Here is a 60,948-nt window from a genome sequence, read left to right on the forward strand (position 1 = left end):
ACATCCCGGCCTGAGAGAGGCTTCCCTCCATCAACATTCCTGAGCCCTGTGCTCCCCAAAAGCAGTGACAGCTAAGAAATCCCATCCTTTCACATTCCCACTAAGGGCCAACCTCCCAGGACCACCTGTCCCTGCGTCTTCCGAGCTCAGACTGTCTCCCCTCTCCCGGTGGCTTCTCCGTAACTGAGGCAGGCCACCATCTGTCACTAATTTTAAACCTTGTCCTGTGCAGGTTGCCAGGTTGCTCCCGAGGTATTTGACATGTCAGTGAAGCACCTGTGTCAGTCTCCTCCATGAGTTCTGGCCTTGGCGTCAGGCACCGCAACTTGACTGCAACGTTAGTGCTCATTTTCTTGACCGTGTTAAGAGCTTGCATCCCCTTGGCATTCACTTTGTGTGTGGTGTGAGGTAGGGATCTGAGTGTACGGGTATTTATGGGTAGACAGTTGTCCCCACACCAGTCGCTGTAGAATCCATGCTTCCTTCACCAATTCCCAATGGGCTAAGTTCCCTGTGTGTGAGATCTGTTGCTGAACCCTCTGTTCCAATCCATCAACTCAAATCAACCCGCAAAAATGAATTTAATCAGCCTGGTTATGTGTGACTCCGAAACAGCTGGTTAATTCAGTGAAAAGAATCACATGCCAGATGTAGGCAGATCATGTAACCAAATGGCTAGGTCACTATTTTCAGTTTAGCCGGGGATTCTGATGGTCACTCATTAACAATTCATGGAGTATCACGTGCTGAATGCCTCCCGAGGGTCAGGGCTGGACTAGGCTGTGGGGCCGTGGCAGTGAATGGAGCTCAGGTCCAGACAGTCTGAAAGGAGGAGACAGATGACCAGGGAGGCAGACACATGAGGTCACTGAGGGTCAGTGCTGGGAGAGGACAACACAGTGTGGGCACAGTGGCTGGTCAGGAAGGGCTTCTCAGGGGATGCTCTAGACCAAATACTCGTGTCCCCCAAACTCTTGTGTTAAATCCTATCCCCAAGGTCATGGTGTCACGAGGTAAGGACTCTAGGAGGTGACTAGTGTCCTTCTAAAAGAGACCCCCAAGGTGCCCTTGCCCCTTCCTTGAGGAGGACACAGCAAGAGGTCGGCCATCTATGAACCAGGGAGCAGGTCCTCACCAGACACAGAATCTGCCGGCACCTTGACCTGGGACTTCCAGCCTTTGGGACTGTGAGAAATCAAGCTTTGCTGTTTAAAGCACCCAGGCTGGCGCTGTTTGTTATAGCAGCCTGAGTGGACTAAGACATGGCCTCTTTGCCTGGATCTGATGGACAAGACGGAGTGCATGTACAAAGCTCTGGGGTGGAGACGTTACAGGAAGAGCAAGTGCAAAGGCCCTGGGGCTTCACATCACCTGGTCAGTGTACCAAGCAGGGAGGGAGGCAGGGAGGGGCTGTCGGAGAAGCAAGAGGCGTTGATCCTGGGAAGCAGGAGGCCCATGAGCAGTGAGAGGGCAGCAAAGCTGCTGAGACATCCTGGTCACCAGGTCCTTCCTGCGTGTGGCCACAGTAACCCAGAGCACCCTCCTCACAGACGGGGCCCAAGTGGAAGGAGGCTGAGCCACTGCCTTGCACAGATGCCTCCAGTGACCCCCCTCAGTGGCCCTGTGAAGCCCAAACACCTGAGCCCAGTCCTTGGGCCCCTGGGTCGAACCCCAGCCCACCCACTGCATGTCTGCCAACTGCCAACATGCAGTTTCCCCATGCTGCCCTCCTGGCCGGGGACACCCAACTCATTCAACTCATTCAAAAGCCGAACTTGTTAGCATATTTTAAAATGTGGGAAGAACTGGGGACAGGCCATTTGGTGTCACTCTGCAGCCACGAAGCCCACGTTTCAGGGGACACTTACAGTGTCCAGACAGACACACCGTCCACCTGGAGCTGATGGGCTGGGGCAGCTCTGGGCAGCTGGCAGCAGCCCCGCTAGGGGCAGGGGCCAAGCCGGGTCCTCAGTGGGACAGCACGGGCCCCACCTGGCCCAGCTCCCTCCTCTCTTGGCCAGGGTGGGGATGGGGGGGCAGTGGGCAGACGGAGCTGAGTGGGAGGCGGGGCACACTGGGGCCTCTGGGAGCGTCAGGCTGCCCCCTGCCCGGAGCCTGCCCCCTGCCCGGAGCCACAGGGCGTGACCGGAGGGAGCGGGTAATTGGGCTCTGGCTGTGATTCGGGCTGGGGGGGCAGTGGGGGAGCCGGTTTGCTCAGCGTTAAGCCTGGCTCCACTCCGTTGGCTGTGGAATTCCTCCTCTGATCCAGCTCCAGATTGGCCCAGCAAGAAATTGGGGGAGAATTGATTTGTGCCACATCCAGGCGACCGCAGGCAGGGAGCCCCCTGCCCATCCCCCCCATCCCGCCCTCGCCCCTCCCTACCCTCCCCACGCACCCCTGGACAGCCTGCTGGCGCCACTGTGAAAAGCAGAGCCAGGACGGTGGGTCAGGCCCGCCTACAGGGGTCTTGTCATCCCCAGAGGCAGGAGCCCAGCAGGGTCTCCACGGGGCTCGCTTTGCCAGCCAGCACTGTGTCAGGCACGAGACCCAGGGATGATGGACACGCCCTGGCCTGAGTCCTCCAAGGACAGGGACATGCCTGTGGGGAGTGTCAGAGACTGGGGCTGTCACCGGGCCTGGGCAGCCAAAGTCGGGGTTGAAGGGAGAGCACGGATGCAGCCCGGTTCCCTTTCTTTGGCTCTTTCACTGCCCACTATGAGCTACAGGGAGGAGAGGGAGGCCTTAGGCATGCTTCCTGGAGGAGGCAGCCTTGAGCTGTGCAGTGGGGATGGGGACGGTGGAGCTTGGCTGGGCAGGGACGAGAAGGTGAGACCCGCGGCCCCAGCCAGGCTGTGTGTCCCCCCTGGGCCAGGCCTCAGTGAGGCGGCTCCGCGGGCCAGGCCCAGGGCGGGCAGCCCTCATCTGGCTCCGGCTTTGGTGAATCAAACGTGCTCTTCCCACAGGCCCTGCAGCGACCGCCGTCTCATGGCTGGCTGAGCGCTCTCAATTGCCTGGAACATCTCTCCCTGACACCCCGGCTTCCCTGAATGCCGGAGTCGCCCCAACAGGCTGGCATTGTACACCGAGCCCCTTCTGGAGAGTCAGCCCCGGAAGGCCTCCTCGCTGGCCGGGCCAGGGACAGGAGGAATCGGGCAGGGGCCGCCAGGAGGCTGAGCCAAGATGCTGGGGAGGGGTAGGCCCCAGAAAGTTCTGGCTTTCAGAGCCAAGCAGTTTGCCTGCCCCTCGAGGTAGCGGACGAGGGGAGGTCTGCGGGGACCCAGCTCCCCAGCCCCCCGGCCCCCCGGCTCCCCGGCAGTGCAAGAGGCGAGAACAGGAGTCTCAGAAGGGATGATTCCTCCTTGGGAAGAGGCCGAAGTGGGGCTGGTCCAGCACAGGCTGCCCCACGCTGATCCTGCCAGCACCAGCCCCGAGGCATCAGTGGGCTCTGGGCCTCGGTTTCCCATCTGTGAAGTGGGGCCATCTGGGTTCTGCTCAGTTGCCCAAGGCCCTTGTGCGGAGCTCATGTGAGGCAGGTGACCCCTACCCATGGCGGCCATTTTTGGGCCTCCCTCGGCCCCCTGACCCCCATGATTTTGTGTTCATGGCCGGGGCTGGGCTGCCCAAAGGTGTGGGTTAGTGTCCATGCCCCTGCGGTCCTGGGGGCGTCCAGGCCCAGGGCCAAGTATTATTTTGACTGAAATCCTGCTGTTGGGGCTGACTATTCCTGCCTTTCATTTCTGTCACATCCTGTACATTAAAACTCCATTAACTCGAACCTCTTGTTTTGAGGGACAACTGTGCCAACAGCAGCTGTGAGGCCCCCGGTGGCAATGGAGAGGGACCGCCTGCCCACTAGTCTGGGCTCCAGGCAACCCCCTCTGACTGCCAGGCCCAGAGCCCCAGGCCGGCCGGGGAGCTGTGGTGAAACTGGCCCAGCGTCTGGTTGCAAGAGCCCTGACTGACCATCGGACCGGCCAGCCTCTCCGCCTGGCTCCAGCTGTCCTTACCTAATGCCACTTTGGGGAGGGAGGCTGGGTGGCCGCCCCCATATGTGTTTCCAGCCGGTTTGGGGTGGGGGGCCAGGTGAGAGCCAAGCCCCAGCCTCCTGCCTTTGCGGGAGCAGACTGCCCTGTGTCCAAACCGGGGCGGCCAGGCGCTGGCTCGCTGCTTGCAGGACAGGCCCTTGTGGGGGTAGGGCTGGGAGGAGTCAGGGGCCAAGGAAGGCGGCAGGCCGAGCCCCTCCTGGTGTCCCTCCCTGCCAGCTGCTGGAAGACAGGCCCAGCTAGGTGGGGAGGGGACTTCCCAGGCAGGGCCTGCGGAGGGGAGAGATTTTTGCCTTGTATGTTGGCTCTGAGAGGAGGGATGACCAGCCCTGGCGTGGTGCTTACCCCAACCTGGCCTGTCCACGGGTTAGCTCATGTCACACTCTCTGCCACCTCCAGTGTGATTCTGGGGCTCTCTGCATTCCACGGACGGGGAGACTGAGGCACAGAGAGGGAACGTCCACTGTCCGAGGCCGTAGGTTGCAGAGAGGGGGTGTCTGTGCTCAGCTCTCTCCAAGGGGCTGTCCTACTGCCCGAAAGTGTCTAGGGGCTGCCCTGACTCTGGGGGGCCTCTCTGTCATGCTGGGCCCTCCTACTGCCCACTTCCTGCCCCTCTTGCCTCTCACCACCTCCAGGAAGCCGCCTGGACTGCTCTGCTCAGAACTGGCCCTGTGTTCCCAGCCCCAGCCACTGGCAGGCCACAGTGCGGGCATCCACGTCCCGGGCACGGCCGGGCACTGGCCTGGGGCCTGGGGCGGGGTGGGGGCCGCCTCACCACATGCTGTCCAGGCCGAGCAGGCGGGGCCAGGGCTGGGAGAATAGGCGCCTTCATGCTGCAGCCCCGGCTCCGTGTGTGCTGCGCCCCGGCCCAGCCCGGCCCACCCGCACCGCGCCCCCCCACTGCTGCTGGTGCCCGCGGTGCCCTCCTCCGCTCTCGCGGCTGGCGGCAGGGCCTCCCCGTGTGGGACCGGGCAGCCACCTGCTGCCCACAGCCGCAGCCACACAATGGGGCCCTTGTGAGCCTGCGGCCGGCGGGTGGCGGGCAGTGCCTCCCGGCCCACCCCAGGCTCAGAGCCCTGTTGTATGAGGCGGCCGTCCTGGCTGGGCAGCACGGAGCCGGATGGGCGGGCCCCACTGCCCTGGGCCACAGATGCCGGGCCCTGTGCCCCCGGTCCGGTGCGGTTCCTGTCCCCGAACCCCGTTAGGGTGAGGCGGGCTGCCGTCCTGAGGCGGGCTCATCCAGACAGAGGGCTCCGTGCCAGGGCCCCCTCCTGAGGAGTCTGGGGTGGCCGGCAGCTGAGCACCCACTGTGTGCCGCCATCCACTCCTGGCTTCACCTCGACCCCCAGAGCTCACCTCCTCGAGGCCAGGGCAGGGCAGGAGGTGGCTGGCCATGCTTGGTGGGTGCTAAAGCTGCCCCAGGAGTTGTCCTGCTGCTCCCAGGGGCCTGGGGTGGCCCATGGACACATCCTCCCGGGGAGGGGTCCCCAAAGAGCCTGCCAGGTGCTGCTCTGGGGACAGCCACCAGACTGAGGGCTGGCAGTGTCCCCGTGTGGGGCCGTTGGGACACCTAGGTGCAGACAGATCAGGATATGGGGTTTGGGGTTCAGAGCTGATTTGCTTCTTGTTGCTGCCCCAGGGCCCGTAGGGAGCTTGTCCTGGAATCCTGCCGAACAGGGTGGTCACCCGAAAGGCCAAGGGTCTTGCTGGGCACAGAGATGCCCAGTCTGTAGGCTGGAGGCCAACAGCCTCGAGTGCCAGCCTTGTGACTTTGGAGTCTCAGGGCCACAAGTCCTCTGAGGGGACAGAGATCTTTCTTCCCCTCGCCTTTGCTTTGTGGGGTGGGCAAATGGCTTTATCACAGATTCTTCTTCTCCACCATGGATATGACGTGTGATCACAGGGTCTCTCATACCTAGCAGCTCAGTACATGGAGGAGGCTGTCTTCCCTGGGAGAGTGAAGGCCCAGGGAAGCTCAGCTGAACAGGCAGGAGAGCTGAGTGCCTGGATCTAGGCATGCCTCAAGCTATGACCCCCAAATTCATGATCCAGACACTTGCGCTTTTCACTGAAGTCCAGGAGACTGACGTTTCTGTTATTTGCTTCACAGGCCTTCCATCATTGGATGGATCCTGGGTAGGGGGAGGAGCACTGGGACGCGCTCAGGACCTGTGACAAGTGAGCCCCGTCCCCTTCCCTTCTCCTGGTGACCAAGGCTTCAGCTGCCTGTGCCCATACCCACGTGTGGCCCTGAGGAGCATCACTGTCCATCTCTGGCCTGGCAGACACAGCAGGCCCACTCCCCCCTTGGGGTCACCAAGCAGCCCCCTCCTCCTTGCTCCTCAGGGCAGCACGCACCGGGCAGGGAGATGCTGCAGCTGTGGCGGGCTCTGCGAAGATGTGTCCATTCAGCTGGGCCTGTCGGGGGTCTCTGAGCAGCTCCACCTCCAGCCTGCTCAGGGTCACTGACTCCAACGCCTGACCCAAAGCCAGTACCGCCCTGGGGCGTTGTCTTTTGTCTTCGGGTCACACCAGACCACGGCCTTGTGGCCCTCCCAGAACTGCTCCGGGGCAGCTGGGAGAGGGGGCCACACCTCTCCTTAGGCTCAGGGCCCTGTAGTGTCCCCTCCTGTCCCCCTCTTCTTCCCTCAGTCCCTGGCTGTGCCCAGAACCCGGGGTGTCTCAGAGGTAAGTCAGTGACACGAATTTCAGGGTTCTTTTCTGGCAAGGAGAGGTTGGACAGCCACAGCCACGGGCCCTATCACCCAGGTCTCCTCGGTGGGTGGGGGCGGATCCCTGAACTCAAAGGTGCATGTTCCCTGCCAGAGGGTCCTTGGAGAACAGCCCCTGCCCTGCCTCCCTCTTCAGAAATGGTGCCCCCCGCCCAGCCCCCAATCAGCAGCACTCTCTCCCAGCTGTTCTAGACGAGGTCTGTGTCCCCCAGGGCCTGGGCAAAGCTGAGGATTTCCTCCGGCCGGGGGCCCACAGCTGCGCTCACACGTGTGGGAGGAGATGAGGAGCGAGAGGGGGCTGAAGGGGGGCGCTCGCTGGAGCCCCTCCCGACCGGGCAGCTTGGGAGGGCCAGGGTGAGGGAGGCGGGCTGGGGCTGACTCAGTCCCAGAGCCTGTATCTGTGGGCTGAGGGGCTGTGGTGCCCGCATCTGAGGCGGAGGCTGGCACTGGCCATCTGGGGGACCTGGCCGGGCACCGACCGAGGGCCCTGTGCTGGGTGCCGCTCCATGGCCACCTCCTGAGGTTCCTGACCATCTGCGCACGTTTCACCTTGCACTGGGCGTCCAGATCTGCATTCGGTCGGGATATGAGGGTCGGGGTGGCAGGAGGCACTCCCACCAGTGGCACAGGGTCCTGGGGTGGCTGCAGCCCCCATAGGCTCCTCCCTGGGGCCACTCCCGGCATCAGTGCAGCACGGTGCCTGGTGCTGTCAGGTGCTACAGACAGGCTGCAGTAGCTGCTGTCTCAACAGGGCCGAGGGGGGCATCCCCATCATGGCACCCCTATAACCCTGGCTGCTGAGCGCCCATACCTGACCCCGCAGCTCCTGGGTCTCCATGTCCTAGGGGCCCAGCTCCTATGAGGACAGCCATCCACTCTGCCAGCCTCAGGACGCAGGCGGGGAGGGGAGGCCGGGCCTGGTCCCAAGCTGATCAGTTCTGTTCAGTGGGGTCTGGGAGCTGGGCAGGGTGGGGCCGGGGAGCATGGTCACCACAGGGTTGTCTAAATTAAAGAGCCCTCCTGAGAAGGGCCCGGTGAGCCCAGGAGCACAGGGCCTGCTGCTCTGAGCTTTGCTTTATGACCCGATTTTGATGGTGATTAGCTAAGTCGGTCACAAGACAGGGAGGGGCTCGCTGCAGGGGCACCCACAGGGGGATGGTCCCCTTAGCCCCTTCTGCCCCATCTGGGCAGCACACGCCAGGCCTGCCCCCTCCCATGCCCCTCCACGTCCAGGCCAGGAGGGGCAAACCTAGACTCCCAGGTCCCCCCAAGCCTCCTCAGTCAGCAGGTTTTCCTGAAATCACCCCTGGAATCCTCCTCTTCATCAAAATCTCCTCCCCCGGCACACACACCCGTCCAGCCAAGGAGCAGGGGCGAGTGGGGACAGCCAGTGTGCACCAGGTGCCTGCTTCCCCACCCGCCAGCTCTGGCCCGTTATACGGGCGCTCAGCCTCCCTGGGCCTCTGTTTCCTTATCTGGGGCTAACAGTTGTACACGTGTTGGATTGTGGTGTAGAGAATGGAGCACATTTTGTGCAGTCCTTCCAATGGTGCCCGGCGCACAGGAACACACTAAGAGTTTGTTAAATAATCACTACCTCTCAGAGCCTCACGCCCTCTCACGAGGGGAAGGCCACCAACGTCAAGTTTACAGATAAGGCGAGTCAGGCCAGCAGCACACAGTAGGTGCTTAATGAGTGCTTGTTCTTCTTTGGAGTCTTCCTGGTAGGCACTGGCCCCAGCCAGAGCCAGGAGTCCCTGAGAGGTGGCAGCCACCCTGGGGTCTGCCCTCCGGGGCTGTAAGATGCCCTAGGGAGGGGCTGATGCGAGGCCCAGCTTTGCTCCCCAGCAAAGGACCCGAACGTGTGGCCCGAGTGTCTGAGCTGAGCCTCGGGCAGGCATTTTGGGGCCGACCCGCCAGGGGTGCAGGTCAAGCCCCGTGGAGCTGTCGCTGGCCCTGGGCAGCTGGGCCAGAGACGAGGGATGGTAGAACAATCTAGCTGAAATAAAGATCTTAATAGCAAAACCACTTCTTTCGAGGAAAAACATGATATGCAGCCAGCCGGTGCATGCACATGGGGGTCTGGAAAAGAAGAGAAATCTGCGCAGAGCTGCCTCAAACCTGCTGCTAAATTATTAAACTCCTGCGTGGGGAGAAGCAGTAAAATAAAACCTCCACCGCTTTAGTCTCTCTCAGAAGTGAAAGGTTCCCGGAGATGGGAAATCCAGACCACGCAGAGAGCCGCTCCATAGAAATAAAACCATCAGATGTCGGTTTGAAAATGCTGCGGAGAAACAAAGCCCAGATAAATCACCTCCTTAAAGCCAGCTAGCCACCTCACCGCTGGGCCTGGGCTGCAGAGGCTGCTGACGGATAGGGTGCCAAGCAGGGGAGGCTGCAGTAACTGATGATGGAGGTGCCGGGGGCCCAGAAGGGCACAGGGACCTTGTCTGCCTGACCAGACATGTCTGGCCCAGGCCTCCTTTACTACGGGGTCAGGAGGGGACCAGCCTGGGGTAGCTGGTGTGCCCACTCCCTCCTCGTCTTGCCAGGCAGCCCAGGGAGTCACCTGGAGACCCAAGGTCCTGAAGAGCCCACTCCAGTCTGGACGCCTGAAGTTGGCCTGGAAGAGACTGCTCCCAGGAGTGGCCTGGACCCTGTTCTGAGAAACCCCAGGCTGGGGACTGGCTGGGAAGGATCTTTAGAGGTTGCCTGGTGCATCCTGCTTCCTCTCAGCCAGGTGGCAAACACTGGCATGCATGGCATCGCTCCTCATGTGGCGCCTGGGGCAGACATCACTAATCAAGCCCTGCACACACTTTTGCAGAAATGGCTTCCTGACCTTTTCAGCACATCCCTCCAGGCAGCCATGAGGGGTCTGATGGCCCTGGCCTGAGAGGTCCAGCCCACCCACAGCCCAGGGAAGTCCCTGCCACAGGAGAAGCAAGGGGTCTTCCCTCCTCCCCAGAACTCCCAGCCCTGACCCTTCATCCACCTCAGGGCTGATGCCGCCCTCCTCGATCCTGGAAGCCCTGGCACCCGAGCCTACCACGTGCTCCCTTCCTGGGGGGCTCCTGCTCTGTGCCTGGGGGGTCAGTCCTGTCGGGGAGAGGACAGTCCTGTGGAGGAAAGGTGGATGTCAGGGGTGTCACAGCCTCTCCCACTGTGGGGTGAGGGAACAGGACCAGGGCCAGACACCTCGGGTCCACGCTGCCCAGCCCTCCCTGCAGCCCTACAGAGCCATCTCTCTGGGTCCCTAGTCCTGTCCATCGTCCTCAGGTCCCGTGTTTGGTCCACTCATTCTACGTCCCCCCACTGCCCCAGGGCTTGATGGAGATGACGATTTACCCCCACATGCAAGGGAGGCCTCCGGGGACTTGGGCTGATTGGAAATACATCCCTCTGCGCACATGTAGCAGCCACACCAGGTGTGGTCACAGGGCACAGAGGTGAGCTTCTGACCTCGGAGCCCCAAGACGTCCTGAGGGCCACCTCCTATGGCAGGGCTGTTCCTGATCCAGGGTCGCTGCCCTCCAGGATGAACAGTTTAGTTGACAATGTAAATTTAAACCCAATGCACAGGTCAGGTGACGCCACCCACGAACGAGGCCCGTGGAGCCCCCTGAGCGGGGCCAGGACCCCCCCACCTGGGTCAGGAGCCACAGCCACAGACCGGGCCCGGGTGGATGTCTCGGGGACAAGGCAGAGACAGGAGAGCTGGTGGAGTGCCCAGAGGCGGGCCTGCTGGGCACCCCAGATGCCGGGCACAGAGCAAGTTCCCTGCCCCCACCCGCCATGTCCAGGGATGGGGCCTGTGCTAGTGTCCTGGGGCCGCTGTGCAGATGTTCACAAATGGGGGGCTTAAAACAGCAGGAAGGTGCCCTCTCTCAGTCCGGAGGCCAGAGAAAGAAGTGAAGGTGTGGGCTGGCTCTGCTCCCTCCGGAGGCTCCAGGGGAGGCTCCTTCCTGCCACTCCAGCTCCTGGTGGCCCCCGGCGCCCCTTGGCTGGTGGCCACCTCCCTCCAGCCTCTGCCAGGTCATCACTTGGCCTCTTCCTGAGCCGCCTCCTTCTCTCTAAGGAGGAGACATCAGCGCTTGTGACATTAGTGACATTAGTGTTCATTCTGCCCTGCCTGGCCTCACCATGATTTAATCATACCTGAAAATGGGATCACAGCTGAGGGTCCAGGTGGACATGAATTTGCGGGGACACCATTCAACACAGTAAAGACACCAAGTGTACGAGGGGCAGCATGTGGGGCAGGCCGGCCTGGCTCACGTCCGCCCTTGGGGCAAAAGCCCTCTTGGAGCCCCAGCCTCTCCTCTGTAAAGTGAGGCCACCTGCCCTTGACGGTCCCAGGCTCTGTGTCCTAACTGGGAGCCTCTCCCTGTCCTGGGAAGGTGCGCTGGTGGGGGGCTCCAAGGGTCAGAGATGAAGCTCCGGGCAGAGGTGGGGTGCTGGGGGCAGGGAGTCAGTGCCCAGAGCTGGTGTGGGGCAGGGGGAAAGGGGGTCCAAGTTGGCCCCTGGTTTGAAGCCTCAGGCTCCTTCCACTGTGGCCACGGACAGCCCAGGAAATAGGCAGCCATGCTGGGTGGAGCAGGGCAGAGTCTGCTAGAAGCACCCCCAGGTGGGGGTAGACCCCTTGACAAGTGTTCACAAGTGGCTTGCATGGCTCAGGGGCCCCCTGTCCTGGACCTGGAGTGGACAGTGGGGACAGGCTCACAGGTCAGGGAGAACACTGCGGTGCTGGGGTCCTGAGGGAGGGGAGCAGCATGGGGCTGGGCCCTGGCCGAGTCTGGGCAGGGGTGGGGGGCTGGGCTCCTGGGGTACTCACTGCTGCCCACCCAGGGTGCCTGGAGTGAGGATACTCTGTGGTCCTCGGGGGAAGCTGACCTTCCACTCTCTGCTCCAGGGACCTTGGACAAGGCACCTGTGTGTGTTTGTCCAGCCGGCCCTGCAGTGTTGGTGGGTGGGAGCGCGTGGCAGGGCCCTGTGTGGCTGGTCACAGCCCACAGGCCGGCTGCAGGAGGCCTGAGCACCCTGAATGTCAGTCCCAGCCCAGGGCCCCTCCAGGGCCGAGCAGATGAGGGTGAGGGGGCCCCGGTACCCCTGGGACCAGCCCTTGGCAGGCTAGGCTGGGCCACGGGGGGCACACCTGCTCTGGGGAGCGTGGGGTGCTTCCGGGCCTGCAGCTGTTAGTCCCCAGGACAGACATGGCCTCCCCAGCAACAGCTGGGCCGGAGGCTCGAGAGCCAGGAGAGCCCAGAGCCCAGGCTGCCCCCACCCGGGGATCAGTTACAGCGGCGGGGACTACAGGGAGGGGGGAAGGGAGGGGTGGTGGATGGGTGTGTGGAGAGCACAGGGCTGACCCCTGCCCATCCCCCCATCCCCCAGGTGTGGCACCAGCTCTCCCCTGGGTGGGGGGGTGGGCATGGACGTGGATGTCCACCTCCTCCCACAGCCCAGGGGTCCTATTGCTCACTAGAAACTGTCCCTTGGCCTCCCCTGGCCATCCCCAGCCCCAGATGTAGGCAAACCCCCTCCCATTAACACTCCAGGCAGCGCACAGTGACACCCAGAAGCTGCCCCTATCCGCTTCCCGAGACTGGTGACCACTGACCCGTGTCCTGGGGCTGAGCGGAGGTGGGCAGTTCGGGGGGCAAGATGGAGGCTGCGCGGCCTCGGTGAGGGAGGTCGCAGGGGCTGCGGGGGCGGCTGCCCTGTGCGGGTGCCCGGGCACACGGCAGGTGCCCATCAATGCTCCAGGCATCAGCAGCCCCAGCCTGGTGAAGCGCTGACCGCACAGGATCGTCAGTCACTCCTGTGGGTGCCTGTCTCACTTCCCACAGCCTGAGATTCTGGGGTCAGGGCAGCACCTGCCCTGAGCAGGGGGCAGTGGGTCTCACCCCAGGCCTGGCGGCAGCCCACATATCAAGAGCCAGCCAAGGGGCTCCCACAGCGCTGGCCCCTCCTCTCCTGGCCACGCGGGTCCTGAGGTCCCCATCATGACCATGGACCAGAGCCTCCCCACTGGCTGCGTGGCCACAGAGGGACAATGTCCCAGACCCCCGCCTTCTGGTCTGAGGTGGCCAGGGTGGTCAGACTCGCTCAAATGTCTCCATTACTCTTTCTGCTGAAAAGTGAGTCTGCAGGCTCCCTAGATCCACTCCTGCCATGGGGACACATCCACCCCACCAAAGGCCTGGGGTCTACATGGCCTGGCCTGCCTGGAGCCCCTGGCATCTCGGGGCACTGGGGCTGTCTGGCCGCACTCCCTGTCAGCCAGTTCAGCGAAGGACAGGCCAACCGTCAGGGCCAAGGACTCCCTGGCCTGGCCAAGTGGGACCAGTTTTCAGGATTTGGGGATTTTGAACCAGCTGCTGTGGCAGGTGTGGTCGGCCCGGCTGAGCAGAGTCCGCCGGCCGTCGGGAGAGTTGCCAGCCAGCTGCTGGAGGGTGTGGGGCGGCCAGCCTGGCCCCTTGCCCAGGCAGCAAAGTCAGCAGAGAGTGGACGGGGCTGGGGGTGGCAGGAGGCCCCCATACCCCATGTAGTTCACCACTGCCCCCACCAGAGCAGAGACCACAACCCAGCTTCTCTGGGCCCTACGGACAGCCAGGGCGGTTGGCTGGCCCTGGGTCTTGGCCTGAAACCCCAGGTTCTCAGTCCAATGCGGGAAATCCTCACCATCAGAGAAGAGGCACAGCAAGGACACCCTCCTCCCCCAGTCCTCCCTCTCAGCTTTGGCTGGAGGGCCCCTGGGCCCCTGGTTTTGTGTCTGGAGCATTTGTGAGCTGCTCACACCCCCCAGTGGCCAGTGCCAGCTTTGTTCCGAGTGATTCGTAGAGGCTTGTGGGGGCCCAGTGATCGGGAGCCACCGGGTGGTGCTGTGCTGTGGTCCACTGAGAGCACAGGATCAGAGGGGGTTCTGAACTCTCTCTTGGTGGGGGCAGGTTTAGGGGCTGAGGAAGAGGAGGGGACCAAAAAGAGGCTGCCTCCAGTTGGGATCCTCAAATCAGAGTCTCAGTGCCAACAGGAAGCCTGGAGAGGGTGGGGGGCTTAGGAGTGAGTCCCACGGGCACCCTTGGGCCTTGGGGCAGCTGTGTGGGGTGCTAATGGCCCCCCCATCAAATGGGCATGCCCAGCACCCAGGTGACTGGGCACCAGCTGTCCCCGTGCAGGAATGGTGGTCCCCCTGCTGGAGGGGCCGAGGCCTGGCCAAGGCCTGGACTGGTGGACACAGACCTTCAGGCAGGTCCCTGAAGAGTGGGCAGAGGCGTGACCTGCTCAAGGAACCCCCCACCCTCTCCTCTCCTGTTCTGTCTATGCCTCCCACACCGCCCTGACGCCTACGGCACTGATCCCCAAGGCAAGGACTCCCCGTGGAGAGCTGTCCACCAGGGAGAGGAGTTTAGGGAAACACTGGGGAGGTGTCATCCAACCAAGAGGCCCCAGGGACCCCAGTACAGGCTGTGGGCCTGGGGCCGAGCCGGGAGAGGCTCAGGGCAGGGGTCTCCTGGAAACTTCCAGTGGAGTGGACAAGAGGGGCAGTAATTATGACCTCTCTGTTTCTGAGGAGGATGTTGAGGCTCAGAGAAGTTGAGTGACCAGCTGAGGCCACACAGATGACCTGGTAGGAACTCGGCCCAGCCGTGGGTGGCACTAGCGGAGTTTGTGGCCATGGGTGGCGCTCGGGCGCCATAGGCAGGCAGAGGACCCCGGCTCTGGTCGCTTCCGCCCTTGCGCCGCTCAGGAAGCACCACAGCTGGGCCCCAGCCCCGCCGTTGCTCAGGCCACGCCCCTCGCAGAGCCTGCCCCCGCCCTCAGTGACCGCGGCGCCCAGCAGGTGGCGCCAGAGGCCGGCCGATGAGCGAGGCCCGCGTCTGACTGCGACCCTCCCAGCGGCGCGTACCTGGGTCAGGGCCCGGCAGTGCAGGGGTGGGGATGGGGCCTGGGATGGGGGCTGGGAGGGCGCGGCAGCCTCTGCCTGGGGACCGCGTGGCGCAGGGAGCAGGCCCTGGCTCCGGCACCCCGAAGGTTTCCCTTGCGGAGGGAGGGTTGAGTGGGGGTCTGCCTCCTCCCAGGAACACCGACCCGGGGAGGAGAGGTGGGTCCCAGCGTCTGTGTTGCCTTCCCTTCTGCTCCCCCTGCACACAAACTGACCCCCGCCCCACTGGGGGTCCAGGCAGGGAGCGAAGGGTTGGGAGGAAGGGGAGAGGTAGGTGGGGTCCAGGACCGATGGAGGGAACACAGCAGGGGACGTGGGGGTCCCAGGAAGAAGACCCGCGGGGGGGAGCAGTGGCAGAGGAGACATCAGTGGGCCCCCGGAACAGTTGAGGGTTGGTAGGGGAGGGGAGGTGGGGGCCCTTGACCCCTGAGTCTAGATTCCCTCCCCTCCCCCTTCAATGCACCACTTCAGCTCAGACCAGGCCCCCTCCCCCATCCCATTTCCTCCCAGCGTGTTGAGAGCCTCTCATTTGTTCTTGCCTAATGCCTTAATTTGTCTTTTCAGCCAATTATCACAACGTCAATTTGATGCTGAGAGGCTCCACGTAGAAGCACAGGCAGGGCTGGCCAGTTCTTGGTGGCTCTGAACGTTTCCTACTGAGGCCTGAGTCCCCGCCATCCTGAGAGGTGGTCCCTGTCAGGGTGCTGTGGGATGCTGGGGGCACTGCCGGGCTGGGGGCTTTACACCCACATCTCACCTGGTTTTCACAGATGTGGCCATAGGGCACGGGGGTTTCGGGAGCCCCGGCTTCATGTTTCCTGATGTCCCTGCCCTCCTATTTGTGTCGAGGTCATCGGCTTGGCCTGTATCTTCAGTAGAAAGCCCGGTCTCTCTGCACCTCATCCCCCTCTTGGATGGGGCTGGGGTGAGCAGTGTCTGGGTGAATTCCTCAGGCCTGTCTCCCAGCTCTTTTGTTCTCTTTTGCCCACATACAAGCTGCTATGCAAACCCTCAGTTCAGGGTTTCATACTAATGACCACATTTCTCATACTAAAGGTCCTGTTTGGTTGTTTTCCATATCTGCTGTCTTTTTTCACACTATTGGTTTTTACTTCCACTTTTACCTCTTTAATCACTTTGTGCTTATTGTATGATGTCTTTTGATTTTTCTGCTATTATTATTTTTAGTCCTCAAAGTGCCAGTGTGTCTGCTGCCGTCCCTCATGCTGTGAGCTCATCTTTGTCAGGAGTCATTTCTTCCATGGAGCCCCCGCCCTGGGGTGGACGTTTGCCTTTCTTGGGGCCTGGGTGGTCTCTGTGTCCTAGAACAGACTGAGAGGCCCACGGTCTCCAGGGATGCCGCCCAGCCACCCGGAGGAGCCCTCCCAGTGCACCCCTTCGGCCTAGAGTGGACGCCTGGTCACTCTCAGCCATTGGCCCAGGGCCTGGCTCTTGCTGAGTGGACAGCAAAGCCGGCCCGGCACTTGGGAGGGTGTCTCAGGGGTGCTCCTTTCTCTTGAGCAGGTGGGGGGTGGGGGTGGGGCACAGCCCCTCCCCTGACTCTGTCTCCACTGGGATTGGCTGGTCCTGCCCTCCTGGCGTTCCAGGTGGTCCCTTCACGGAGGTGGTGGAGGGACCAGCCCTGAGCCCGGGGAGGAGTTTGCCAATGAGCAGTGCTGACCAGTGGTCACTGCAGCTAAAGGCCTGGGGCTGAATCCAGCCCTGGTACTAGGAGCCAGTGGTGTGGGTTGAATTGTTGAATCGTGTCCCCCCAAAGGTATGTCTACATCCTCTCCCCCAATAACTGCGAGTGTGACCTTATATGGAAACAGGACCTTAACAGATGTGACCAAGGTAAGTCAAGGCCGTGAGGGTGGGCCCCATCCAATGACTAGTGTCCTTGTAAACTTGGACACAGACACGCAGGGAGGTGGCCGTGTGACCAGAGGCAGAGATTGGGGTGAAGGAGCATCAAGGATGCTGGTGATACCAGCACCAGGATGGAGGCAGGAGGTCCCCCAGAGCCTGCGGAGGGAGCGCGGCCCTGCCCATACCTGGATTGTGACTTCTGGCCTCTGGGCTGCCTTAGTCCCCATTGTGTGGTCCTCTGTTGCAGCTGCCCTGGAACTTAACGCAGGGGACTGCGGACAGGTGCTGTGCCCTCAGGGCCTCAGTTTCCCCATCTGGCCCTTTCTCACAGTGGTGACTGAGGTTCGGGAGTAGCACTTGGAGCTGGATCCCTCCAGGCACCTGGTGAATTGCTGGTTTCAGCCCCGGTGGTCCCGCCCAACCTGGGTACCCCGCCTCCAGCCACCTAGACATCACGAGGCAGCTGGATGCTCTGTTCCTGGCCGCTGCCGCTGAGGCCCAGTCACCACTCTGGCTCTGATTGAATTAGGTCAGACTTAGTCACCCTTTAAGGGGCTGTGGCCTTGGCGTGTGGAGCTAAATGGTGGTTTAGGCCTGCTGGGCACAGAGCTGGTTCCAGTGCCGCCAGAATTGCGGGCTGCGGGGCACCTGCACCATCGCTGGCGCTTCCTGCAGCCCGTCTAATGTGGGGCTTGGCTCCAGGGCACCTGAGAGGGACTCGAAGGCGGGACATGTTCGTGGCCTCCGTGGGGTCCCTGGCACCCTGCAACATGAATCTCAGTGCACGGGGCAGCGTCCCCGTGGTGTGGCCTTTGATTCCGCAGTGATTCCATCCTGGTAAGCCTCTCTTGCTCCTGAGACCTCCAGCCTCTTTGCTTAAAGCCACCTGAAGGCAGGTGTAAAGCATATGTACCAAGGCCTTCACAGCCACACCTGTGCCCGTGTGCGCCTGAGCAGCCAGGCGGGCTGAGAACATGGCCCATCACAATGGGTATTTTCGTTGTGATGGTTCAGTTTCGTTGTTTTTACTGTTCCCCTTTACAGATGAGGAAGCAGACAGCTGTGGACTGTCCTAGGTCCATAGTTGGTCAGGGCAGAGCCAGGGTCCCCCAGCTGCACCCCTGCTTGGGCTGCCCCAAGGAGGCCGGGCTGCCACGCCAGGTGTCGGGACACGTGTGTGGCACCTCCCCGCGGGTCAGCTGGCTCACTCAGAGAACGGGTGGCCGGCACCCTGGTGTCAGGGCAGCTGCGAGCACAAGACGAGGCCCCGGATGTGCTGGGAGGCTTGGTGGATATTGTGGGTGGAGTTTGCTGACAGCACGTGTGGACTGGGACAATGAACATAACAATTTTTCTCTTGAAAAAGTCAGAAGTTCTGGCAATGCTGGGCCTCTGTTCTCGAAGGGCAGCCGTCGGCTGGAGCTGAGAGGGACCCCTGCTTAGCCTGAGGATGGCAGGTGGCCCAGTCCCACCCCTGACACAGAGGTGCCATCCCTCATTTAAGTTCCCACCAGCCGGAGGCCGAGGTGTTTGGGAGCCTGGCAGTCACTCCTGGCTGGGGGCTCAGATGCTGAGATGAGATGGGGGCGGGGCACCCATCCCCTAAGTCCCAGCACCACGATTTGCTGAGACAGAGCAGTGTGGGCTTTGCGTTTTCGTGCTGACTTATTGACAACTTTTTCTCTAATGGGGAATTCTGCCTCCAAATGCCATTTGACTCTCAGATGTAAATGGAATGAAATAAACTGATGATCACTAAATGCTAACCTATTAGAAGAGAGCACTCCTTTGGCATCTGGTGAGCGAAGTGGGCTTCTTAATTGATGTACAAGTTGGTTGATGTGAACAAATCCAGACAAATGTGCTCCTCTTGATTTGCCTCCGAGCGGGAAATTAAGTGACTCAAGTGGACTTTGTTTTTTTTGTTTGTTTGAATTAATTTTTGTTGTTCTTGTTGTTTTTTGCGGTACGTGGGCCTCTCACTGTTGTGGCCTCTCCCTTTGCGGAGCACAGGCTCCGGATGCGCAGGCTGAGCGGCCATGGCTCACGGGCCCAGCCGCTCTGCGGCATGTGGGATCTTCCCAGACCAGGGCACAAACCCGCGTCCCCTGCATCGGCAGGCGGACTCTCAACCACTGCGCCACCAGGGAAGCCCCCTGTTTTAATTAATTTATTTTTTATTTATTTTTGGCTGCATTGGGTCTTCCTCGCTGCGCGCGGGCTTTCTCTGGTTGCGGCGAGCGGGGGCTACTCTTCATTGCAGCACACAGGCTTCTCATTGCAGTGGCATCTCCTGCTGTGGAACACGGGCTCTAGGCATGCAGGCTTCAGTAGTTGTGGCACGTGGGCTCAGTAGTTGTGGCTCAGTCGCTAGAGTGAGGCTCAGTAGCTGTGGCACACGGGCTTAGTTGCTTCACAGCATGTGGGATATTCCCGGACCAGGGGTCGAACCTGTGTCCCCTGCATTGACAGGCGGATTCTTATCCACTGCACCACCGGGGAAGTCCCTCAAATGGACTTTGAATGCACCGACACCAGAACATACTAAATGTGGAAACGCAAACGCAGAAGTCCTGCAGAGCTCTCATGTTTGGGGGGGAGAGTGGGGAAGGTGTGCCTCTCCCTGCTCTGGGGATGCAGCCGTTTCTCCCCTGGGGGAGCTGGGGCCACAGAGGACCCGGCCGGGCCATCTGGACATCTGGCCACAACGAGCGGGGTCTCCGAGGGGAGACCAGAGTCCCGGAATGCACACAGGGTTAGCCCAGGACGAGGGGCTGCAGGGGGTTACCAGGGAGAAAGGGAGGGAGGGAGCCTGTAAGGGTTGAGCCTCTCCAGTGTCCTGGGGCCACCAGGACAAATTATCACAAACCTGGTGACTTACAGCAACAGAATTTCATTCTCTCATAGGCTGGAGGCCGGAAGTCCAAGATCAAGTTGTAGGCAGAGTCACGCTCCCCTCTGAGGCTCTAGGGGAGGATCCTTCCTGCCTCTTCCAGCTTCTGGGGCTCCCTTGGCTGTGGCCACGTCACTCCAGTCTCTGCCTCCATCTTCATGTGCCTTCTCCTCTGTCTCCCTTCTTCTGTCTCTTGTAAAGACACTGTCATTGGATTTAAGACCACCCTGATCCAGGAGGACTTCATCTCAAGATCTTTCACTTAATTGCAACTGCAAAGACCCTGTTTCCAAATAAGGTCACATTCTGCGGTTCTGGGTGGACATGAATTTTGGGGAGACACTCTTCAGCCCAGTATGGGCCCTTTAACACGCACAAACCGACAGTGGCCACAGAGCTCCAAGGAGGAGGGCTTCCTGGAGGAGGTGGCAGGGCTGTGCTGCCCAGAGAGCTGATATATCTCCCCCTTGGGTTCAGGGACCAGTGTTATTTGGGCAAGATCATCCAACACTAGCTGAGACCCTGGTGTTGGCCCAGCTCTGTACCAGGCCTAGGGCAAGGGTGAGATGGGCCCGGGACAGCTTCCCAACATCCAGGTGGGGAACAGGATGTGTGTGCAGCGGGAAGGCACTGGTTGGGAAGTTGAGTATTACCTGTTCTGTCCCTAAAAGGACAGAGGGCCGGGAGCGATCAGCAGGTGAATGGATAAGTAAACTGTGGTCCATCCAGATGGTGGAATATTATTCAGGGCTAAAAAGAAATGAGCTATCGAGCCATGAAAAGACACTGAGGAAACTTTTTTTTTAATGGCTCATTTAAAATATATTTATTTATTTATTCAGGTGTGCCGGGTCTTAGTTGCAGCACTCAGGATCTCTTAGTTGCGGCACGCGGGATCTTCGTTGCAGCACGTGGGATCTAGTTCCCTGGCCAGGGATCAAACTCGGGCCCCCTGCGTTGGGAATTCCTTAAAAGCATATTACTAAGTGAAAGAAGCCAGTTTGAAAAGGCTACATACTGTATACTTCCAACTACATGACATTCTGGAAAAGGCAAAACTATGGAGACAGTAAAAGGATCAGTGGTTGTTAGGAGTTGGGAATAGGAAAGGATGAACAGGCAGAGCACAGAGGATTTTTAGGGCAGTGAAACTACACTGTATGATACTATAATGATAGATACATGTCATTACACATTTGTCTAAACTCAAAGAATGTATAAGGCAGAGAACCAACGCTAGCAGAAGCTACACACATTAGTTAATAATAATGTATCAATCTTATCAATCATTGTAACATTAATATTAACAAACATATCACAAATGCAAGATTGATAGTAGAGGGAATCTGGTGTAGAGGGAGAGGGGGAATATTGGAACTCTGTACCATTTGCTTTGTTTTCTGTAAACCTAAAATTGCCCTAAAATGTAAAGTCTATTAATTAAAAAAAAAAAAGATGACAAGGAGCCAGTTCCTGGGTTTCCGGCTGCAGCAAGGCCACAGCAGGCAGGGCATGGAAGTGTCAGTGGGAGCCCCCAACCCCAGGCTCTGTCCAGAACCCTGTCCCCCAAGACCCTGGCCTTCCTGGAGCCCCTCCTAAAGGCCAAGCCATGTGTCCGTCACCCCCGTCTTGGATCCAGAACCTGCAGCCCGTCGCTGCCCCGGGTGCCCCATGTCGTTCTGGCATCCGCTGGGTGGATGGCATTGTGGCCACTGGGTTATTAAATTGCACTTGATTGGGGCACCTCCAGGCTGGCTCCACGGTGTCCTCAAGGGCAGAGGAGGAGCGGAGGACACCGTGGGGAGGTCAGCTTCAGCCCAGGCCCCCGAGAGGCTCCAGGCACGGGCTGCCTATCCTGGCTACATGATTGGCGGGCCCGTGACCAAAAATCAGGAGAAAAGTGCCATGAATGGTACTAATACAGAAAATGTTTTCCTTTCTTCTTCAGTCTCTGACGATTTGTCCTGGTCTTTTCATTGGTGATTTAATATTGTTCTAAGTGAGGAAAATTTTTAAGTTTAAATTATTAACATGAATTTTACCATTCGTCTCTGTATTGTGTGATGTCAGTTGTAAACACAGCTATAAGATGTTTCACTCTTCAGTGAAACCACCCAAACCGCGTGATTCCTACTTGACGGTGAGTTCGCGCATATGTGTTTTGTTGTCACCATGTTAGTGGAAACGCTGCCCAAGACTCAGGCAGCTGATTTCACCCTCGAATTCACGCACTCTGCAACCCTCTGCTTCGGTGAGCGAGGTGGCACAGAGGAAAGGGGCTACGGTGCTTTCTCCTCCTTCTGCACCATCGTTTCGGTGTAACTGGGTGGCTCATGTGGGAAGAAACACGGGTGAGAATGGCCGGGATGGGTCCCTGCCCACGTGTGCTCTCAGGACACCACCGTCTTTGTCCTGTTTAACTCACGTTCTGGTTCCAACAGAGGCAGCCCCTTGGCTGCCAGCTGCCTCCCCTACTCCACCCCACTTACTCAGTTGTAGACATAACATGCTCACCCTATGTACTGGATTGAAAAGCATCCCCCCAAATTCATGTGACCTTATTTGGAAATCAGGCCTTTGCGGATGTAATTCGGGATCTCAAGATGAACTCATCCTGGGTTTAGGGGCATCCTTCTAAAAAGAGGATGCAGAGAGATACAGACCCGGAGGAGAGGCCTGTGAAGGCAGAGGCAGGGGTTGGAAGGATGCGGCCACAGCCAGGGGAGGCTAAGGACGGTCCCACCTCCAGAAGCTGGAAGAGGCAGGAAGCAGATTCTCCCCTAGAGCCTTAGGAGACAGTGCGGCCCTGCCGGCACGCTGATTGAAGACTTCTGGCCTCCAGACCGTGGGAGACCACACCTCTGTGGTCTTGTCACATGTGGCTGGCTCCTGTCATTTTGTACATTCAGTCTCACCCCCAACAAGCTGACCCCAGACCCCTGGAAGGAGGCCCTGCCGCCCAGCAGCTCCTCATGTCTAGAACCCCCGCTCCCGGCCTTTGGGCATTTCCCGTCCCTGCCCCTGGGGGTTCAGGTTGTTGCAGGTGGAACCAGCCGAAACCCACAAATCCAGTCAGGGCCACAGGGGAGGCTGGTCTATGCAGCCTACAGTCTGTGTGGGGAGGGGGAGCTGTAGCTCTGTGGGCACATCACCGCCTTCCGGTCAGTCCCCCATTTGGACCCAGGCTCCGGCGCACAGCATCCCCAGTCTGGGTGTGTCATCCGTCTCTTGTCCCAACACTGCTGTCTCCTCATCCCTGGGCTCCAAACCTTAGGTCTCCCCCGGCACCTCCGTCTACCCCCTTGGCCAGGCAGCAAGGGAAGCCCACAGCCTTGGTGCCGGTGGGGGGGGGGGGGTTGGATGCCACTCTGCCACCCTCTCCCGGTGACCTCAGGAAAAGGGACAACCTCTGTCATTGTGCTCAGGAGGGCAGTGCTTGCACGTTTGTCCCCCAAACACTCCGGGCTCAGGGCAGGCACTTGGCGAGTCTCTGCTGATCAGGGACGCTGTCTGCAAACAGGCACCGCCAGCCCCACTGCATGTCTGCTAATTTTGGAAGCTCGTGCCTTCCCCCTCCCTCTGGAGGCCTTCACACCCGCCACTGAGTCAGTGCCGACAGCTGTACCCGACACCACACGGGCAGGATGGTCCTGGAAATGGCCGCACACCCCGTGTGGACGGGCCTCAGCTGCTCCCCGCCTCACCCCCGCCCAGGCGGAGCCTGCAGCCCCCAGAAGCAATGACCTGAGGAGGTGCGGAGGACCAGTTCCACTTATGGGGAGACTTTGGCAAGAGGGGGCTGCTGAGTCACCCCAAGAGGCCTCTCCAGGATGACCCAGGCCCTGCCAGAGCCCCTCCATTTGAGGGACAGCAGGGTGTCCTGAGCAGGCCCCAGTCTGGGTGCCCAGGCTTGCTCTGCACCCAGACAAGCCCCCACCCTCTCCAAGCCTGTCTCCCCACCTTCAGATGAAGAGCTGGGACCCGAAGAGCTCTGCTCTCCCGCCCCCAAGCGGCAGGCTGGGGAGGGGCCCACCTGTGCGGGCAGTGGGGCCAGGCCAGGAGGCATAGGCCCTCCTCCTGGGGGACTGGCCACGGCACTCAGCCGTCTTGACCCTCTGGACTCACTGACCCGAGGGCTCCACCTCCTTCACTAGGCCTGGGTGGGGCCAGGCTCCCCCCACCCCCACGTTTCTGCCCCTCTCCTAGCTAAGCCAATCAGAGTGCGCAGGGCGGCCAGCGGCCTCGCCGAGGTGGTGCAACCAGCAAGTGAGGGAAGAGCCTTGGCAGGGGTGGGGGTGGGGCGCCCCAGTGACCCCAGGGGTGCAGGTTTTCTCACCAGCGTGAATGCCAAGTCTCCTGGAGTGTCTTCCACCCAGATTCCTTGTTCTCCCTTCCCCTTTACCAGGGGCTGGCTCTCTGGTCCCCATTCTACCCTGAACCTCCAGGGTGCTCAGCACAGCACGATGCCCACTAAGCCCTGGGGTGAAGCCCCCCACACCCCACCTCCCAACCCAAAGGCAGGGAAGCCGCATCTTAACAAAGTGCCCACTGAAGCCGGAGACCACGGCCAGGAGGGTCAGCCCAGCCTCTCCCAGGTCCCTAGGGGCTCAGCCCCCACCGAAGGCCCCATGCGCCCTGGGGAGCCCACCGTGGCACCTGCAGATGCTCACTCACCAGCATTCACACCTTCTGCACCCAGGAAGGATGTTGCCAGGGGACATGGTCTGGGAGTGCTGGTGGCTGAGGGAAAAACAGCCAGCGTGGAGCAGCCAGGGGGCTTCTTGGAGGAGGGGGCGTTCAAGCTGACAGGTGGGGAAAGGGAGGTGGGTTGCGGCCAGGGCAGAGGCTCTGCGGTGGGAGGCAGCATGGAGCATCTGGGGAGCAGAGAGGCCAGATTGGCAGGAGGGTGGAGAGGGTTTCACAGCCCCCCAGGACCCGCCCAGCTCCTGGGTGTTTCCAGGTGAACTGGAGTCAGCCTCTGTCGCTTTTGAATAATTACGGGAGCCTCAGCCTGGGTGCCTGAGTACAGGCAGGGGCAGAGTGGCTGGGGGGATGTTACGTCCAGCAGCCACTGGCCTCCACCTCTGGAAAGGGGGATCACAGGCCACAGCAGAGCTACAGAGAGGGTGGGTTTCCCATGGGAGGGGTCCGGGGGTCATCCCTGGGGAGTCCCTCGGGCATTGTCCCGTTGCCATGGCTCCTGGCTGCCACTAATCCTCGCCCTCCTCTCTGGTGCTGGCGTGACCTCCGCAGAGTGTCTCAGGGCTTCACCTCACTTGATCTCCTGGGGCTCAGAACCAGGGCTCAGAGGCCAGGGGGTGCCTGGCAGGAGCGGGGCAACAGAGGAGAGGAAGGCAGCCTCAGGGTGGACTGACCACCTCTCCAGGCATCTTTTCTCCTTTGGAATCAGAGCCCCCAGGGGGGCCCAGGTGAGACACCCCACAGATGTTACAGTGTAGGGGGCGTCCCAGCCTAATGCTGGGTTGTAACTGACCAAGCACCTGCACGCTCACAGGGCCATGTCCCCCCTGTGTGCCAGGCACTGACCCCACCCCCCACGACCCTGCACCCAGGACAGTGAGCCTTGGAGAGGCTCTCCCTGGCCTCCTGTCTCCACTGCTCTCTTTCCCGTCACCCTGATCCTCTTCACTTATGACAGTCTACAATTACATCCATTAAATTATTTTTGATCTATCACCCCTCTCTCTGCCAGCCTTGGAGCTCACAGAATACGGCCTTGTCTGTTTTGTCCGTAGCAGCATCTGCACCATCCTGCAGAGCCATGGCACCTGGGCACGCAGGGAACTCTGTGTCTCCCACCTAAACGCATCCAGAGGGTGTGTGTGAATCTGCTGGGTATGCGACAGGCCACATGCATGTGCCAGCCAAGCGGGACATGCAGCCTGGCCCTGGCTTGCCACTTCGTCCCATCCAGAAGGCCTCCTGCACCAGTCACCTGGGACATCTGGACCTCAGCGTGGGCCGTCCTGCTGCAGCCGCTGTTCCCAGCAGGTCATCAGGAGAGACATCAGCTTCCTTTCGGGCCGCTGAGCCTCCATTTGCAGGCCAGGCTGGCAGCTGCCCGTCTGATGGCCAGCAGGACTCCTCAGCCTTTGGACAGACTGGCAGGGACTACAGGGGAGGGCTGCACTCCGAGGGGGTGGTTTTCCACTCCCCAACTCCATTTCCCCTTGGCTGGGCTCCTGGCCTCACGTCCATGGGGGTGGGGTCTGTGCAGCCTCCTCGGAGAGAGAGCTGGGGGACACGAGGGAGAGAGCCTGGGGTGGGGGAAGGGAGGCTGGTGACTTCCTGAGCATATGGGGGTCTGAGTCTGGCTGGGGAGGGGGTACTGTGTGTTCCAGGAAGCAGCCCAGCCTCCCCAAGGGGAGCCTGTGTGAAGAGCGGCATTGGCCTCCGGGCTGGGATCCTTAGATCTCTAGGTGCTTTTTCTTGATTAAATCATAAGCCATGCTCCTTGTAGAAAATGTAATATCACAGAAAACCATGAAGAAGAAAAGAAAGGGTCTAGGCACACAGCCCTGCTGAGGGACCTGCCAGTACCTCCATATACAGGGGCAGCGGGACGCTGTCCCCACCTGTCCACATGCAGCCCATGGCTGCCTGCATCCCCTTGGGTGAGGGTCCTGCTGTCTTGGGGGTCAAGCCATCATCTGAGAGCAGCTCATTTCATTCAACCAGAGCTGAGCTCCCCCAGATGGGGGCAGGGTAAGGGTGCTGGGGGCTGCATCCTGGTGAGGGAATGTCCAGACCCCACCCAGCTCTCCCTGCCTGATGAAGCACAGGTGCTCAACGCTGCTGGTTAAAGTCACTGGCTGTTAAGGTGCGGCCCCTGAAGCAGCAGCAGCAGCACCTGGGAGCTTGGCAGAAATGAAGATTCTCAGGCCTGCCCACCTGTGGAGTCAGCACTCTGGGCGTGACCGGCAGACACCTGCGTTTAGATGCCTTCTTTTGGGTGACTCTGATGCCTGCTAAGGGGAGACCCCAGAGTGAGCCACCCAGCCAGCTGTGGCCACCTGCTGCCCCTTGGCCGTCGTCCTGACCCCCATCTCTCGGACACAGCCCCACTCTATCCATCAGAGTCAGCCTCCAGCGCTTCACCCCGAGTTGAGGGCCCCTCCTCAATCCTCCTCAGACTTTCGGAAGGGCACTTTGAGTCCCCTCAAACCCCTTCTGGGGACAGGACCCCCCAAGCTCGGGTCTGCGGCCAGAGCGGACAGAAGAGAATGTAGTGGGGGTGCCGTTGTCATCGGAGTCGCCGCCTACGGGACGAGGGTTGCGGGTGAACTGCGGAGGCCCGGGGAGGAGCAAGGGACAGAGGATGGACTGGGCGTGGGGCCCCGCGGGGAGCCGAGTGCCCGCCCCCAGCCCCGCCCCTCGCCCCGCCCCAGGCACCCCCACCTCCCTCCGACGCTTACCGCTCCCCGCCTCCCTGTCAGCACCCCGAGCCCCAGAGAGGAGCCCAGAGTCCTGAGCCAGCGCAGCGCGGGCACTTGGCTCCCCGAGGGCCCAAGGGGTTGCCCTGCCCAGGTGAGTGCCGCGCGCCCCTGCCCCCCGCATCCCCGCCCTCGCCCCTTCCCTCCGCTCTCGCCAGGGTCCCTCACAGATCTCCTTTACCCTCTCCACGAGTCTCACCACCCTGCGCGCAGCCCTGCGCCGCCCTGGCACTCCTGGAGCTCTCCTGCCTCCGTCCTGAGTCCCTCCCCTCCCCTTCCGTCTGCTCCCCAGCCTCGGCCGCCATCCTCTCCCACTCCCTCGCTCCCCACCCTCGCCATCCTCCGGCCTCTGGACCCGATGTGCCAGAGTCAGGGCAGAAACCTCAGGGAGACTGGGTCGACCCGCTCTGGCTCTGCCCACCGTGACTTTCCCGGCCCGACCTCCTCACGGAGGGCGCCGCAGCGGGGCTCGCCCAGGGGCTGGCGAGGGTGGGCGGCGCAGCCGGGAGGTTTCGCGAGGAGGCTGTGGCTGGAGTGGGTGCGAAAAAAGCAGACCGCGGAGGGCGCAGGAGCCGCGGGGGCCCCTGGGTGGGGGGTGCTGGCAGAGGGGAGGCGGTGGTCCGTGAGCGGTGGGAAGAGTGCAGGCAGTGTTGGGCCAGCTCCAGGGCCCTGCCTTGCAGAGCACAAGGTGCCTGGTCCTGGGGTTCCCGGTGTGCTTCACCCTGGACTGGGGAGTAGAGGGGTTGGGGCCCTGGCGGCTGGGGCTGGAACCCTGGCGTGTCCAGGCCTTGGCACCTGTGCTCTGGGGGCCACCCTCTCCAGAAGGGAGCACGCGGCCTGGAAGTTCACCTGTGTGCTATCTGCCCACCCAGGGTCCAGGTGGGGCCCTCACCTGCCCACTTGCCTTGTCCCTGCCCCTCCTGCCGGCCTGGGGTTCTGGGGAGAAAGCGAGTGGGAGAGCACCTGCTGCGCAAAGTGTGAGGCAGTCCTGGCTGCTGCTGAGCCTCCTTTGAAGAGAACAGGTTCCTGGGGACAGTGGCCACTCGAGGGGAGGACGGGGAGCCTCCTGGGCAGACGTGGTCGCCTGGCACCGATAACAATGACCCACCATTGGTTCCCAGTGAGATAGTGGCCGGGAGTTCTGAGAAAGTATGCTGGGGGCCAAATGTGGCTTTGGAAACTTCTTGCAGGGCATGCAGACCCTGCAGAGACCCTGAGGAGGGGGCTGTACCAGCCTGGCCTCCCTGTTGCTGCATGGAGCCCACCCTCACCCACCTCGGTTTCCCCCTCATGTGGAAGGGATACCCCAGACCAAGGCTGCCTTAAGGATAGATGGAGCGTGTTTCAGGGGAGGGACAGGAATGGGGGTTGCCATCGGCTGCACCCACGATCCAGGCCGTCCCAGGGGAGGCAGGCCTGGGTGGGGGCCCTTGGGTGGTGCTGAGGCCTGTCCTCTTAGCCACGACATCCTCCGCCCATTTGCCCCCACCCTGCACAGGTGAGGCCCCAGGACCAGCAAGCCTCGATCTCGATCTCGGTGGCTTCCACAGCTGCCCCTGGGCTGCAGGGCCGGCTCCTTCCTGCTGACCTCACACTGGGTGAGCCTAGAAGGAATTGGACCATGCTGATCCTCCCCCAGGGCATGGCACACTTGAGCACCGAGGCCCCCTCCCAGGTCCCCCGGGGAGGCTCTGGCACATTCTCCACAGAGCCCAGGGCTCCTGGTGCTGGGGAGGAGGTGCTGGGCTGTTTGGGGCACGTGGGTGGGAGTGGCTATTGAGCACTACTATGTGTCAGACATCTCAGCAGCTATTGAGCGCCACTGTGTGCCTGGACTCATTTCCTCTGCTCAGTGGCTTTGTAGGTGTCACCTATTACAGGGAGCCAGGGCTCAGAGAAGTGGTGTGACTTACCTAAGACCCCTTGGCCAGTGTGTAGGGAAGGGCTGGGGCAGGGGGTGGGCTCTATTCCCTGTGCCACAGCAGTGGGCAGGTGGTCCCTTCCTGGTGGGGGCCTCTGGGTCAGAAAGCCCCAGTGTTGGCCCGTGGTCGTTCCTCAGCTACCCCCCACCCCGAATCCCTTACCCGCAGAGGGGAAGGGCTGGAGGGATAAGTTCCCCACGAGCGTGTGATTTCTGTGACTAAGAAGATTGCTCTCTCTGAATGATGGCTCTTGCAGAATTATGTTCCAAGAGGCAGGAGCGGCACGATCAACCTAATTTTGTTCTTCACTTCTCTGAAGTTTAACTCAGGCGTTGGGGTATCTGGGGGGATGCAGGGGCCTGGCAGTCTGCTCAGCACCCTCTGGGTTCTGGGCAGCAGGAACACCTGGCCGCTTCCTGAAGACAAGGTGCTCATCTGATTTAGAATCAAACTCACGTTCAGGTGCGTCTGAGCTCCTTCTTCTCCACCCAGCCCCCAGAAACCCTCTGCTTTGGATATCTTTGGGGAGAGGGTGTAGCCCCAGGACTCTCCACCCTGATGCTCACACAATCCACCTGGCTGTCTCCAGACCAGCGTCCTTCTAGAATTCCTTCCCCATTAGCACCTCAAGGGAGCTTTAAACATTATTTTACATTTAATTTCTTTTTAAAATGTGAGGGGGCCCCTCTGTGCCAGGCCCTGGGGAACAGGGATCAACAGGTCAATTCCCACCCACCAGATCAAGCCTGCAGGTGTCCAGTCTCAGAGTGTCCGGGGTGTCCCTCCTGCCACCTGGGCACCAGCCCCACCCACCCCTGCCCCCAACCCAGAGCACAGCCCAAGGGACCCCCAAGCTTTGTATTTTAAAACATCTTTTTTATTATTTATTTATTTATTTATTTATTTTGGCCACGTCTCACGGCATGTGGGATCTTAGTTCCCCAACCAGGGATCGAACCTGCACCCCCTGCAGTGGAAGTGCAGAGTCTTAACCACTGGACCACGGGGCAAGTCCCCCCCACCCCCACCCGCCGCCAGCTTTGTCTTGAAATGCGTCATCCCTTGGCAGCCTACCTTGGCCTTTTTTTTTAACAGAATTTTTTGTCATACACCTCATATCAGGTCATGATATACAGCAGGTGTGCTCAGCACCTGGACCAGCAAATTCAGCAACGCACAGAGAAAGGTCTCTTTCCCCTTCAGGCCAGCCGGAAGCCTCCTCCCGGTGGGGATTCCAGGGGTGACAGCGTTTCTCTCTCCCCCGGCTCCCCCAGTTCCCCCCGCCACCCCGCTTACGGAACCTGTTGTCCTATCCTAACCCGCACTGTTCTGGGTTTCCGTACAGGCAGCCCGTCTGCGTTCTTCAGGGTTTTCTCTTCGTCCTCGACTCTCTGTAGGTTGACTCTGACGCTGCTGCATTTTTTCTTTATCCTGTTAGGGACAGGGTTTCCCTTTTGAGCAGGACTCTTGCCCTGAGTCAGTTCTGCAGGTACCTCTGCACCCCCACCACTGCACCTGCTCCGAGGGAGTCCTTCAGCCCCTCTTCCGATTCCCCCATTCTCTCTTCATCTGTGTCCAGACTTTTGTGGGGCTTTTTTTTTTGTCCAAATGATGATGTTTTTCACACCCAAGAGTTGTAATTTTCAAAAATAGACACTTGTTCATTTTACTCCTTAGACAGAAGCCAAATTCATTTCAGAATATTTTTATCCATTCCTAGAGGATTCTAAACATTTTAACACATATCTTAAGCACACTTGTTCAGTCATTTACTTTTATTTCACCTGAAACGAATCCACTGATCCACCTTCTCACTGTTGATTTTCTGGGTCGCGTTTCCCAGTGTCTGTTAGCATCCGGGTGTGTCCGCCCATCTGGCAGAGGGTTTTTCCCTGTCGTTGTCAGAGTTGGTTATTCTGCCCCCTTGTCTACAAGATTTCAGTTGCCCTCCCCAACCCTGGGGTCCCCAGTCCGGGCCTGGCGGCCTCTGTGCTGAGGTGACTTGGGAGCACGGGGGGTCAGCTGACCCTGGCTTGTCATTACGGCCCTTTCCAGCCCCGCTCAGGCCCTTGTCTTGGTCCCCTGGGGGCACTTAGACTCCCTGCTAGCCCCACATCCCCTGCCGGAGGTGTCAGCCCCCATCTTCCCTTCCTCCTCTTCTCATCAATGGAGGTATTTATTTTCTCCTGAGCATCACCGTTTTTATGAACAATTTAAACATAGAGAAAAGTACAAAAACAATATAATGGATACACGTGTGCCCATCACCCTGACCTGCAGATGCCATTCCCCCATCTTTGCCTTGGCTCTTTCTCTACAAAACCCCATCACCCCGAAGCCTTCCCTCTGTCCACGCTTCCCATATCGTTCCCCCGCCACACACGCACACGTGCATTTCCTCCTGGCCAGTGGCCCAGGCTGTAATTCGTCTCTGCCTGTCATGTGTTTGCTTGTTCATGGTGTGGGGTCCTCATATACCCCTTCCCGCTCGGTGCCCTCTGCCTGGGGCTTCAGACTTGCTGTCCTTGGGCTGGGTGATGGCCCTGCCAGAGAGCATGTGCATCTATGTCCCTGGTCGTCTCCTTGGCCCAGTGACATCCATGCTGTGGCGGATAGCTGTTGGGGGCAGGGAAACCAGCTCCTCTTGGTCATGCGGCTGGGGCTTTGCTGGGGTGACACGGACGTGGCTCACCAGTTGGACACTGGCAGAGCCTCTGCAGCCTGAGTTCTGGTTTTTCAGCCACACGGAAGGCCCGGCACCCTCCGATGGTTCCAGGAGGCAACCCAGAGTCCAGCTTTGGGGTCACCCAGGAGAGCGGGCTTGGCCGGTGTCACTGCACTTCTGGCTGGCCTGGGCTTGCGGTGCCCAGCCGATGTTTCAGCCTCCTTATCCCTCCCCCCACCCCTCTCCACCTGTCCTGCGAGTCCCTGGGGAGGTGACTCCCACCATCCTTAGTCCCTTATCTGCAAGTTGGGTGTATCAGTGCCACCCCCAGGACTCCACAAGGCCTCAGAGAGACGGTGCCAGCCACAGACTCGAGAGTGGCCATGGGTGAGCCAGGAAGGGGGGCATTGGGGTGGAGAGGGACGGTCAGGTCTCTGGAAGCCATCGTGGTATCGACAGACGGCGTCTGGGCTCACAGGGCCGTCTGCCCGTTGCCCCCACGGCAGCTGTCCTGCTGCTCCTTCCTCTCTGGGCTTGTTTTCCAAACAATTTGCTTAATGTGATTCCCAGCCCAGTTGAACATGAGTAATCATGTTTACCTGGCGCCACGGGGTAATCCTGCGCCTCCTGGGCCAGTGGGGCCGGGCGCAGGGGAGACACCCTCCTGGTCAGTCGCTCCGTGTGCTTCATTCTCTTGCAGTGGATGCGCCCGGCGCTCCCGCTCACCCTGCCCTGCCCGCGGCGGCCACGATGGAGCCTCTGTTCCCGGCCTCCCCACTGACCAGCTGGAATGCCTCCTCGGCAGCCACAGGCAGCGGCGGCGAGAATGGGACGCTGGCGGGGCTGGTGCCCTCACCGGGCGCCCGGGCGGTGGTGGTGCCTGTGCTCTACCTGCTGGTGTGCACAGTGGGGCTAGGCGGCAATGCGCTGGTCATCTACGTGGTACTGCGTCACGCCAAGATGAAGACGGTCACCAACATCTACATCCTCAACCTGGCCGTGGCCGACGTGCTCCTCATGCTGGGGCTGCCCTTCGTGGCCACGCAGAACGCCATCTCCTACTGGCCCTTCGGCCCCGTGCTCTGCCGCCTGGTCATGACGCTGGACGGCATCAACCAGTTCACCAGCATCTTCTGCCTGACCGTCATGAGCGTGGACCGCTACCTGGCCGTGGTCCACCCCATCCGCTCCGCCCGCTGGCGCCGCCCTCGGGTGGCCAAGCTGGCCAGCGCCACGGTCTGGGCCTTTTCTCTGGTCATGTCACTGCCGCTGGTGGTGTTTGCAGACATCCAGGAGGGGTGGAACACCTGCAACCTCAGCTGGCCAGAGCCTGTGGGCCTGTGGGGTGCTATCTTCATCATCTACACGTCCGTGCTAGGCTTCTTTGGGCCGCTGCTGGTCATCTGCCTGTGCTACCTGCTCATCGTGGTGAAGCTGAAGGCCTCGGGCATGCGCGTGGGCTCCACGCGGCGGCGCTCAGAGCGCAAGGTGACCCGCATGGTGGTGGTGGTGGTGCTGGTGTTCGTGGGCTGCTGGCTGCCCTTCTTCATCGTCAACATCGTCAACCTGGCCTTTGTGCTGCCCGAGGAGCCCGCCTCCGCCGGCGCCTACTTCTTTGTGGTCGTGCTGTCCTATGCCAACAGCTGTGCCAACCCCTTGCTCTACGGCTTCCTCTCCGACAACTTCCGCCAGAGCTTCCGGAAGGTTCTGTGCCTCCGCAAGAGCTACGGCACTGAGGACGCGGATGCCACGGAGCCACGGCCGGGCCAGAGCAGCCGGCTGCAGGAGGCCATGCTGCCCGCACGCAGCTGCGAGGCCAACGGGCTCATGCAGACCAGCAAGCTGTGAGCGTGGAGGCCGCGGGAGGGGACCCCGGGAGAGGCCGTCCTGGGTGTGTGGAGCGGGGGCAGGTGAGGGTACAGGAACCCACTGCCACCTCTTCTGCTTTCCTTCCCGGAGAAGGAGGGGGACTGGAGCAGAAGAGGAGAAATAGCCAGACAGCAGTGGGGGGAGCGGCCTCCCGAGGCAAACAGCAGACTGGAGAGGCCAGGCCGAGTGAGGCGTACGCAGATGCCAGACCCTGGAGGAATTCGGCTTCCTGTCCTCTCCACCCCCGAGAAATGCGCTCCTCCCACCCCCCAGGCCCGAAAACGGGTCCCAGAGAAGATGCCCTGGCAGCCTCGCTGGGAAAGGCCTTGGGCTCCCTGGTGCTTGGGCCTCTTTGCGAGGCTGGAAGGAGAAGAGCCAGAATGTGGGGATCACTCACCCGCAAGCCCCCATCTGAGACAGCCGTGCCCAGTGCCGCCCCCAACTCAGGTGTCCTCAGTTGTCCCAGAGCAGGATGCCGACACCAGGAGGGTGCGGGGAGCAGGCAGAGCCGTGCTGAGCAGGGGAAAGCCTGGGTCAGCGCTACCTGGGCCTCGGCACGGACCCCAGACAGAGGCCAAGCCCTGGAAACGAGATCACATAATAAGGGCGCTTGTGTTTGACAACCGCTCCCTGAATAAATTAGAGAATAAATGTTTGACTCTTTCCCAGAGCAAATATTGTCCCTGGAGCCGATTGAAGCCAGTGCAAATCAGAGCAAGTGGATCATACTCGGCTGGATGGGGGTAGGCAAACACCCAGCTGGAAGTGGGCAGCAGGACACTTAGATGATAAGGCAGGGGAAAGAGCACACGAGCCAGCTGAAAGGAACCACAGGGCTGGGGCTGTCCCGGCTCGCCTCCTGGGGGTGGCAGGGTTAGGATTTGGCCCCGGAGGATGCAGGGGATGCATCTGATTCTTCCATGGCTGGTGGGTGCGGGGAGTGGGTGGCTCATTTGGGGCCCCTGCCCCCATCCCTGATCAAGTGGGAACACGGCTGCCTCCTGAGCCCCAGGCTGTCTCTGCCACTCCTGGGCTCCGTCTTGGGGGTGGGGGTGACTAAAGCCACCCCCGCCCGGCCCTAGGGGGACCAGCATCCCAGGGAGGGATGGGTGCCTGGGAGAAACATGTTCGTTCAACCAACCACTTCCCACCACCCCTGGGTTCGGATGCAAAGTGCATCCACTCAGAATAATTTGGGGGAGCAAGCAGATGGCTCAGAAATATCTGCCCAGGTCAATTTCTCCCAATTGATTTGGCATCTTGATCTCCCTCCCCAGGGTAGCGCCAGCCAAGAGTGCCCGTGTGGGGACTGCAGACACCAGCAGCAACCTGACCAGTCCTGCCTGTGATGGGTGTGAGGGGCGTGAGTGTGTGTGCATGTGTGCCTGTGTGTGAGTGTGTGTGTGTATGTGCCTCTGTGCGTGCATGTGCCTGTGTGTATATATGTGTGAATGTGTGGGTGTGTATGCGTGTGCATGTGTCTGCTTGTGAGTGTGTGTGCCTGTGTGTGAGTGCATGTGTAGACATGTGTGTGCCTGTGTGTGTGCCCAGAGCCTGATGGACCCAGCGAGTGGAGGAGCTGATTCCAGGCAGCCCATGGACCCTGGGTCCGGGTGGGAGCTGGTGACCAGGACTGGCCATGGTGGGACACCGAATGGGAGGAAGTGAGGACTAGGCACTGCTGAGAGCCTGTAGGGAAGCGGGGACAGGAGTGTTCCAGGAGAAACGTAAGCCCAGGGAACCGTGGACATGGCACGGTGGGCCTGGGGATGCAGCCTGGACTGACCACTGCCCTCCGCACCCAGCACAGGCTGGGCACAGCTGCGGGGACCACAGAGCCGCCACCACACTGCTTGCAGGTCCCGGGTCCACAGGCCCTGAGTGGGGCAGGGGGCGGGGAGAGCAAGTGCCCTCGGGGGGTGACCTGCTTTACTGTCTCTCTCTCCGCATCGATGGGTTTTATTGGCCACTGGGCTCCAGTGGCTCCCAGAGTGACCTTACTCAGGAAATCCGGCCCGCGGGGCAGGGTGAGGCTTCCTCTGGGATCGGGATGGGGGGGGCTGTTTGCCAGGCAGGGGGGGTGCAGGGTGGGAGGGGTGGGTGACGGAGGCGCAGCCCCCACAGGCAGAGCCGGTGTTGTAGCCCCACAGTGAGGGAGACCAAGGCTGGCCCACCCTGAGGGCTGAGTGAGGGGTGCCCTGGGTAGGGCCCCAAGGAAGGGTCAGGAAGGGCCCACCCTCTTGGGCATTTTGGGACAGGAGGAAGGCAGACCATGGGTAGACACCAGGAAGAACTTCCCACAGGAATCTGGGGGCTGAGAGCTGGGACACCCTTTGGGGGTGTCAGGGAGGTGATCGACGTTGAGAATAGGGTCTTGGCTGGTCACCTGTCAGGGCCCCAGCAGAACCCTGGACTTCAAGGACTGGGTGGGCTGAGGACCTGGAGAGACTGCTGGGTCCATGACCCCGCTCCATCCTGGCTGATGGGGGATCCCAGCCCTAAAGTGCTGCCTCCCTTCCGCTGCTGTCCTGTGCAGACTGGCCCATGCTATCCTGGCTCCTGAGGGCTGGTCTGGCCACCATGAACCTGAAGTGTGTTTGCTGAATGAATAACTGAGTGATTGATGTGATGATTGATAATTGAGTGATGGCGGCTCTGTCCAGTTGGGGTCCTTACCTTGAAGGTCCAGTGACTGTCCAGGAGCCTGACTGGGGTCCCCGTCTCCGTCCTTCCCTCCCCGAGCTCTCACCCCTCTCCAGGGCCCTTGCTCCTCCCTGTCCCAGGCCCACCCCCTCCCCACTCCCTCAGGCTGCATATCTGGACATGGTGGTGACAGCTATGCATTTGTTGTATCTGCACTGATGGGGGTCTGGGGGCTCCACCTGCGTGGGTCCCCACACTGGGGGCAGCAGGGTCTCTGCCCGAGCAAACCTCCCTCCCCTGGCCCCTGCCTCTGGGGAGGGGGGTTGAGGCCCTTTCTCAGCCACTCTCTTCCGTGGCGTCTGCACAGACAGCTGACCGTGGCTGCGGGGTATAGGGCGCTGGGCCTGTGGGTGTGGGCACCTGGGCACCCCAGGAGGGGGAGGGCATGGTCCTCCTGGTGCCATCCACAGGGGCCGGCGCTGGGCAATGGGGACTGGCCATGATTCCCTTCTGCTCCCACCCCGAGTGGCTCCCCGTGCCCCCCACTTGTCCCACCCACCCCCCGCCCCCCAGGAAACAGGTATCCCCTCCGTTTGGGCAGTTTGAGGAGGGTTTAATTAAAGGATGTTTTGCAGAGTGGTGGGTGGGTAGTTTTACCACCTGGCGGGTGGGGGATGGGGCTCTCAGGACAAGGAGACCCACGGCCCTCCTGCAGCCGAAGGCAGCAGCCGTTCTGGGGACGGAGTGCCCACCCTCTCCCCTCCCCCTTCCCACATGCTGCCAGGCTCCCATTGCTGGGCACCTGAAAGGTGGCCTGGTCCGTAGGGGTCCGTGCCCTTGTGGTTATCAGGCCTGAGAGGGCGGCCCTAGGATGAGGGTCAGCTTCCAGGGTCCCCCGACCTCTCCCCACACTGGAGCCCGGCTCCCACCCTCCCTCCTAGCTGAGCCCCCAGGGGCCATGCTGAGGGGTGCCTGGGACCAGGCAGGATCTGGAAGCTGTTGATGCAAAGGGGAGGGGACCCAGGCTCCCCTGAGCTGCGCTGCTGGGTTTCCTTCTCCTGACCCATGGCTGCGGCCTTCTCGGCCCTCTGGACTGTGGACCTGTCTGCCCATGTGTCCTCTGGAGCCACCCTGCTGGGGCCCACGAGGCCTGGCCCACAGGTTCCCTGAGGGACACAGATGATGGTGGTGATCAGGCAGCTTGGAAACAATATCTGGACGCGATGCCCTTGGTGGTCGGTATAGAAGGAGCACTCCTTCCCTCACGGATGAATCTCCTGTCCTCTCAAGATTTCTCCGTCCATCTGGGGGCTCATTAGAAGGCAGGAACCCCACCCTTGCTCTCCCCAAGGCAGGAGCACTTCCTAGCGTCATGAGTTTTGGCTTCAGGACTGATGTAGAACAACATTTTCTGTTTTTACAAAATCAAACCTATCCCTCTTCTGCTTGGGAAATTCCTCCTTTTTTTAAAAAAATATGTCTTTCCCATCCAGAAATTAGCTAAATATTCCCACGTATTTTTTAGTTGTGGTACAATACACACTCCATAAAATGTGTATGGAGGGACCAATAACACTTTATTGGTTCATCATCGATAGATAACCTGGATGTTCCCACTTTTTGGCTGTTGTGCGTTGTGTGTGTCCCACATATTTTTAATGGTTATATTGCTGACAACTCTTTACTTCACTGATATCTGCTTTAGTCCATGAGGTGACCCTTGAACGCAAATGCCCCCTCATCCCAACCTCGCTTGTACCTCGGGCTCTTGTCCCCCTGGGTGACTGGCCTCTGGGGGTTCCTGTTGTCTGCCTGGTGGTCACTGCACTCGTCACCATATCTTCCAAATCTGTTTCCATGTCCAAGAGAGCACACAGAACTGAGCTGGCTCCTGCCTACCCATTCCCCCAAGCGCCCTTCAACACTATTTTACAAAGTTAGAAAATGGGTGTTATACGCAGGTGTTCATCGTAGCACAAACAATAGCCAAACGGTGGGAACAGCCTGAATGTTTCTCAACAGGTGAACAGGCAAACCGTGGTCCATCCGCACAGTGGGGCGCCCCTCAGCCGTGGCAAGGGGTGAGGGGCCAGCACACACTACAACACGGACGGACACGAGAGGCCACAGAGTTTGTGATTCCACTTACACAAAATGTCCAGAAGCAGCAAATCCATAGACACAAAGCAGGGGCTGGGGGCGGGGTGGGGGGAGTGCCAGCTCGCGGGTTCGGGATTTCTGTGGGGTGATGAAAACGTTCTGGAACCAGATAGAGATGTGGGTTGCACGACGTTGTGAATGTACTAAATGCCACTGTATTGTTCACTTTAAAATGGTAGATTTTATAGTATATGAATTTCACCCAAGTTTTAAAAATGGGTGTTTTGTTGGAATTCCACCAAATGGATAAACTGATATGGGAAACTGGCTCCCGCAGGATCCATCTCTCAGGCTGCCCTGTATTCTAGTCTTTTCCAGCTTTCTTCTCCTGCAGCAGGCCAGTCCTGATTGCACCGAGGCCCCGCAGAGGGTGCCTAGAGGCTGCTGCTCTGACTGGGGCCATTTCCCTTCTCGTCTCCTAAGCGGTCAGGGCTGCAGCCTGGGCCTGTGGATTTCTGGGTCTCGGGCCGCCCATCACTTTGCAGAGATAACAACTTCACCTCATCATACCCTGTTCTCAGTCGCTGTTTTTAAATAAACCTGGGCTGGGGGGATGCAGGCACCGCCGCCTTGCCCTGGACCCACCCACAGTGTCCCCTGGCACATCCCTGTGCTCTGAGGCTCTGGCCGGCTGCCTCCGAGGGGTTCTCGGCCACACTAAGGGGAGCCCCCACCCTGTCCCTGGTTCTCTGAGCATGGGGGGTGGCCTTGGATTTGGAGTTGGTCAGACACTCTCTGGCCTGGCCTGCTCTGCTCTCTTGGGTCGCCAGCTGGGAGCAGGTCTGTCCCGGGAGGCTCAGCCGAGCTGCCCCAGCACCGCCCTTCCAGGCACCGTGGACAGAGTGAGTGGGAGGGAGGCCGAGCAGCCATGGGGTCTGAAGCCTTCACGGGAATGCCCACCCCGGCCTGCACCCTCAGGGCCCAGCGCAGCATGGAGGGCTCTGTACCCTGATACCGGACAGGGGAGCTGAGGCCACACAAGGAGCCAGAAAGAGCCCAGGCTTTGTCTGAAGCTGCTGGACAGGGGCTGCTCTCCTGGCCCTGCCCGGCCAGGTTGGCCTGCAGCATGCAGTGGGTCTGGGTCCCTGTCAGGGTGGCAGGGGAGTCCAGGACCCGGGAGGAGAGAGGGACACTGGGGTCCTTCCAACCCCCCGCACTCCTGTTCGGGCACCTTTATCTCTACAGTGGAACCTTCCCAGCCACCACGGCCCCCATTAGCGCTCTGAAGTGGCTCCTGATGCCCTGATGGTTGCCAAGCACCTTGGGCGTGTCCAGCTATTCCAGCCATAAAAGGACACAGGCCAAAGGGCCAAAGTGCAGCCTGAGGCTTCTCAGCCCAACTCAGCATCCCGGGAGGGGCCAGGTCCCAGGATGTGGATGGGGGAGAGGGGTCCCGGCCTTTCCTCTGGCTTCCCGAGGTCCCACCCAGCACCCTCTAGTCTCTAGTAGGGCCAGGGCCTCACCAGTCAGAATGTCCTACTCCAACCCCCGACCCCTTGGCTGTAACAAGCCCCCCAGAGTCTTGCTGCCATCTGCCATGTGCCACGGCTGGGCCTAGTCGGGCCTTGGGGCTCCTGGGGGCAGGAATCCCTTTGAGACCCTGATGCTATGCATCTTGTGGTACAGACCCCTGCCTGTGCTTGGGGTCTGGAGTCAAAGGCCTGCTCTGCCCAGGCCTGAGCTCAGGGACCCACGCCTCTGAGTCTCAGCTTCCTCATGGGGCTGTAGGGCCTGCACGGGGGATGCGAGGGTCTCATACATGGGACGCCAGGAGCCCCTATCCTGGTCCAGAGCTGGCCGAGATCCAGCCTCGGCGGGACTGTCACAGCCCTCAAGGGAGGCTGCAGGCCCAGGCCCTGGGGTGGGCGGCTGACAGAAAGCCCCCTCCCAACTTACCTCAACATAATAAAGGCTATATATGACAAACCCACAGCCAACATCGTTCTCAATGGTGAAAAACTGAAACCATTTCCTCTAAGATCAAGAACAAGACAAGGGTATCCACTCTCACCACTATTATTCAACATAGTTTCGGAAGTTTTAACCACAGCAATCTGAGAAGAAAAAGAAATAAAAGGAATCCAAGTCAGAAAAGAAGAAGTAAAGCTGTCACTGTTTGCAGATGACATGATACTATACATAGAGAATCCTAAAGATGCTACCAGAAAACTACTAGAGCTAATCAGTGAATTTGGTAAAGTAGCAGGATACAAAATTAATGCACAGAAATCTCTTGCATTCCTATACACTAGTGATGAAAAATCTGAAAGAGAAATTAAGGAAACACTCCCATTTACCATTGCAACAAAAAGAATAAAATATCTAGGAATAAACCTACCTAAGGAGACAAAAGACCTGTATGCAGAAAACTATAAGACACTGATGAAAGAAACTAAAGATGACACAAATAGATGGAGAGATATACCATGTTCTTGGATTGGAAGAATCAACATTGTGAAAATGACTCTACTACCCAAAGCAATCTACAGATTCAATGCAATCCCTATCAAACTACCAATGGCATTTTTCACAGAACCAGAACAAAAAATTTCACAATTTGTATGGAAACCCAAAAGACCCCAAACAGCCAAAGCAACCTTGAGAAAGAAAAATGGAGCTGGAGGAATCAGGCTCCCAGATTTCAGACAATACTACAAAGCTACAGTAATCATGACAGTATGGTACTGGCACAAAAACAGAAATATAGACCAATGGAACAGGATAGAAAGCCCAGAGATAAACCCACGCACATATGGTCACCTTATTTTTGATAAAGGAGGCAAGAATATACAATGGAGAAAGGACAGCCTCTTCAATAAGTGGTGCTGGGAAAACGGAACAGCTACATGTAAATGTATGAAATTAGAATATTCCCTAACACCATACATAAAAATAAACTCAAAATGGATTAAAGACCTAAATGTAAGGCCAGAGACGATCAAACTCTTAGAGGAAAACATAGGCAGAACACTCTATGACATAAATCACAGCAAGATCCTTTTTGACCCACCTCCAAGAGAAATGGAAATAAAAACAAAAATAAACAAATGGGACCTAATGAAACTTAAAACCTTTTGCACAGCAAAGGAAACCATAAACAAGACGAGAAGACAACCCTCAGAATGGGAGAAAATATTTGCAAATGAAGCAACTGACAAAGGATTCATCTCCAAAATTTACAAGCAGCTCATGCAGCTCAATATCAAAAAAACAAAAAACCCAATCCAAAAATGGGCAGAAGACCTAAATAGACATTTCTCCAAAGAAGATATACAGATTGCCAACAAACACATGAAAGGATGCTCAACATCACTAATCATTAGAGAAATGCAAATCAGAACGCCAGTCAGAATGGCCATCATCAAAAAATCTACAAACAATAAATGCTGGAGAGGGTGTGGAGAAAAGGGAACCCTCTTGCACTGTTGGTGGGAATGTAAATTGATACAGCCACTATGGAGAACAGTATGGAGGTTCCTTACAAAACTAAAAATAGAACTACTATACAACACAGCAGTCCCACTACTGGGCATATACCCTGAGAAAACCATAATTCAGCAAGAGTCATATACCACAATGTTCATTGCAGCTCTATTTACAATAGCCAGGACATGGAAGCAACCTAAGTGTCTATCCACAGATGAATGGATAAAGAAGATGTGGCACATATATACAATGGATATTACTCAGCCATAAAAAGAAACGAAATTGAGTTATTTGTAGTGAGGTGGATGGACCTACATCCACTCATACAGAGTGAAGTAAGTCAGAAAGAGAAAAACAAATACCGTATGCTAACACATATATAGAGAATCTAAAAAAAAAAAAAAAAAAAGGTTCTGAAGAACCTAGGGGCAGGATAGGAGTAAAGACGCAGACATAGAGAATGGACTTAAGGACACAGGGAGGGGGAAGTGTAAGCTGGGACAAAGTGAGAGAGTGGCATGGACTTATATATACTACCAAATGTAAAATAGCTAGTGGGAAGCAGCCGCATAGCACAGGGAGATCAGCTTGGTGCTTTGTGACCTCCTAGAGGGGTGGGAGGGAAATGCAAGAGGGAGGAGATATGGGGATATATATATACGTATAGCTGATTCACTTTGTTATAAAGCAGAAACTAACACACCACTGTAAAGCAATATACTCCAATAAAGATGTTAAAAAAAAGCCCCCTCCCCCTGCAGACAGGGAGTCCCAGCAGCCTCTCCCCAGTGGGGGCCCATCTCCTGCCTCCCCCACTGTCCCAGGCCATACTAGGGGAGACAGCCCAGTCCATGGAGGGGACCAGCTCCCAGCCCACACAGGCTTGGGGGTCTACACCCCTTGCCAGGCCTCAGTTTCCCCACCTGTCAAGGGTGTGGCCTGGCCTGGCCTGTGTGTTTGGGAGGGTGGGCTCTGCTGTTCACGGGTGGGTGTGGGACATTCCTGGCTCCAGCCTCACTCAGGGTTGATGCTCCTGAGGGATAACTGAGTTCTGTGGTGGCAGGGGAGGGTCACTGTGATCCCAGCTGTGTCCCCTCCCTGGGGACAAGGAGGTGCCTGTTTGTGAAAAGGATGAGTGGGCCCCCACCCCCTCCCCACCTCCCCCATCAGCTGATGATGATCTGGAGAGGATCTGCCAGGGCCAGGTGGATGTGGGGCCCCCAGCCAGTCAGAGATCCATCTCAGGATGCTTTGGGCTCCTGGTGGGAAAGAGTGGGGGCAGGGGTAGGACGTGATGAGGAGACAGGATCAGCCAGGCCGGCATTCTGTGGGCCTGGACTCTGAGGTGGAAACCCCCATGCCTGTCCAGCACCTGGAAGGCCCTGGCCTGCTCAGCCCAGCCAGCCTGCAGCTCCAGCCACCTCTGCATGGCCCGGGACCTCAGCCAGCTCACCAGGCTCCGGTGATTCCAGACGCTGCTCTTGCCAGGGCCCCAGCAGCCTCACTGGCCCAGACTCCTCATTCGGAAGGGAGCAGCTGCAGGAGGGGATGCTAGGGGAGGGCCAGAGGGGAGGCGGCAGGTGATGGGGCCACAGGGGCTGGACAGAAGGTCCCAGAGTGGCCGGAGGACACGTGGCAGGAAAGGAAAGATTCAGAGTGGGCTCGAGGGTGGGGTAGCCTGACGGCTCCGACTATGGGGTGGACAGGGGCTTCCTGTGGAGTGAGCATGGCCAAAGTCCACCCACACCCGTCCACAGGAACGAGGCCAGCCTGGTCACTTCCCGTTGCCGCCAGGCCCAGCATCAGCACACCTAAGTAGGAGGTGACACCGTGGGGGTCTGGGGCTCCCCGGGCTCAGGTGCACATCCAGGTATGAGCTTCCTCCCCCTTCCAGCCCATTCCAGACAGACAAGGGGATGCTGAACCCCAGAAAATCAGCCTACCAGGGCTGGTGGCATGTTCACCAAGGACGAGACCCGTCCCGGCCGGGCCAGCACCGTAACCTGCTCCATTGCATCCTGTCTTGTGGCCTCTGCTGCCCTCGAACACCCTAGAATCCATCATGCTTCCTGCTAGCGTTGGCTCCAGGAGGGCCGGCATCTGCACTTGACCCCCTTCCCCCCCTACCCTGCAGCCTCCCTAGCAACCAGCCTGGCACCCAATAGGTGCTTCGTAAAGCTCTCCATGGCAGTGGTTCCTGGCACAGCCTTTATATGCAGAATAGGTAGCTTGACCAGGGGAGCAAACTCCATCGTGTGTGGAGATGCTCCGGCCCACCCCCCACCCCCCACCCACCACGTGCCCGGAACAAGGGCCTGCTTCCTGAATGTCTTGGTGTGAAACCTTCGTCTGTGTCATCTCCAGCAGGGCAGGCCCGGGTCTGTCCTGCTCCTGCCACAGCCCTGTGCTCAGCTCAGTGTCTGCGTGCAGTTGGTGCTCCATCTCAGCTGGCATCAGTCCTGGGCTGCGGGGCTCCGGGAATGACTGCCGTTGAGGGCTGGATGTGGCGTGGGGACTGCTAGAGCTCAGCGTCCGGCTTGACCAGGTGGCCGCTGAAGGTGATGTAGAGGTCACCGCGCTCGCTGTAGATGGCGTTGTCGCCATCCCTCTGGAACATGCGCACCCAGACAGCGTCACCCGCGGCCAGTGCCAGCAGCGGGCTCTGTGTCTGCAACCTGCTGCGCTCACTGGGCTGCGCATACAGCACGGCTGCGGCCCACCAGTTGCACGTGATGCGCAGGTACGTCTCCTTGTAATTCCAGGTGTGCACGTTGAGGCTCAGGACGTAGACGCCGGGCACGGCAAAGAGGAAGGGGCCGGAGGCCAGGTCGAAGGCACCGTCCAGGTCCACCAGCTCCGTGTCGAAGGGCACGGCCTGGAGGGCATCGGTGCTGTGCAGCCCCTCTCGCCAGCCCACCGAGAAGGTCACGTAGGCACGCTGGCACAGGGTGCCCGGCGGCCCCACCTGCCCCTTCTGGCCCTTGTGGCCACGGAGGCTCCAGGAGCCAGGCGGGCCCTCCTTCCTGCTCCTGCTGGAGCGGCCTCTGACCCCCACTTCACCCTTCTCACCTGTGAGGGGGTGCGGGTAAGGGGAAGCCCCTGGTCAAGGTTTCAAGGGTCAGATTCTCTGGCCACACGGCCTTGCAAGTGACCTCACCTCTGTGAGCCTCAGTCTCATCTGTCAGGTGGGCGCTAACCCGCCCTCCACGGGGCAATGAGAAAGAAGCCACACCCTGAGGTCCTGGCAGTTCTGAGGCCTGTGCAGATGGTCACATGGGGATGGCTGGGACGGCGGGGACGATGGGGGGTCCAGTAGCTGCCAGAGGAAGTGTCTGAACTGGGTTTTGAAGGAGGAGAGGCCTGGGAAGTTGGTAACCAAATCCAACCTCAGTGTGGCCTCCGTCCAGCCTTCAGGGTGCCTCCCTCTTAGAGCTCAGCCTGTCTTGCCTCTCAAAGGGGGCGCTGCTCCCAGACCCCCTTCCCACCTCCCCTTGGGGTGGGGGAGCAGAATTGAAGGGAAACTCAGCCCCGCCTGCCACCCCCCCCACCCCCCCACCATCTCCCCCAATCCACAGCCCCTTCCCCAGGGCACCCTGTTCCCACAGGAGGAGGCGGCTATGGGGAGCAGGGAGCAGGCCCTTGTGTGCCCCCCTGGGGCCCAGCCTTCCCAGAGCTAGCCTTGGGCCGTCGCCCTGCTCTCCTGCCTCTCTTCCCATGCCCCTCATTGCGGAGTGTCCCTGCGGGGCTGGGTGCAGTGGGGCCACCTCTCCAGGAACACTCACCTTTGAGGATCGAGATGTCGATGGTGGGCCGCACGTGGGGCAGTCCCACCCACTCATCCCTGTTGCTCATGCGGGTGTGTGGGCATGCGGGCTGGGGGCAGCCGGGGGCCAGGGTGGGCAGCTGCAGTGCATACACAGCCAGCAGGGCGGCCCCAGGCCAGGCCAGGCCCCTGCGGGCAGCATCAGCAGGAGCAGGAGAGCAGAGGCTGGGTCGGGAGGGCAGGACGGGAGGAAGAGGATGGGGGAGGAAAACGGGGAGTGGAGAGGGGACACCCCTGCTGAGCCCCCACCCCCGCAGCAGCCCAACTGTGCCCCTTGTGTGGGGGAGACTGCGCTGGTGGGACCAGGGAGCTGCCTGGGTGAGGATGGACAGTTGGGACCCCTGGAGGGGCTGCAGTGGGCGTGGCCAGAGCCTCATCCTGCACCAGACAGGGCACCTGGCAGAGCCCTCCTGGACACTCAGACCCCTGCCCCAACAGACATCACTAATGGATCCCCACACACTTTCCCCTGGACCTGGATGTGGCCCCAGCATCCCCCCTAACACAGCACCTGGGGACCACCATCGATCGGAGGGGCCAGCCCACTGGGTCCAGTGAGTGACCAAGGCAGCCCCACCCCATGGGAGCTGGTGCTTCCAGATTCCTTCTCCGGGGCTGCTCCCTCCTCCCCATAGCTGCCTCCCTCCTGGGGCCTTAGGGCCTTAGCTCTGGGCAGTGGCAGGCACCCTAACTGCCTATAGTTGGGGAGTCCCGGTTCCCAAACCCCCCATGGCTGGAGACCCCGCACCTGGTAGATGCAGGGAGAACTGTATGGAGGTGGGGGCTCTGAATCAGCCCTCTAAGTCCCCCACCGACCTGGGCTGGCCAGAGCCCTCCGGGAGGGACAGCTAGGCTGCTTCAGGGAACGGCAGCACCCCACCCACTGGTGGCTGGGCCCGGGGCCCAGGTGGTTGGGGTCAGACATGAGGCAGTTTCTGCCCGGCTGCCTAGCTTGGCAGAGGGCAGCAGCCTCATCCTGACCTCCCGTGGGCCAGGCCAGGCCCCTGCGGGTAACTTGGGGGGCTACCCCATGTGCCCCCCACCCGTCTGTGGGTAAGATGGTCTTTAAGCCCTACCAGTCCTAGGCCTCTCGCCTCCACCTCCTCTCCTTCGGGAGACCCTGCCTGACACCTGGTTCATCCACGCCAGGTGGAGGCTCCACTTTCCAGCTCAACCAGCAGCTGCTGGGGGGCCCTGGGTGAGCCCCACATCATTTGGGCCTCAGTTTCCCTGGCAAGTGGGTCCTGCCTGCCCTGGTTTCCCCATGTACATATGAGAGGCTCAGCCAGTGTTGGTCTCCTGCAAGGGCAGGCGTGTGAGGTCGGGATCCTCACTCTTCCCTGTACCCTAGCCATGCTGAGCAAAGACTCAGGCTCCCTCTTCCAGGAAGCCCTCGGGGACTGCAGCCCAGGGTGAGGTCCTTCTTCTTACATAGTAGGTCTGAGACCCACTCCCAGGCTGAGCTTCCCTGGCAGGTGAGAGCCCTCCTCTCCACCACCTCCCCCTCAGAGCCTAGCAGACCCTCACCCACCCCCCTAACCCCATTGGACTCTGCAAGACCCTCCTGAATTCCTCCCGTGGAGGAACCTTACAGGAGTGGGTATCTCCTGGGGAGCCCACTCCACAGACAGGCCTGTGTTGCTGGGGCCCTTACCTTGTTCCCCCAGAGGTCTGGGGTCCCAGGCATCCTGGCCACCTGGCCCTGCTCAGGATGGCTGTGAAGACCCCCACCCACCCCCACCCTCCCTGTTACCATTTCATGATCAGGTGCTGCTGCCTGCCTGGCGTCTCCGGCATCTCTACCCAGTGGCCCATGAAAGAGCTCTTTCATGCCCGCCCCAGGTGCCCATGGCTTCCCTCTGGGCCATCCAAGACCAACAGGCCTCAGGTCAGCTTCAGAGCTCCTGGGCAGGAGGCTCACGTGGCCCTGTCACCCACCGCCCAGTCTGCCACCTGCCGCAACGTCAGTGCAGCCCTGCCACAGGGGATCCAGTATCCTCCTGACAGCCCATGGGCCACAGCATGGCTCTGAGGGCCTGGGGTGTCTGGGACTGGGGAGTTGAGGGTGAAACCATGAGCTGGCAGCCATCCTCTGTCTGGGGTGCAGTGACTTAGAGAGGAGTCAGGGAGGCTGGTGAGGAGGCTGGAGGCCAAAGTCAGGGGAGACAGACCACCATGCCTGTGCTGAGCCCACCTGGTGACGGTGACGCCCTCCTGTCTCTGGCTGGGACAGGAGGGCTGAGACTTTTGGGTGAAGCATGGGAGAGAAACGTCGGGCCAGGTCCACTGTGTCTGCCGCCACCTCCCGCTGCACCCTCCCAGGGTCACGGTGCCCAGCGGGGCAAGAGGCCTGCCGTGACACTGTGTTGGGGGCCCTCGGCATTAGCCCAGCCTTTCAGTGGATAAGGGTTGTGTCCCTGTGATGCCAACCCCCTGGCAGCAATGACTCACAGGGCCCCCCGGGCAGTGGCAGGCGTGGGCTACGCCCACACCAGGGCCTGGCCTCATGCTTGCTCTGGGCCTGAGCAGCTGGATGCTAGGTCCAGGGGCAGGGCCTGGCGCCTCAGCTTCTGAGCACGGGGACATGTGACTCCCTGGGAAGCGCCCCACCACCACCACCAAGCCAGGCTGCCTGGCAGAGGGAGGCACAGATGTGGCTTGGGGAGCTGTGGCCGCTGTGCCGGAAGACAGGCCGTGGGCAGCTGGGGCTGGCTCTCTCGCCTCTGCACATGCAGGCACAGCCCCGGGTCCGGCTCTCCCCTCAGGCTCCCCATGTTGGCACTCCTCACTGATGACCAGGGAGGGGGCAAGGATGAGGGTAGAGGGCAAGACTGAGGGGCTTCTCGTGCCAGGCTGAAGGGGAGCAGAGCTGGTGAGGGCTGTGGTCGGGAGATCATGCCAGCTGGAGCCGGTTCCCAGATATCCCCCGGCCTCCCTGAGATGCCAGTTCACACTCCAGTGGGGCTCGGTGGCCTCCCACGCCTTGTCAGCAACCACTGCTGGAATCTGGATGTGGGTGGCCTGGACGGAGGGCTTTCTGTAGGCATCACCCAGGGCTGGATTAGTCCAGGCTCCGGCGGGAGCTGCTGACTGGCCTCAGTCAACCTGCGGAAGCTCCTCTCTGCCTGCCCCACTCTTGTCTCTGGGGTTTCTGGGGCTCCCAGAGAAGGGCAGACGCCCAAGCTCTGCTGCTCCCTGCATCTGACCTCGGTTTCCCAACCTGTTAAATGGGCACCAGTGGACTCAGAGTGGCCAGAGTGTCCTCTGTGGTGGATGGAAATGTCGCAGGCTTCAGCCACCCTCAGGGCCCTGATGTCCCCCCGTGACTCCCCGCTCCCCGCTCCTGCAGGGGCCGAATCCCTGTGGGTGGGTGTAGCCATCTGGCCACCCTCCAGACTCCCCAGGGAGGCTAATTCTCCAGTGAGACGCAGCCGCAGCCTCGGGAATTCGCCGTGTGGCCCAGAGCTACCCATCAGCTCCAGGGCCTGGTCATTCGTCTCTACAAGGGGACACAAGTGCCAGCTCACAGGTGGTCATGAGACAATTGCAGGCAACGACTGCCCGGCCCCCTGGGGCTGTACCCGAGCCCTCCCAGCTTTGGAGATAATGACCTTCGCACAGCACCTCCACTTAGCTCCCCATTAGCAGCCACCCGGCAGGGGTGGGGCGCAGGGACAAGGAGGCCCTCGTAGCTGCTGATGGGGACGCTGTGCTACACAGCCAGCCCGCCTCGGCCTCAGGCGGTAATGGGGCTCTGAGTGGCTGGCGTGCATGCGGCCGAGTTATTATCTCCCAGCCTCTTAATGGACACTTCCCGAGTCCTGTTGATGAGCTGCCATGGGCAAGGGGCCAGTGGCCTGGAGCTCGTCCCCAGGGGGCATAGTGAGAGGGCCTCATGGCCACCGTGAGAGCACCTGGCCCTGCTTGTGGGTAGTCCCTGATGCTGTGCCCAGTTCTGCCCAGAGCCATGGACACAGAGTGTGGGGCCAGGTGGGCAGCAGGGCTCTGTGGCCCTCACCCACCCGCCCACAGCCCGGCCTGATTCACTTGCTGGCTAAGGAGGGGGCTGGATGAGGAGCCTGGCCACAGAGGTGACCAAGGTGCTGGGGGTGGAGGCCCCTCCAGCCCTGACCCTCCACCCCCCAGCTCAGGGTCTGGTGCACACCCTGTGCCGGGTGGGGGTGGCAGGGAGAGGTCCCACAGTTCCCCCGGCGGTCACTGCCCCAGGCCCCACCCCGCGTGGCCCCTCACAGCCTGGGGGCCAAGTCCCTCAGGGGAGAGCTGGGCCAGCAGCGTGTTCTGACACCGCTGCTCCAGGCTCACCCCCACTAATGAGGGGAGTGCCGGCTGGCCTCCGGTGACAGTGTCCAGGGCACATGGAGGAAAAGGAGCAGGGCTTCAGTTATCACTGCAGCCACCAGAGCCTGTGACAAGTGGTGACAGGAGGTGACACTCCCTCTGAAGCATCCAGCAGGTGGCCCAGGTGGGCAGAGAAACTGTCAATGCTTTGGCTGTGCCCCGTGTGGTCAGCAGTGAGCAATGAGGGGGGGCCTCGACAGTTCTTGGCTGACCCCTCTCCCCAGGTGGTGACTGGGGGCGCCCCAAGCAGGAGACCCCTGGCCCACCATGGCTGAAACATGGGGTCAACAGGCAAAGCCCACCTGTCCAGGTACACTCTCTGAGTAGAAAGCTAACATGCTCTTTATTTGAGGGGGAGATGGGTCTCTGCGCCCGCCAGGGTGCCCGCCCGGTCACTGGTAGCCGGCCAGCTGGAGGACGGTGGGGTAGCGGGTGCGGTGGGCCATGCACTTCTGGCGGTCGATGAAGAGGCTGTTCGTCTTGACAGCGATGTCCTTCTCCAGGCTCATGCGCGTGTCCTCCAAGTTGTGCAGGCACTGCTCTGCTTCCAGAAGCTTCTCCCTCAGAGCCGCCAGGGACAGGTTCAGCTCCTCTACCTCGCTCACCAGCCTGCGGGGGTGGGAGGAAGGGGTGAGTTGGGGCTGCCCTGGGACGCCTGGTCTTCTGGGTGGGGAGAGCGAGGCCCAAGGTCAAAGCCTGGGGGCCCCTGTTGGGGGTCTTGGTCAAGACATTTGGCCATAGAAGCGCCCCCAAAAGGCCCAGAGGGAAACCCAGCAGCCACACTGGGAGAGCGCCGGGCCAGGACACCACATGAACTTCTATTCCTCTATTCCTGGCATCTGGAAGTGAGATGGGCGCCCCTGGACCCGAGTGAGGACCCAGTTTTCTGAAGGAGTTGAGGGACAGGGAAAGAGGGATGCCCAAGGCAGGGGTACTTCTGCTTAAAAGGCGACTGTGAGCTCAATAAGTTAGAAAACAGAAGACGTGACCCCACCTACGCCTCAAGCCGGGGATGTGTGTCCACCGTGACATTGGAGGTGTGGACGGCCACAAGCAGGATGGTCAGGGCGGCCGTGTGGCTTGGGGAGCTCTGCCTCCCAGACCCTGAGATTCCTCACCAGGGTGAAGCAGGGAGTGTGGCCGCCCCTGGCACTAGGAGCCTGGCACAGTGTCCCCCAAGGGACGCATAGTATCCAGTCGTGCTGGGGCAGGTTTGGGGACGTGGGAACCGTGTGTGTGTGTGTGTGTGTGTGTGTGTGTGTGTGTGTGTGTTGTGCTTGTGTAGGGCCCAATGTCTTTCCTCTTCACATCTGCAGAGCTGTGTGTGGGGGTGGGGGGAGGAGTTCAAGGGGGCCCCAGAGGCTGAGGAAAGCCCGGAGGTGGGTGGACGGCACCCTATGGTGGTTGGTGACCAGGCCCAGCCCCGGACGGCCCCAGCAGCGACAGGCACCTGAACTGGACAGCGTCTCGGCACAGCTCCATGTTGGGCCGGTGGGAACGCTGGTACAGGCGGGTCTGGGCCACTTTCAGAGGCGCCTCCTTGTCCCTGATGGCCTGCTTCAGCGCTGCGACATTGTGCTCCTGGTCCACGATCTCCCGCAGTGTCTGCACACAGGACAGTCCCTGTGGGTCTCCCTCACCACACCCCAAGCCCTGTGCCACGTCGAGCAGGCAGCTCTGTCCACTGGCTCTGGGGGAGGAGTGGAGGCAGGGAGGATGTGCACGGCCACCTCGTCCCTCCCATGGGCACCCAGAGGCCTGGGGGCGGTGAGGACAGCAAAGCTTGTGGCACAGCAGCTCTGGCCTGAGAGCCCCCAGCCCTGTGGTCACCAGCCCCCGACCCTGGTCGGGAGCTGGAGAGACAAAGGCTGCAAAAGTCACCCTGAGAGCTTAGGGTCAGAGCCCTGCCAGGCCAGGGGCCAGCACCAGGGACACCCCACTAGGCAGCCAGGCCCTACCTCCTTCCACCCTCCTTGCTCCTGCTTGCATCACCCGCTGGTCAGTCACTCCAGTGACAATGCCACCCCCCCCAAATGTCACTTGGTTTCTCATCAGCTTAATGAGGGCCCAGGGAGGAGTGGGGGCCCTGCTTCAGGGGTCCCTCAGGATGGGCAGGGCCAAGGAGGGGCAGGAGCCAGGCCAGGTCGTGACAAAGGCATAGTGGCCAGTGGGGGAGGAGTGGTCTGGGTTACCCAGTCTGGGCCTGGTCTTTCTCTGTGGTTACGTTACCAGGGGGTGTCCAGCCCTAGAGGCTGCCCTGGGCGAGGTCAGGTCGTGGGCTGGGCGTGGCGTGGCGGCGGGATGGGCGTGGCCTGGCAGCGGGATGGGCGTGGTCTGACGTGGGGTGGGCGTGGCCGGGCGGCCCCACCTTGCGCAGGTAGTGCTCCAGCTTGTGGCGCGCGTCCTCCAGCTCCTCACAGCGCCGCCCGAAGGCTAGGTTCACGGCGTCGCACTGCAGCCGCAAGTCCTCGGATGCGTCCTGCAGGATGCAGTCGACAAGCTTCCGCAGGTTGACTGAGGCCAGGCGTTCGCGCTCGGCGCGGTACAGGTTTTCCTGGGTGAACTTGGCCCAGGTCTCGGGCGTGGAGGCACTGCGGGCAGGGAGTGCGCGGGCACCGCGGTCGGTGGGGGCACCTGCCAATGGCTCCGGTTTGCACCAGGGCCTCCCCGCGCCCGCCGCGCCCAGTGTACCCTGCGTCGCAGCATAAACTACCACCCCCAGTCCTAGCGCCACTCCCCGTCCCGCCCCCCGCGCCACCCGGAGCGCCTCCCCGCGCGCTCCCCGGGCCTCCTGCTCCCCCAGCTCCGCCCCGCTAGCCCCGCGACCCCAGTTCCCCACTCCGTGTCTTCCGTGCCTCCTGCGCCCCCAAGTGGTTCCCGCGCCCCAGTGACTCCTACGTCCCTGGGCCCTGCGCCACCCCGGGGCTGTGTTGCGATGGGTGGTGGCCCTGCGCCCCCTGCCGGCCTTATGCGGAGCTGCAGTCAGCCGCCCTGCCTCAGGCGGCCCCCCACCCTGGGTCCTGCCTCCCTCGCAAACCCCAGCCCCTGTGGTGAACCGTGTGTGCTGGGCACTTGGGCGGAGGTCCCGCTCGCCTGCCCATCCCCAGGAGCAGAAGAGCTGCACAAAGGACCCCCAGCGGAGGAACTAGGAGCCCAGGTGGGATCTCGCGGGTGGGGGCGGGGCGTTTGTGCACAGCCCCTGCGGAAGATCCCACCTCTCCTCGAACTTGGTGGAGTGCGGGTAGAACTGCAAGTCGGAGCTCTGGTTGTGGTAGTGGCAGCAGGCTTCGTCGATGTTGCAGGCCTCCACTTTGTCGGACCAGTCCATCTCGCACGTTTCCTTGTGCTCGCGATTCATCCTGGGGAGAGCGGGCAGGGCCTGCTGTCTGTGCGGGTAGGGAGCTGGGCCCACCTGGGCGCAGGGCAGGGTAAGCCCCCCAAGTGGCAGGGTAGGCCCTGGGATGCTGGCCTGGGTTCTGGATGCCCAGGCCCGTTGGCCATGCAGCAATCTGCCACCCCTACCTGCCCAGTGCCTCCACCCAGCCCCTTGCTTCTGGCTATGACTGGGGACAATCCCTCACTTCTCTGAGCCTCAGGGCCGGGTCACCCCAACTTCCTGCCCATAGCTAGCCTGAGGGGTAGGGGGACATCCCGAGGGCAGCCCTAGAGGCCACTCAGACCCACCGAATCTGGTTCACGACCTGCATCATGGTCCTTTTCAGGAGCTCCTGAATGTTCCGGATGAGGTCTGCCTCCTGGGGAAGAATACCCCCGTCCCTGGTGAGAGTCTGAGGACAGCCAGGCTGGTGGGGCCCACAGGCAGCCTCTCAAACCTCTAGGAGGAGCTGAGATTTGGGGTGACCCCCAGTGGAACTGGGGGCTCTGCCAGCACCTGACCTCTGCTGGTGGCCTTGGGCCCCAGCTTCTTTCCTGGAAATGGGACATGAGCCTGGCTTTCTCGCCGGATTTATTCTGGGCTGTTTGGGGTGGTGCAGTGGGTCTTTTCTTCTGGGGGCTTCTATGGGCTGTGGGGAGGATCACCCAGAAGTGGTTCCCACTTGCTGGGCACTTAGCACCCCCTGGGCTCTGGGGCCACCCCTGCAGCCTGCCCAAGACACTGAGGGCACCAGCCTGCCCACTGGCCCCTGGACAGCCTGGTGACAGCCTTTGAGGACCCCGGCCACTGGGGACCAGGAGCCCCCCTGGGGCTGCCCCTTGGGGCCTTGGGCTCAGAGAGGCCTTACCCAGACAAAGGACACAAGGGGAAACCCTGTGTTTCCTCCTGCTACCCTGACAGTTTCACTTTCTGGGCAGGAAAAACTCTTACCCCCTGATTTGAATTTCTCCTCTGTTGGGCTCTAAACCCTGTGTGCCCAGTTCTGACCCGTGGGTCCATCTCCCTGTCCTGGCCCCTTTGTTGTCCATGTACTGCTGGTTAGGGGACCTGGCTCAGGGCAGAGGGTTCACTCCCAGAGCCTTGGGAGGTTCTTGAGTGAATGAGTGTGCGGGTGGGGTGTTGGGGGGACAGAGGAAGGGCCTGGGGCCAGGAGGAGGTAGGTACTCAAGGTTCTGTCCTGAGCTTGGGGTTTGCAGGGGGTCCCTGGGCACCTGGGCTGGCTGTCTGTCTCCCCCATATCTCATGAGTGCCTGTGGCCTACAGCCTGTTCGCAGGTGAGGCTCTTCCCTGCCAGCATCAGGGGCCTGGCCTGGGTGACTCCCTGATCCTTTGGGGGCTTCCCCAAGGACAGGTCCTGCCAGGTTCGGAGGGGAAAGGGCTCTTTGTGGGATGCATGTGGCCCCCACCCCCCTTTATCCCGTCCACGCTTGCACACTGGTCTGAGGCTGGATTTCCAACACGGGCATGGGGGGCGGGGCATGGGGGGCTCTGCCTCTGGGAACTCAGGGTCAGGCTTAATTTGCATGACCCAGGGTGACCAAAGGGGCTGTTCAGCAGGTGCCAGGACCCAGGGGTGACTGAGGGACCACACAGTGGGTGCAGTCACCACCATGACCCAACCACATCCCAACCTCAGCCACTCCTGGGGCTCAGCTCAGGCCCTTCCTGGTTTTCGGGGGTGTGTGGAGGGGCATCAGGGCTTATGGGGTACTGGCCAGGTCCCGCCCTGCCTCAGTGGCCTCTGACTGTCTCAGCCTCAGACAATCGTCCCAATATACATTCCAGGTATGAATGCTGCCACGGCCTGGGCCCTGCCTCACCCCCACGTGGGAGCCATAATGGGGCAGGGGGCAGAGCAGGAACCCTGGACCCGGAGCTAAGGTGAGTGGATAAGCACCAAAGTCCAGCCCCTGCCCCCAACCATGCTCAACCCCCATGCTGGGACCTGCCCCCAGGCCACAGTGCACCCAACCCAGCATGTCCTGGCTGGGCCCACCTTGCAGGGAGCAAGGCCTTGCCCAGCACCCACTATAAGGACCAGACTGTGGGAAGGCCAGACCCAGCACCCTCCTGGGGCCAGGGATGGCACCTCCCCCTGGGCAGTCTGAGCCCTGCCCCTGCCCCCAGCCGGGACGGCCCCAGTCGGTTCTGGTCCCCCACCTACAAGCAGAGCCACCTTCTCTGCGCCTGGGCATGTGCTTGTGTGTCCCTGCATGTGCTGAGGGGAGCAGGCTCCCTGTGCCTGTGTGCAGCCACGTGGTACATGGGCACCAAGGCATCTGCCAGCCGTATCGTGGGGGCACACGGGTGCCCACTCTCAGCCCAGGGAAGGTCATGCTCCCTGGGGAGAGGTGGGGCGGCCCGGTCTGCAATTCTGGGGGCTGGGAGGGGCCGAACCTTCAGCAGCTCCATCTCCACGCAGTCACGCACAAGGTCAGGGTGCTGGCGGCGCTCCCGGCACTGCAGGTTGTCGGTGGCTATGGAGAAGGGCACGGCCGTGGCATCCAGGGTGCGCTCCAGCCGCTGCTTCTGGGCCAGCAGCAGGTCAGTCTCTGCGACCAGCTCTTCCACCTGGCGCTGCAGCTCCGACTTCCAGCAGTGCATGTCCTTCAGGCGCTGGCCCACCTTCTTCGTGGAGTCCTGCTGCGTGCGCTGCGCCAGCGCCTCAGTCTCGGCCACCAGCTGCTGGCTCTCGTGGTGCTGCCGCTCCGACTGGTCGAGGTCGGCAAAGGCCTGGTGGTAGCGGGCATAGCAGTTCTGGAACCACTCATCCACCAGGTATTTGGCCGTGCGGAAGCCAGCGGTGGCCAGGCCCGAGGACATGTGGGCGCCTGTGTTTCGGGCCACATCGTACAGCTTGCGGGGCAGCTGGCATGCTGGCACCGTTTGCGGGGCGGGCTCCTTGGTCAGAAGTATATCTGTCTGCGCCATGGTGTGCCCGAGCACGGGGTGGGGGGGGGGGAGAGGGAGGAGGGCCACTCAGCACGGTCAGCAGGGCAGCTCCAGCCACTCTGTCCCCAAGCAGGACATGGCTTCTGGTTTCGTAGACAGGTACCCACCAAGCCCTCCTGTTGCTAGGCAACAGGGATCCGCCCCCCCCCCCGCCCCCGCGGCCCTCTTAAAGGGCCAGGCAGGCCCCAGCCCCACCTGTCCTGGCCACGTCTGGCACCTGCCTGGAGGAACTGCATCTGGACCACACCCGAGGCCAGGCTCTTGTCTCCTATGTCTTACTGGTTCCAGTGGGGCTGTACCCCTGGGCACACAGGTGTCTCTGACGGGGAGTTGAATTCAGCCTCCAGTGGGTACCTTGAATCAGATGCCCAAATCTTCCCCACAATGTAGGTAGGTCCTGTCCTGGGAACAGTGTCCCCAAGGCCACCCAGAGCCTGGTGTGTGTCTCCTGGTCCGCGGGGAGGGGTGAACATCTCTAAGTTCCCCATCCTGGGCTGGGAGCCTAAGTGTCAGGGCGATGCCCAATATGGCCAGCAGAGGGAGCCATTGGCCGTGAAATACTGTGCAGCTGGCAGGGCAGCGGCTCCTGGGGTTCTCCTGAGTCAACCCAGCCGGCAACGCTGTGGCCTGGATGACCTCTGGCACCTCGCACTCTGACCCATCCCATGGACCCACCAGTCCTCGTAACAGGACATACACACCCCACCCCCAGCACAGTCCCGTGGTCCCTGCCCCTCCACCTCTCCCACTGCTGCCCCATCCCCCACTTGGGCCACACAAGCCCCCAGAGCACCTCAGATGCACCAGCCTGGGCTTGCCCTTGGCCTGGGCACCCATGCCCTCCTCCCAGGGCCCTGAGCCTTGGCACTGGCACCCCTTACTTTACAGATGACATTTGTACCACCTGGCACACAGTAGGTGTTTCAAAAATGTAGGCTTTGGAGACAGCAGCCCAAGACCTCCTCCAACTCAGCCCATCATCGGGGCTGATGGCCTGAGGAACCACCTTGAACTTCTCTGTGCTTAGTTTCCCAAGTGGCAGTGGATACACAGGGCCTGCTGGTGGGGGAGAACCACGGGAGGGACCACTGTCCACCTTTGACTTTGAACCTGCTCTTCACACACCATCTTTCCCCTGTGGCCAGAACAGGATGGACCTGCCCGGGGTCCAACCCAGGGAACCAGCCAGAACACGTGGGACTGGAACCGAACTCCCTGACATTGCACGACCCTGGGGTGTGGCGGGTGGGCCAGCAGGGGGCCCTCTTCGCATGTGGGGGTCCCAGTCTAACTCTCCCTGTGATAGGACATGGTCCCCAAGGCGGGGCTCTGGGCCAACCTGGCCCTGACCCTGGACAGCAGTAGATCCCACGGCCTCCGGCCTTTAGTCCAGAGGCGAGTGGCGCTCATGGGATGAAGACTTCTGGGACGACTCAGGCCCTGCGCTTTACCACGTGGCTGGACAGGAGGCCCACCCCCCCTGCACCCTGAGCCTCAGTTTCCCCATTCGGGGAGTGAAGTTACACCGGCCTCTGCATGGAGCTGCTGTGGGCATGGCCTGAGTGGAGGCCAGGAAATGGCTGGCCTGGTACCCGGTGCTGGGAGTGACAAGCGCCCCCCTTGGCCCCTTCCCACCCCCACACAGCACCCCTCCCCGACCCAGCCTTGCAGAGTCTCTTGGGGTGAATCCCCCATTGCAGGAGCTGAGGTGAGCAAGGTCTGTGCAGGCAGGTGGGTACAGCCACGTGTCAAGACGCAGAGGCGGGTGCATTGATTTATTAAATTTATGTTTCCAAATTGCATTAGCGTCGGGAAAATTGAGTCTCAGGACATGCCGGGACTGCCCAGCACCCTTCTCCCCAGCAGCATTCAGGCAGTGGCTCAGAGGCTGCGGTAGGGTCAACAAAGCCCTGAGGCCCCAACACTCCCCTCCTCCCAGGGCAGCTCTGGAGGGCACCCCCTAGCATGCTCCTCCCTTGGGGTCGGCCCCTTTAACAAACCCTTCCCAGGCCTGGGCCTGATCATTCTGGAAAAACTGAGATAGGAGGAGGCAGATGAGGAGGGAGAGGATGGCGGGGTAATGACACCCCTTCCTGAGAGCTCGCCGGCAGGCCTGCACCAGCATCCTCGGGGGCCCGGCAGCTACTCTCCCTCTGTGCAGAGGGGACACTGAGCCGTGGCCCCAGCAGCACAGCTGGGAGGCAGCAGGCCGACTTGGCACACAGGCCGCCAGCATTTGCCCCAGGACCCAGCAGGGGGAGCAGCTCAGAGAGGACAGGGCTCGGCATCTTGGCGGAAGCCCCTCGCAGGGCGGGGGCATGCCCAGGGTCCCCGATTTGGGCCCTCTGCGCCCCGTGGCTGGACCTTCTGACCCCAGTGCCCCCTTCTATGGACTCAGAGTTGGATGGGTCAGCTGAGTCCCTAGCAGCTGGGGGTGGGTCTTCAGTCAGCTGGGGGCCATGGAGGGCACTCTGCCTCAACTGAGCCCCCGGGGTTGGGACCCGAACATGGGGAGGGCGGGGCCAAGTTCACCTGGGCCACAGATGGGCCTTCTGGCAGGGGATGGGGGACAGGGTTACAGCTCCATCAGGGCGTCCCTGTGACAAGGATGATTAGGAGGGAGAGGGCCCACCTGGAGGACGGTCCAGAGGCTGCCCTGGCCCGCACCCCGAGCTCCTAGCAGGCATCCTGCAGCACAGCCTGGAGGTGGCTGCAGAGCACCGACCCCAGCTGTGCAGGATAACCAGGACGCAGGGCAGCCCAGGAGACACACACCCCTGCCCCAGGCCTGGGGTCCTGTCCCCACACAGGGCCTACAGCAGGGTCACTCTGGAACGGCTCTGACCCATTCCATGTCACCATCCCTGGGGACCCCTGTGGGCACCAGTAGTGGATGAGCCTGGTGAGAAGGGCTCCTCCTGCTGGGTCCAGCCCAGCTTGCCCCTGGCCCAAGGCCCCTGCTCACTCGCGGTCCAGCCTGGAATTTGCCAGATGGGGAGACAGGAGCCTGTCACTTCTGCTCAGCTTCACAGCCTGCAGCTCACCCTGAGAGGCCCAGGTAGCCATGATGGGCCCAAGGTCACTCAGATGCCAGGGGCAGAGATTCAGCCATCTGACCTCCTCAGACCACACACCCCCACCACGCCCTCCCCACTCTCCCACCTGAAATGACAGCTCAAGGAGCCTCTGGCCACCAGCAGACCACCTGCCAGGCACAGGCAGGAGGTGCATCCTCACCTGTCTCTCCTGGGGCCAGTGGAACATTTTAATAACGGGAGGATTTGCAACGGTTCAGACAGCCCTGAGCCCGGCCTTGGCCACGGTCACAGTGGATGCCGGGGAAGCCACGGAGCAGGGAGGGGCCCCACATGTAGGAGGGGAGGATGAGCAGGCCCACTCCTCCAGGTCCAGCAGCCCAGAGTGTGGACAGGAGGCCGAGGGGGAGGGGGAGGGGGCTCAGGAGGGCTTCCTGGAGGAAGAGTCCCCTTGGCTGAGGCTCGAAGGGCACACAGTCCAGATGGGGGCAGGCACCCCCAAGGCTGTGGGGGGGGCATGAGGGTGGTCTGACCCCCAAGGCGGCCGTGGAGCCCCTTCCCTGGGGGCTGTGAGGCCCGGCAGAGGCACTGGTGCTGCAAGATCGGACAAGTAGACAGGACTTGAGTGTGGGCAGGCAGGCAGGCGGGAGCGAGGCTGCAGCCAGAGGCCTGGCCCCCGGCCGAGGTGGGCTCCATGCCACATCCCTCAACCAGGCAGCCGGGTGGACAAGAGAGAGTCTGACAAGCTGAGGACTCACTTGGCTCGGCTCCCCGGCCTGGCCCTGGGTGGTGGGGGGAGGGGGGGCTGAGGGCCACGAGCACTGTCCTGCCCACGCCTCACCAGGGAGGACATCACACGCGGGACGCAGTTCATCCACCCGGAGGTGGGCGCTACATGTGGCAGCTGCAGGTGGCCGGGGCCTGGTCACCCAGAGGCTGTGTGGCTGGGAACCATCGTGGGATCATGCCTCTGTTTCCCCATCTGTGAAACGGGGATTCGGGTATTCTCTCCCTTGTGGTATGTGAGGATGGAGGGAGGCGTGTGTGCAGCTCCTGGCACGGCTGTCCCCTCGTTTGGGTGGCCTCACCCCCCTGGCCTTGTTCCCACCCTCAGGTCCTTCCTGTGTGAGGTCTGTGGCGTGGAGAGGTGGCCACAGGTGGAAGAGAAGGCTGAGAGGGTCCAGAAACAGGTGGTCCTGGGTACCCACCCGGGGCGGGGGGCGGCAAGGAGCTGATGATTGTCGAGCAACAGGGGGCTGGGAGGTGGACACCATGCCCTCAACCTTCACCGCCGCTCAGGAACCCTGCTCTCCAGAACTAACTGCACACATGTCCAAGCTAAATGGGTTTTATTTTTATGTATGTGGAAGGTTAGTTATGCCTCTCGACCTTGGAGAACTGGCCCTCCGTAGGGGACGTCCTGTGTGCCCCCGCAGTGCATGCCCCCTCTCATCACCCAGGGGCCAGCGGGTCCCAGGGTAGGTTCTGGGCTGTGTTTGTGGATTTGCTCTGCAAGCTGCCGGATTCTAGCTTTCTGGCTTCTGGCTTCTGCCCCCAGGTGGGTGAGGCTGGTGTAGAGGCTTAGGCCGGCTTCCTGGGGGTGGGCCCAGTGCCTGCCCACTGGTGGGAGGAGCTGGTGGGTAGGGCAGGTCAAGGGGCGTGTCTAGAGGTGGCTCTGGGCTCAGGAAGTCTTAGGCAGCCAGTCTGCTGATAGGTGGGGTTGTGTTCTCGACCTGTTGGTGTTTGGCCTGCGGTGTCGC

General features: G+C 60.8%; 3 protein-coding genes across 3 annotated transcripts; 1 reads left to right on the forward strand and 2 right to left on the reverse strand.

Annotated features, from left to right (window-relative positions):
* Positions 1–26,949: 26,949 nt before the first annotated feature.
* SSTR5 (somatostatin receptor 5) lies at positions 26,950–33,372 on the forward strand. Its single transcript, XM_060032979.1, has 2 exons — positions 26,950–27,031; positions 32,225–33,372. Exon 2 carries the CDS (start codon positions 32,275–32,277, stop codon positions 33,370–33,372), a length of 1,098 nt encoding a protein of 365 aa, XP_059888962.1. The 5' UTR covers positions 26,950–27,031; positions 32,225–32,274.
* Positions 33,373–44,140: 10,768 nt separating this feature from the next.
* Positions 44,141–46,370, reverse strand: C1QTNF8 (C1q and TNF related 8). Its single transcript, XM_060030984.1, is given in 4 exon segments — positions 44,141–44,691; positions 45,405–45,486; positions 45,489–45,610; positions 46,262–46,370. Coding segments are annotated over 4 exon segments (864 nt in total).
* Positions 46,371–50,147: 3,777 nt separating this feature from the next.
* On the reverse strand, positions 50,148–56,132 carry LOC132437879 (tektin-4). The gene is made up of 6 exons (XM_060031433.1): positions 55,599–56,132; positions 53,489–53,559; positions 53,020–53,163; positions 52,173–52,395; positions 51,255–51,409; positions 50,148–50,413 (listed from the first exon to the last, which is right to left on the reverse strand). The coding sequence occupies exons 1-6, from the start codon at positions 56,130–56,132 to the stop codon at positions 50,197–50,199; spliced, it is 1,344 nt and encodes a 447-aa protein (XP_059887416.1). The 3' UTR covers positions 50,148–50,196.
* Between the last annotated feature and the right edge of the window lie 4,816 nt (positions 56,133–60,948).

Source organism: Delphinus delphis, chromosome 15 (genome assembly GCF_949987515.2).
Source record: "Delphinus delphis chromosome 15, mDelDel1.2, whole genome shotgun sequence".
Lineage (NCBI taxonomy): Eukaryota > Metazoa > Chordata > Mammalia > Artiodactyla > Delphinidae > Delphinus > Delphinus delphis.

Excerpts from the sequence above, each read along its gene's own strand:
- SSTR5 (XM_060032979.1), top strand. The coding sequence starts at position 32,275 with ATGGAGCCTCTGTTCCCGGCCTCCCCACTGACCAGCTGGAATGCCTCC.
- LOC132437879 (XM_060031433.1), bottom strand. The coding sequence starts at position 56,132 with ATGGCGCAGACAGATATACTTCTGACCAAGGAGCCCGCCCCGCAAACG. Across the intron at positions 53,560-55,598 it reads TGGAGATGGAGCTGCTGAAG|GAGGCAGACCTCATCCGGAA; the intron begins GTTCGGCCCCTC and ends ATTCTTCCCCAG. Across the intron at positions 52,396-53,019 it reads TCCACCAAGTTCGAGGAGAG|TGCCTCCACGCCCGAGACCT; the intron begins GTGGGATCTTCC and ends CCCTGCCCGCAG.